The 72,089-nt window shown below is 36.9% G+C and overlaps 1 protein-coding gene across 1 annotated transcript; it reads right to left on the reverse strand.

Annotated features, from left to right (window-relative positions):
* Positions 1–18,967: 18,967 nt before the first annotated feature.
* LOC131072808 (3-ketoacyl-CoA synthase 10) lies at positions 18,968–23,746 on the reverse strand. Its single transcript, XM_058009082.2, has 3 exons — positions 23,014–23,746; positions 21,260–21,885; positions 18,968–19,809 (listed from the first exon to the last, which is right to left on the reverse strand). Exons 1-3 carry the CDS (start codon positions 23,512–23,514, stop codon positions 19,251–19,253), a joined length of 1,686 nt encoding a protein of 561 aa, XP_057865065.1. The 5' UTR covers positions 23,515–23,746; the 3' UTR covers positions 18,968–19,250.
* Positions 23,747–72,089: the final 48,343 nt, after the last annotated feature.

The raw sequence follows: 72,089 nt of genomic DNA on the forward strand, positions 1-72,089 counted from the left end.
GAGAGAGAGAGAGAGAGAGAGAGAGAGAGAGAGAGAATAGGAGATAGGAAGAGAGGAATAGAATAGGATACAGAGAGGGGGATGGAGAGAGAGTTAGAGACAAAGAGAGAAGGGGTTAAGGAGAGAGGGGGGGAGGGATATTGGGAAAAGGAGAGGGGGAGAGGGAGATTGGAAAAAGGAGAGAGAGAGAGAGAGAGAGAGAGAGAGAGAGAGAGAGAGAGAGAGAGAGAGAATAGGATAAGGAGAGGGGGAGGGAGAGAGGGGGGGAGAGATAGAGGAGAAATTGGGAGAGAGGGAGAGGGAGAGGGAGGGCGGAGATGGGGAAAATAGGATAATGAGAGAGAGAGAGAGAGAGAGGAGAGAGAGAGAGAGAGATGAGAGAGAGAGAGAGAGAGAGAGAGAGAGAGAGCGAGTAGGAGGAGAGGGTGAGAGGCATGAGGTAGAGAGAGAATGAGAAGGAGAAAAGGGTGAGAGAATCAAAAAAGAGAGAAGTGTGAGGGGGGAGAGAGATGAGATAGAACTCAAGGAGCATAATTAGGGCTCAGAATAGACAAATATGGTGATGGGGGAAGGAAGATGAGAGAGAGAGAGGAAAAGAAGAGATACATGCATGTATACAAACATATATACATATATCTATATAAATATGTATATATATAACTATAGATATGCATATATACATACATAAACACATATTATATAGGTATGTCTAACATATGTGTAGTAAATGTTAAGTTTACAAGCATACATTATTATGTCTTCATAACCCGTACGGGTTTTGTGAAACACAAAAAAATGTTTTTAGTTTTACATAACCCATACGGGTTTTGTGAAACACAACAAATGGTTTTAGTTTTACATAACCCGTACAGGTTATTTAGAACTACGAATAGTACTTTCTATTTTTCAAAACCTGTGTGGGTTTTGGCTTGGTAAGAGGGTTGGAAAATGACCCTAAGGCTTGCAAGCCCATTTCCCCCCATTTTTGTCTTTTTACATGTTTTTTCATCCTCCAACATGATTTCTCGACTTCGTCATCATCAGGTTTACAAATGATCGATTGGGTATCTCTAAAATTACCACCATAATCTCACACATCTTCTCAGTTTTCTGACCATATAATTTTTTCTATTTTTGGACAACATTAGCATAGTAAACTTTAATTTTCTTTATCAGTGCCTTGACAGTCCTCACAGACATATGTCTACCATTTTTTTTATAACTTTTGATATACTTGACCAAATTCAAAATAAATTACATATTATTGTTCTACACTAGATTCTATAAAGTTTTTTAATAAAAAGTTTGCATTTTTTATTATTTTGATGCAAGTTATGCCCAATGCACGAACAGGTACCAAATTTTCAAGATGCGGTCACTTCAAAAAATCATTAAAAAAAACTCAATGAAAAATTACAAAAAAATACAAAACTTCTAGATCTCAGTCTTACCTATCATCCTACCAAAGGGTTTTGCAAAATACTAAATCTAACTATATATTTTGTGCAATGCATGAAAACAGCTATGTTATGTTTTTCTGAAAAAATCAGGAACAATTTTTCGTGCGTGAAAGTTTTGACCCTCTTAATCTTATCCAATTTTAAAAAAAAATAGTAGTTTAGAAACTAGATTCAGAGTACTACAAAAAAAATTTTCTCAACTCCTAGTTTTGAGTGCATGACCTTCAAATATCTCTTTGAAGTTCAGGTTTACCTGTTTTCAGAAGAAGAAAAAGTGACCACTTTTACCCCCATTTTTGTTCACCATCTTCGTGCACTTACCCTCTTACAGAAACCCAATTCGATCACCTATGATCGACCAAATCCTCTACATATTATTACAACCTTATTCGCACAACTAATCCCATGACCACATGCCACGATCTACAAAGAGATCTTACAACATATTTATACCAACCCAAGACCTAAACAATTAGGTCGGCCACCTAAAGATAATACAATAGATCCATTACATAAACCTGCAAACCAATGATAACACAAGTCGACCTAAGACCGAAACAACATTAACCAAACAATAAATCCAATTGATAACGCATCGGGAGCATCCACCAACACGTTACATAAACTGGTCCATAACCTAACAAAATAGCACTGGACCTAAAGTAGGTCGCCATAAGCCAAATGCAACACCACCGATCAATTGGAAAAAGAACATGATAACCATCAGCATCTCGAGAACCTTCTAGAAGCCGCACCAACACCACTTATCGAATCCATCAAAAGAACTTCAATAAATCTCTATCGGTAAAACCCTTACCGATAACCAAAAGGTTTACTAGAACATATGATAGCTTACAGATCACCAAATCCCGAACCAACTGAATGTGACATGCACATGAATGATTGAACCAAACCAATTCCACCAAACTGAACATACCGGAGAACAATCTCCTAATCAACATCACAATCCAACCACTCTACTAGAACCCGGTAGATAACCAAAGAAGCTAGTGTTCACATCAATGACAAACATCAATGCAACACATAATCAATTCCTCCAAATTTCCAACATGGTGTTGGTTGTGGCAATATGAAGGAAAGAGTTTTTAATGTCTCAGATTGATTGGTTTTCTGGTTCATAAATTGCAGAAGTTAGTTGTTATTGTTCTTTGATAGTTTGGGTGTTTGTTAAACTAGTCTGGAAAGTCTTCAATGGCCTCTTGATATGCTGAAGTTTATGTTGTGGTTTAGTGAACATGATTATGTGGTTTGTGTAGTATTTTCAGTATGTTTCTCTAATGATGTTTTTGTTCTGCAAGTGAGTTATGTTAATTTATGTTTGGTATATTCAGTTATGTTATGGTTTAGTGTGTCCGCTTGGATTATCTTGTTTTGATCATGCTTTTTAGTCTGGATATGCATTGGAGGATGAGTTATAATGTGTAGAAACCTGCATATTATTAAAATATTAAATTTACATAATTACAACAATTTTTAACATTATTACACATAATTAAGAAATCACTTTAGCAATTAATCCATTATGCTCAATATACAAAGAGTAGATACTGTAAAGCGAAAAAATCGAACCCTAGTTGTTCTCCCCCCCCCAACTCCAAGGAGAGAGAAGGGAGGTCACTAGGGTTGATGGTTTTCACTTAGGAGAGACTTTACATTCAAAAGAGGGGTTGAAACCCACAAGATCCAATCCCACACAATGCAAGACTGGATTCTAAATGATTTTCAAGGGTTAAGACATCAAGGATACCCTCTTTTGTACAGAATGTAGATAGAATGATTGAACTAGGAATGCATGTAAAGTAAGAAAGATTCGCTTATAAACAGAGATAGGGATACGGGATGAAGCTGCAGACCTGGAATTAGCAGTAAAATGTTGAGACGATGCTGCTCTGCAAATTTGAGTGAAAGTTGACGGGACGATGGCGCCCGGAGTGCACACGGTCCTCCCAAAAATCCGCGAAACGAAGGGGGATCTGTTCGTCTCTGCACAAGGATTCTAGATCTTCAATTACAGCCGCGTACCTACAACCTACACACAGAAAAGAGAGGACGATTGGGGGGTTAGGGATTAGGGGTTTGCCTTTAGGTCAAACCCCAGTTTTGGAATTAACCAAGAAATGAGAATGTTGTAAATGTAAATGTTTGTAATGTAAACAAATACTGATACCTTGTTGTAAGAATGTTTGTATTCTTACATGCGAAGGTGTAATGTATGTTGTATGTGATCTCCTCTTCAATGGTTGAATCCTTGTCTTGAATGCAACACCTAGCCTTGAATGGAGACTTAGAATGCTCAATTGCTTGAAGGAATGCTTGAATGCTTGAATGTTTGAATGTTTGAATATTGCTTCCGCCTCTTGCACACATATGTTTTTTTCTTTTTTTTGGAAGAGGAAATGTAGTTTATATACTTGTCAATTAGGGTTGAGAGACTAATTTTCCCGACCTTAGGCCGACCTAGAAATAATATTTTCCAATTTGCAAACTTCAAGACCCGATGCCCAACAAGAGACCAGGCCCAAAATAGGGCCAGGGACCAAGGCGCTGGGCGCCATGGTCCCACCTCCCGGGACAGCAAGGTGCAAGGAGGGATCAGGCCAAGGTGCAAAAAGATGCAGTTTTTGGTGTCGTAAACAGGTTTCGGGGTCTCCATTCAGGTTCAACGTTGCGCCGCCATCGTGAAGACCCAAATGCAGTCGAAATTACAAGTGTTGCAATTTTAGGATGCTACAGATACATAATGTTATAACTCCACACAATGTTTAATTACATAAACCAAGAGATTTGTAGACCATAAGGTCGATTATAATGACTATGTAAAAAATAGCTAAATAATCATCCAAACAGGGGCTCCCAACATATATCTCCCACGAGAAAACCACAAGCAAGAACATTGTTGGAGCACTTTAACACCCAATCGCGAAGCATTTATGCTTCCCCAGAGTTCTTTCTGAAATAATGAATTGTCGATCCTACATGAGGACGTCTAGCGACTCAAAAATGGTAGGGAATGGAATCTTAGTGTAGCATAAAAATATTTGACACTTGCATATCACCTATGACTATGCAGTCCTATTTCCATGATATGGGAGGAGGTAAGAAAATAAATCAACATACATCATATTGATTAAACACTTTGGCCAAAGTTTTATGTTGACTACTGGTAGGTAAATCAGGTGTCGAGATTTACCCTCCCATGTTTCATATTTAGTACCCGTCCAATACACACATGATATACAAAGATCACATAGTGAATACACAATAGGCACCAAGCATACATAAGCAACAAGCATCAATCCATGCAATATCCATAAGACAATTACTCGCAATGAATATAAAATCTCACAACATATACGTGAGCACACAATGGAATACAAGAGTACCTATGTGCCTGACAGTGCATCAATCAATGCAACCCATAGCTCTACTTAATAAGACTGTATGTCATCTCATATTAATGGTCATAAAAAAGGAAGTTGACTTAAATCTTGACTAAAAATATGTTTATATAGACATCACTCTAACTCTTGCAAAAGAAATCTAATAAGATTAGAATACTAAAGCATTAGTTGTCCAAAAGATTTAGAAGAGTTAGAACATAACATATCTTTCATTATCAACTAATGTTATCCAAACTTCACCAAAATACCTATAAAGTCCTTTTCAAATGAACCTTATAGAAAGCTATGGGATGATACCACCAATATGTTTAATGATAGTCCATAATCATTAGAAAAAAACAATCTACCCAATACCTTTCTATCACTTGATATTTTTACTCGTTAATGATTTTTTTAATAACATTATATAAGAATAATGATCATTATGCTATATGCCAAATTAATAATTTTAATAATAAGAATCAATTAATTAGGTCAACTTGTACTATGATCTTATAAACTTCAATCCTAAAAGATCAGTGTCAATATACTAGCTTTTCACTTCAGTAATGTTCACAAACTCATAGCTCATATGTCAACATCTAGTTGCAAATCAATGATTAAAAAAAAAAAAATCTTATACTGTCAACATTTTATTGGACATAACCAACTCATATGTTCGACCAAGGAATTGTTAGATTCATAATTTTAATAATAAGAATCAATTAATTAGGTCAACTTGTACTATGATCTTATAAAATTCAATCCTAAAAGATCAGTGTCAATATACTAGCTTTTCACTTCAGTAATGTTCACAAACTCATAGCTCATATGTCAACATCTAGTTGCAAATCAATGATTAAAAAAAAAATAAAAAATCTTATACTGTCAACATTTTATTGGACATAACCAACTCATATGTTCGACCAAGGAATTGTTAGATTCATAATTTTAATAATAAGAATCAATTAATTAGGTCAACTTATACTATGATCATATAAACTTCAATCCTAAAAGATCAGTGTCAATATACTAGCTTTTCACTTCAGTAATGTTCACAAACTCATAGATCATATGTCAACATCTAGTTGTAAATCAATGATTAAAAAAAATAAAAAAATCTTATACTGTCAACATTTTATTGGACATAACCGACTCATATGTTCGACCAAGGAATTGTTAGATTCATTCCAATTGAAGATTCAAGCAAGAATGCAATATTTTAGAAAACGAATTTGTGGAAGCGACTATCAAGCTTCAATCAAATGCCATTGGCAGGTAATAAGTCCAAAAGAAATTCAACGCATTATGCGCTATGGACTGGATACAGACATGCATCAAGCATATAACCGCTACTTCAATCTTATCAGCAATTACATTAGTGGTTGTAACTTTTGGTTAGGTTAACTTTTGATTTCCCCCTCTAGTATTACGGTTGATCCACAAGTACACTCCACTAAGTTTTGTCTACAAGTGGAATGTTCATTATTTTTTCTAAGACATGTGTATATGTAATAACTTTATTTCAACACTAAAGCATTAAATTATAAATATCATAATATTTATTAATTTATTTTAATTATTCAATAGACAAAAGCAATTAAATAAAATTCAAAAACTAAGGGTTGTTACATATTGTTGCTATGGGTCTCATCATTGTGTGTGGAGATCCGTGTTGTATAATTTGCATTGGAAGATGTATTTTGGTTGACTGATTGACAAGCTTTATTGGCTTCTGCACATTACGTTTGGTGCCAACTTTGGAGGATGTGCTAATGTGTGTAGATCATTGGATTCATCTTGGAAGGATGTGTCATGATGTATTTGGGTCCCCTCTTTCTCCTGGAGTGGACCACCTTGAGTATTTCTGGTTTGAGTGGCTTATTTTGTGCAATAATGTTTATTTTAGTTGTTGTCAACCCTTAATTAGGTCCTTGATCATGATCTATCTTATATTTAAGGAGTGCAAATGAATGGGTTGTGTATAGGATTGGGTGTGAATTGATGAGAAGCTAATTTGAATGATGTGCAAGAAGATTTGAGACTGCAGATGTGTGAATGTTAGTTTGTGAAGAGCTTTGAAGCTGATATATTCTCTGAGACAGTGTGCTGAGACAATGATAATTGTTGGAGCTGTTTGACATGATGTTGGTTGCTTGATACATATGTTCAAGGATAATTTCATGATTAGGAGATCCTTCTCATATCAATTATGTTATTTTCTCTATTGTTGATTGACAGTGGGTCTTTTGACATCTCTGTGTATCTTGCCCTAAAGTAGTGTGCCTCAACTATGCAAGTCCTTGTATATTTCCCTAAGATAGTGTGCCTTAGTCTTGAAACTCCATCAAGTGCATATTGCTCCTTGACAGTAAGATCATATTGTGAGTTTGATTCTCACCATATTTTTTCCTTGTTTGATTTTTTCACATAAATCAGGTGTTCATGTGTTGATGGTTGATGTGTTTTCAGTATTGTTATAGAATGGTTAAATGTTGTTCATAATTAATCTGTTTTGAAGTTCTGAACTGATTGATCCCCCCTCTCATTCTTGCATGGGGTTCAACAATTGGTATCAGAGTAAGGTTCCTCTTTGGGAAGCTTAACCTCTTGAGGAAGATCTAGAATAGTGCATGAACTTCATCTTAAATAACCATTGTTTGATGGTACAAATTTTCTTTATTGGAAGGAAATGATGGAATATGGGATATTGTTAAGACTAGTTATACGCCTTCACTGAATGGACCTCAGACTCTAGATGAATTTAAGAATCATGAGACTAATGCAAAAGCTATAATAGTAATATTCAGTTGCTTGAGTGATGCAGTATTTGGTAAGTTTAAGGGATTGAAAGAAGCTAAAGAAGTTTGGAACAAATTATGTCAATCATATGAAGGTGATCCCAAGACAAAGCAAGTTAGGTTAGTGAATCTGAAACAAAAATATGAGTGCTTAAGGATGGTTGATGATAAAGGTGTTGAGAACTACATACACAGGGTGAATGATATTACAGATGCTATTAGAGTTGTTGGTGAAAATTTAGAAGAAGGTGATGTTCCAAGAAAGATCTTGTTGACACTACCTAAACCCTACAAGCCTAAGAAGTGTGCAATTGAAGAATGCCATGATTTGGATAAGTATACAATTGATCAACTGCTTGGAACATTATCTGCCTATAAAATTGCAAAGATGGAAGATATAAAAAGAGAAAGGAAAGAGGTCGCATTTAATGTTTCAAATCTAGCAGAAGATGAACCAGAAGCAAGTGAAAACTTGGATGAGATTGAAGCAAACTTTGTAAGAAAACTCAAGAGAGGAACTAGAAAGTAAAACGGTAAGTTGGCACCGAAATGCTTTAATTGTGGTAGAATTGGTCATTATGCTTCTAAATGTATGTATAAGGAAGATTACAAACATTTGATGATGATGAAAAGAAAAGTAGATATAGAAGATATGACTTTAAGAAAAGAACATATGATAGAGATAAAGAGAAAAGGAGCCTATGTTCTGTGGAGACACATTCATCTAAGGATGCAAATGGTGATGACTTGAATGAAGAATATTTGTTTTTGGATATAAAGGAGAAGAATAAGGATATCTCTAAAATACTGGAAGGTAAGGAAAACAACAAGAAGTTAGCAAGAGAGAAGAGTGCACTGCATGCTAAAGTGGAATCAAGAGCTTGGATCATTGACTCTAAATGTTTGAATCATATGATTGGTGATAAAGAGATGTTCATTAATCTTAAAAAGTATGATGGAGTATCAGTGAAATTTGTATGAGAGGAAGCTACACCTATTTGTGAAATAGGAAGTATTTTGATTCATCGTAAGCATAAACTTGATGATGTTTATTATGTTGAAGGTTTGAGACATATTTTATTGAGTGTTAATCAAATGTGTAAAAAAGGTTATGAAGATTTATTCAATAAGACGGAATGTGTAATTAAAGGAAGAACTGGAAGAATGGTACCAAAAGGTATTAGGACAAGTGGAAATTTTTGCCACATAAAGGATAAGAGTGGAATCAGGGTATTTCTGACACAAAGCAATGAATCTTGGTTATGGCACAAAAAGGATGGGACATGTCAATTTTGATAACATGATAAAGATAAGTAATACTAAAGTTGTGAGAGATTTACCAAGGATTATCAAACCTACTCATATTGTGTGCAAGCAATGTCAACTAAGAAAATAGACAAAGAGGAGATTAAAGAAAAAAGAATATTCTATTTCTAAACCCTTGGAGTTGATTCACACATATCTTTGCGGGCCCACAAGGACAAGAGGAGTAGAAAGGTATTTTATGTTACTTATTGATAATTACTCTAGGATGGGTTACATTCGTAAAAGAGAAGTTTGAAGATTTTGAAAGGTTTAAAGTTTTTGATTTAATGGTTGAAAATCAAGTAGATGCTAAAATCAAGTGTTTCAGATCTGATAGAGGAGAGTTTACTTCAAATGATTTGATATTTTTTTGTGAAAAATATGGAATTACAAGACATTTTCAGCCCCAAGATCCTCTCAGCAAAATGGAGATGTAGAAAAGAAGAATAAGACTGTTGTTGAGATGGCTAGCACTATGTTGAAAGATGCTAAGTTGGCAAATGTGTATTGGAAAGAAGTTATGCATATTGTTGTTTACATTCTTAATAGGGCATAGATAAGAGTGAATCATACTAAGACACCTCATGAGTTGTGGAATGAAAGACCTCCTACTATGAAGTATTTTAGAATCTTCAGAAGTAAGCGTTATATCAAAAGATATGAATATGATCTTGGAAAGTTTGATACCAGAGCAGATGAAGGAATATTTCTAGGCTATGCTACAAATAGCAAGGCTTACCAGTGTTACAACAAGAGACTAAACAAGATAGTGGAATGTACAAATGTGAAAGTATGTGAAGAATGAGATTAGACTGCCCCTAAACCCATACAGGAGACTGGTTTTGAGATTATCTTGGTTGTTGCAGAAGAGGAGGTTAATTTGAAAGACGGTAGAGAGAAAGAGACAAATGAAGAATAAGAATGAGAACTTGAGAAAGTAACTAAAACCACAACCAGATATGTGCAAAAAAATCATTCAAAAAGTCAGAGAATTGGAAATAAAAACAAATGAGTCCAGACAAGAAGAAGAATTAGGGAAGCAAATGGGCAAGAAAACTACTATTCTCTTTCATTATTGGAACCTAAATCATATGAGGAAGTAATAAAAGAAGAGAGTTGGGTAAAATCAATGGAAGAAGAACCAAATCAGATACAAAAGAATCAGACATGGGAACTAGTACCTAGACCGGTGGACAAAAATGTGATAGGAACTAAGTGGGTGGTTTGGAACAAGCTAAATGAACAAGGAAAAGTCACAAGGGACAAAGTGATATTGGTATGTAAAGGTTATTTAGAAGTTGAAGGTATTGATTTTGTGGAAACTTTTGATCCAATAGTTAGGATGGAAGCTATAAGAATGTTTCTTACTTTTTATGGTTATAAGAACTTCAAGGTATATCAAATGGATGTTAAGTCAACTTTTCTAAATAGAGAACTTGGAGAAGAGGTATATATTGAACAGTCAGATGCATTTAGAGTGTCAGAAGATCTATATATGGTTTACATATTGAAGAAGACATTGTACAGACTCAAATAAGTAACTAGAGCTTGGTATGCTAGATTGGATAGATATTTGTTACAACAAAATTTTAGGAAAGGTACTGCTAACAACAATCTCTATTTTAAATTTGAAGGTAACAAGTAGTTGATTGTTGGTGTCTATGTTGATGATATTATTTTTGGAGGAAGTGCTGGTCTATGTAAAGAGTTTGTAGAAGGAATTTGAAATGTCAATGATTGGTGAGTTGTCATTCTTTCTCAGTCTATAAGTTTCTTAGTTAGAGGATGGAATTTTATTTCTCAAGCTAAATATGTCAAAAAGATGCTAAAGAAGTTTGAAATGAAGACTATAAACCAGTTGCAACCCCTTTGGTTGTTAAACTAAGAAAAGATGATATATCTCTAGAAGTTGATCAGAACAAGTAAAGATCTATGATCGGAGGTGTAGTGTCATAAATTGCACACCCTTAATTAGGGTTGTCAAATTCCACACTTAGGTTAGCACCCACCTTAGTGTTTCCCTTTGCATTTTACATTTTCAAGGTTCCTTTATGCATTTAATTATTAATTTAATTAAATCTAAAGTGCTCTCTCATCAATTCACATATTATAAAATTGGGCCCTTAACCCTAAGTGTGCCCCTTTTTATTTCATTTCAATCAATCCTGATAAAGTCCTAATTTCTATCTTCAAAGCACATTTTTGAATATGTAAACACCTTGGATTGACCTACCAAGTTGGATTTGACAATGTAATCATGGTATTTTGCATCCCTAAAAATTTGGAAAAAAGTCAGCCGGACCATAACGACCATCACATTGGTCCTTACTTTTTCTCTTTGAAATTCAGGAGCTTAATTTGGCGGTATTATACTGTCCAGATCCCTCTTTGTGTGAAATTTAATCAATTCTAGGTCAGCCTATCATCAAAATTAAAGTTAGGGTTTCATATATATAACCTTTTCTTTCCTCATTTGAAGGATCTCATTCACTAGCAATTGAAGGAGCCTCTTATAAAGTGAAAGTGTAGGTTTTATGTAAAGTTTTCAATCAACAAAGTCATCATTCATCAAGTATTCATCAACATTTTTCAACATCCATGAAATCTTAGGAAAATTGAAGAATAATGAGGAGATCATCGACTATTGATTGGCTTGTACCTCTCCCTTAGGGTTTGGTATGGTTTCATGTTATTTTCATATCTCTATGTAATTTTTTCAGATCTACACATCATTCATTTTCAGATTTAGATTATTGCTTATCCATGTTGCATTTATGATTTGATGCATTTACATTATGTTCGTTTAGGGTTTTTACTCCAAACATAAGGTAGAACCCTAGTTTGCATTCTATCTCTTAGGACGAGATTTTAGGGAATGCACACACTTGCAATACTTTATTAGCTATTTGTGGAGGTGGAAATCACCTAAACAATGGGTTTGACCAAGGTAAAACCTTATATATCTGTGCAAACACCATTTTTTAGATTACAGGTGTAGGTACAGGTTTCTGTCAAAGCTACAAGCTTTCAGTAAGTCTCAATCAACAAACACAAATCCAAATCAAGAATCATGACCTAGAGCTTTGAGAACGGAGCACCTAGGGCCATGTTCCTCTATTGTTTCTAGATTTTGGCAATTCAAAGAATTTCAAGTTGTAGATTCCCAATTTCTATCTCAGTTCAGTAACAGGGACCAAAGTGCCCAACGCTCTGGTCCTGCTCAATTAGGCTTAGATTGTAGTGATAGGTGCACATCAGAATCCCCTTTTCAACTCTGTACTTAGCATTTCAGTTTCATCTATGTATTAGGTTGTTAACTTTATACTCTTCTAGTTTATTTTGTTCGTCCTATTAGCATAGGTTTGCATTCTCCTACATTGAACACATTCCCTTTCATAGCAGCGAAGGAATAGAAACCCTAAAAAGTATCCCTTGACTCTCTTTCACAAGAGTTAGTCAAAGTGAATAACTACCTTAGGCTCTTTTGTATTCCAATGTATGGATGAAAGTGGGATTAGGTCCTGGTTTACCTGATTCCATTTTTCACCATCACATTTTGATGAACCCAACCTTCTTACATTTGCATTTTTTGATTAGATCTTGTTGTTTCTTTTCTATCAAAAACATAAAAATCTTTAAAAATATTGTTATATGCATTGTGTGTTCTTAAGTTTTATATGTTCATATGCTTGCACTTGGTTAATCACATAATTGCTTCGTTCCTTAGACATTCAGTTTACTTTATTTACTTGCATTGTTTCTTTCATTGCATTGTATAAACACACAAAGAAAGGTAAAAAAAGGGACAATTTCAAATCTTTTCATGTTGCGAAATTATTTTTTTGGGGCGTTGTCCCGAACCCCATTCCATGTTGTCATTCTTAAGATGACATGTCAGCCTTCGGCTGTCTTGTCTTTGTATCATAATAGTTTCTTAGACCTTGTTCTAACACTTCACCCACTTCCTAACAATCCTACTAAAGACATTTTGAGGCAAGAGGATGATTTCAATAACACCTTTATTAATATTCTCCCTTCTAAAGATGAAGCATTAATAAATAGTGCTATTCCCTATCCCAAAATTAGCTCTACCCATGAGGACACCATAGTGCAAGAAAATATTTTTCACTTCTCTTAATGATCTCCCTATTTGGGATGAACCATTGGATGATTATGTTGACTATTCTCTTAATTTGTTTTATCTTGATGAAAGTACCTTGGTGAAAGAGGATGAAATTATGGTAAGAGAGGGTGATATGATTGACAATTCCCTTAATAACACCCTGCCTCCCCAAATTGGCTCTCCTCATGAGGATACCCTAGTTCAAGAAGAGATTGTTAATATTTATTTTAAAGATCTCCCTCTCAAGGATGAATCTTTGAAGAGTAATGTTGATCCTTCTCCTAGAGAGTACTTCCCCCATGTGGGTCCTTTGGTGATAGAGGATGATATGATGGCTACCTTTCTTAGTAACACTATACATTGTAGGTGCCTAAAATTTAGGATGTGATTGTGTGAGCATATAGACGAGTCAAGAGGCTTTAGAAACCTTGACGAAATACATGTTTTAATGTGATGTTCGTGATGGTACAAGTGATTTTTAGTTTTGGTGCTTCTTGGTATAGGTATATAGGTGTTTTTTAGAGTTGGACTTTGATAATGACAAGTACATAGGTTGTCTTTGGTTTTGAGGACATGGTTGGACATGATTTGAGACTTGGGGTCTTGTAAGGGTGATAGTTGAGTGCAAGTACAACATTGTTGATGATTATAGTGTCATGGTTATGCAAATACACTTTTGAATTGGCATGAAATAGTCAAGTTTGTGGTAGTTTGGTGGTACTTTAGTTTGATGTGAAACGATTGTCTTATCACGATATCATGATAGGTTTGTTACACTTTTTAGTGGGATCTTTTGATATTGATGGATTGGTAGTGTAGGATTGTTTCATGATGGTTTATTGGTGGTTGTATCTTCTTGGCTTGGAGATCTTGGTTTCACTTGGTTATTGACATTGACATTTTAGTTATGTGTGTGTGGACCTAGATTAACTTCATTTATGAGATGGTGTTATCATGATGCCATGTGTGACTCGATATTGCAGTTTAGTGGGAGTCGTTAGTAGTGATGTGGATTCACTATTTGATTATGGATTATCTTCTTTAATGTTGCAAATGTTTTGGAGGAGCTCTTATATCCTACAGCTATAGAAGTGTCGTTCACATTTGTAGGCTCACTATTTGGAGATGGTTATCTTCATGAGAAAGGAGATATTGACATCTTGGAGCCATGGAGGACTCATGGAGTTTTTGGTCGAGGTATCATGACTTGTTGACTTTGATATGTGTTCCTTGGTTTAGAGAATGGTTTGTATTATGTCATGATGTACTATTGCTCATGTGCTATAGTTTATGCATGATACAAGTGTTTGATGTGTTCATATGGAGCATGTTATCTCCTAAGAGGAGATAGTTTGATCATGTTGTTATCTTTATGTTCTTGATTCTCGAGATTAGAGCTTTGACATTGATATTGTCATTTCTCCTTGTATTGAGTACATGATCATTTTCTTGATTGCTTCATGATGATGCTATGTTGCATTTTAGAGTTTAGCATGGATTGGTCTCTTAAGGTGCTCATAGATACTTGGAGACACAAGTCAAGCTCAAAGTTCCATTGTGATTAGAGACATGTGTTGATATGGTTAGTGGTTTCAATAGGAAGTTTAAGGAGCTTGCACCTTGGTTGGACATGAGTTCAACATGGACCTATGAGGAGATTGTTCTTGGATATGTTATGATGAATTAGATATCTTGGAGGAGAATTCTCATTTTCCACTCATGGTTTACTTGACGGTTTATCACTTGAGAGGTATTTACCATTGTTTCTTATAGGTGCATTATGTTTATGCTTTATCTTTCATAGATATGGATCTTGAGCTATGAATAGATTGTTAGTTTTGGAGGATTCATTTGATGGATGGATAGCATGGTTATCGCCTTGTATATATGATTTGATATTATGATGTCACTACAAGGATTTCAAGAGATGGTTTATTGGGCTGATTTCCTTCTTTGGAAATGGTTACTTTGAGTTTGATCTTCTTGGTTAGAAAAGCTTACATCCATGATTGTCTTTGTTGCATGATACATATGTTGGATTTGATCTATGAGATTGAATGGATGGGTGTTATTATGGATTTTCTCTTGGGGTGTTATGGAAGATATCATACATGACACAATTTGCATTTAGAGCCGTATGTAGAAGGGCATGCTACATGCTTATGATTTATAGTTTTTATCTTTGTTTTTTTTTAATCTTCCTAGATGTTTGGTTTCATATGATATTGGTTTTGAGGTTTGGTTGGAGTTGTGGTCATTTTTTGTCACTTTTGATATGGGTGATGACATGGAGGTTCCTTTAATATCGTTTTCCTTTATTAGGTGTGAAAAACATGGGAGAGCTTTGGAGGCTTGTGATGAGAGTTGTACTTACAAGTTATTTGTTTACACGTTTTCATATCTTTGTGGATGCTCATTGGTGCTACATGTTTCTTACACTCTCTATATGATGTTATTAGTGGATCTTTGAATGTCTTGATCACTTTCAGATTTGGCATTGCCTATGTAGTGGTGTGTATGTTCTTCAATGATAGGTTTGGAACTTGGAGCTTATGATTGCATGTTATGGGTTGTACATATGTTAATGATATGAGATTCACTTGATATACTTTGTATATAACTTTGAGGTATGGATAGTTGGATGTGTTAGCACTTATTGTGACTGCTATTTCAACTATGGATATTATATCTTGACAATTACTGATGCACATTGATACCTTTGGATTGAGTGTTTATGTTGGGATATCGATTCAAGGAAGTGTTATTCTTTGTTGTGATAGATAGTGTGACTTATATTTGGATGGCTTCTTATCTTTGCGAAGTGGAGTGATGGAGGATGAGAAAATTCATGCTTAGAATGGTGGTCATATTTTTTTGTGTTACAAGTATCTTGATGGAGCACATGGAGCACTTGGATTCCTTGATGGTATATGTGGCTATAGGGATTGTTTTGTTGTTCATGTTTGAGGTTGCCTCTTACCCCTTATATAATCTATACAAGTGGGAGAATGCTAGGAATTAGGTGTTGTACACCTTGCATAATGTTTTAATGTATTATTATGTATGTGTTGCACCTAGGGGCCTAGAAGTACGTGCATCACTAGGAGTTAACATTCTTGGGGCCACTTTATGTATTGAATGTAATAAGAAAAATCTATTTATTAAATATTTAAGGAAAGTTATTTAATAAAGTACCCAATATTAAATGTGGGGTCAATGATTATGTAATCTCATGGTTTTAGTCACGTGGTTTTTTGTAATACCACTTGTTGGTTTAGTGTGAGATTGTTTTGTAAAAGAAAACACAAGGGTAGTTGTCTAAGGTTGGCTAGTTGGGGTTTTGAGTCTTCTTCTAAAGAGTGCATATGTGAAGCATGACATGTGATGTGTGGATTCATGCTTGGACACAAGGAGGATGCATTGGAGAGGCTTGATGTTTCAGAGGTGTTCATGGAGGCTTTTAAGATGTATTGCAATATTTATTGTTGAAGTATACATGAGTTATGGATACTTTTGGAGGCTGGGTTTTTCCCTCTTGATATTTTTTGCAGGGTATATATTGTGTCATCTTTTGATGGTATGTTCTCTATTCTCTTGCTTGTGGATTCTGAATACTTATTTACATAGATTTTATTTTGGGTTATGTGCAAATTGTCATTGTGTGGCTGCAAGTTTCCTTTCAAAAGCTAGTAATTTAGTCATGTTATTGTTTTAAGGAGTGGGCAATTGGTATGATCGTTATAGGTGTCTTTAAGGTTTCTATTTTTTACTTTAGCTTGTTTGGTTAATGGGTTGCTGATCTTTTGTTCTCTATATTTACGTTAGGACATCTTTGGGTATCATAATGTAATAAGATTTTGCTAATAACTAAAGGGCATGATCCCCATGGATCATATTTATCTATTAAAAAAAAAATATTTGACACTTAATTTTATAATCATTTCTCTATAAAATGATATAAAGAGAAATAATAAGTTATACATTATATAGTTTTTTTCTTAAGAAAATTGAGAATTAACCATCAACCATCCAATTTGTTCGATTAGTACCATATGATATCAATAGGCGGTGCCATGATGCCAATAATTGGTGCCATCACATGTTTTTCTTTATATAAAAATAAGGTATAAATTAATTTGTCTCAAAAATTCTAATTTATCTAATGAACAATTATGAACAACTAAAGGTATATTCTAGGAGGAAAATTTAATTCACACACTTTAAGAATTAAAATTCCACAATAGGTCCTTTGTGTTAATATTCTTGTACTAAGAGTTGGGATAATCATAACAACTCTTGTTCTTGTATCTCTTCTCCTCTATGGTCAATATGTGTACATTACACTTGGGCATAATGATCTTTATCTCTCTCTTCATCAATATTTTCATTGATGTTGTAGATTAATTTCATTCTTACCTTAATTAAATTCATTCTCAACTTAAGTATTCTTTGTAAACATTGAATGAGGTTGTTTTAATCTTTGTATTAAACTTGTTTCTTCATGTTGCAAAGAACTTTTGTCTCATGTTGTGGAATGCAAATTGAGATTAATAGTTAATTTGTGTTTTTATATTCAATTGAATGTCATGTGGCAATTTATAATCACTTTTATTCACAATCAAAAGCTTAAGTCAATAGAGCCACTCAATCACATCAACAACCACCAATATGAGGGCATAAAATAAAAAGTCGAACCCTTAGCCATAAAAATAAAAGAAGAGGTACAAAGTCATTATTTGATCATTGAATGATAACTAACAATTTTTTAAATATAATTATTTAATTTTAAACTTCACCTAACTTAAGATATGGTATGAAACAATTTCAAAGAAAATAACCAAAGAAACATCATGTTTGTATGTTTCAACACATAAAGATAATTGTATGTATATTATAGTACTGTGAAGATAAATTATCAATTATCATTGAATCATAAATTATTTCTTGTACAAAATTTAAAAAGAGAAAGAAATAAAATAAAATAAATAAAAATAAAATCACAATTTAAATATGAAAATATAAACTTTCCCCTTGAACAATTTAAAACATGCTAAAATTTAATGTGATCCTATACCTGTAATATTATGTTTCTGTACGCAAATTTCTATTCTACAGTTGACACCTACTTTAAAATTAGAATTCTATCACCATAATTGCACAAACTAAGGTTTAGTGTTAAGTGACTAATTCACATTAATAAAGCACGCGTCACATTAATAAAGCACGCAGCAACCCATGCATTAATAAATTGCACCACAATCAACGTGCCAATTTTGACCTGCCTTCGATTTAGAAGGTTTAACAAATCGAAGACCTCTCACAAATGTTATTTATAGCCATGAATACAATTACCTATTAAATATTTAATAGGAAAATTCTAATCCAAGGAATATTCTAAGTGGTTAAGGCTGATAGATTGCACCAACGTTTAGATCTGGTTTCAAAATGTTATATCCATACATTCTGTTATATGACATTCGTGAAAATCACAGTCAATAACACACAAATGTCATATAACACGACGTATGAATATAACATTTTGGAGCGCCCGTTTAGATCACTGCTTAATTTATTATGTTCTTTTGAACCAAAAGCATTCTTAACAATACACAATGATTCCAAAAGCATTCTTAACATTAGAGAAGATTCAGTAGCATGATTTTTCTTATTGTACCTGGGAAAGCCTGAAGACACATCAAGATTTATTCATGATATTAAAAGGTATTTAGTTTAATGAAAAGTTTATATAGTAGGTATTAGATGATATGAGTTAAAATTTTCTACAATACAAACAAAAAAATAATTTACTCGTGACTGAAAGCTAAATTATCTCCATGACATTCAAATGACCTTGAACACTTATTTGCCAAAAAGACATTCATGAAAACACCAGATAAATTGATCTATTAAATGGATAAACCATACACATAAATAAATGACAATGATGTGTTGTGCTTAATTAAGCAAATACTAACACACTTCCTTCTAAGCTAGCAATAATGCAGTCAATCTTTAATGACAGATACTATATTTTCTCTAGCCACAATTCCAATATTGCTGTTTGTCTAAGCCGATAGTAATCATCACAAAACAGCAATTGATTGCCTTGTGCAAATTAAACTAGTAGCTTTGAAGCAAAATAATTATTCCTTCTTCCCCATCAAACCCTTGGCACATCAGGGATCTCCACAGGATACCTTTCAACACAGTCTACCCAGGGATTCCTGTCAGTCTTTTTGACAGTCCTCAGAGCTTTCCACACAGCACTGTTGCACTTGAACCCAGACCCAAATGCAATCTGCCATATTCTGTCACCACTCTTGATCTTTTTCTTGGCTTCCATGTAAGCAAGTTCATACCAGAGAGAACTGCTGGAGGTGTTACCAAACCTGTGGAGAGTCATTCTGGATGCTTCCATGTGCTTGTTGGAGAGACCCAGATTGTTCTGCAACTCATCCAGAATGGTCTTGCCTCCGGCATGGATGCAGAAATGTTCAAAGGCAAGCTTGAAGTCTGGTATATAAGGCTTCACATGCTCCATTTTCAGGACCTTACGACAGACTAGAGTAGCCAAGAACAGGAGTTGCTCAGAGAGTGGGAGAACCAGTGGACCCAAGGTTGTGATATTGGCTTTCAAGGCATGGCCTCCTATTTCAAGCAGGTCCTTGGAGACAAACAAACCTTTCTTCCGCTTGTCATCTTCTTGCTGGTAGACACACCTGCCATATCAATTGAGTTCAGATCAAGTGCTACATTAATGGTTTTTTCATTGTATAGATCCCTGCTCAGATGGAAGAAAGTGTAATGTTTTGTAATGTATCATATCCTCTTTAATTCATACTACATAACTGTGATTAATTTAATAGGTAAAATAAAGCAATCTAGTAACATAAAGGAAAAATCTGAGCATAAAACAGTTTCTCATGCTTATTGCTTGCTACTCAAGATAATAGTTCTATCTAGATATGAAAATAAATTTTAAGTCTGTATCCTTTGGAATCTAGGATCTTCATTCTCAGTTTCCCTACCACCATCTACCAGCCCCTCTGTGGTTCAAGGTGTATCTTATTTTCTTACAATAAAAACTTTGTTAGGTTAGGGTCTTATAGGGAGCTTCATGAATTTTTTTTAAGAGGTTTTTTACAGTCAAAAAAAAATAAAAATAAAAAAATTGCTATAAGATTAATTGCTATATAATTGGTATAGCAGCTCTTACTTTTTTTGAGAGTTTTCTTTCCATAAAAACTTTATTAGATTAGGGTTTCATAGGGAGCTTCAGAATTTTTTCAGAGGTCTTTCATAGAAAAAAAAAAAAAAAAAATTGCTACAAGGTAAATTGAAATCCTGAAAAAATAACAGCCCCTACTTTTTAGGAGTTTTCTTCCCATAAAAACTTTATTAGACTAGGATCCCATGTGGAGCTTGATTTGTTTTAGGAGAGGTCTTTCATAGCAAAAAAAAATAAAAATTGCTACAATTAATTGGAATCTTGAAAAAATAGCAGCCACTACTTTTTTGGACTGCAGATTCGAACAGGTGAGAAAGGTAGGGAGGCTAGAGATTGCTCCACCAACTTATTTCTGTCACTTGTCAATCATCTCAAATTTTTCAATTTTTACCAATTGATCATCTAATGATTTTATATTTATTGCTCTCTTGAATTGAATATGCTAAAATAATATAATTCACTAAACTGCACTACAATATCCATGAGATCATCTCTTTAAAATAATCCTTAAAAATCTCATCAGCACCTACTGAAATCTTTTGAGATCATCTCTTTAAAATAATCCTTAAAAATCTCATCAGCACCTATTGAAATCTTTTAGGAAGGTCCTCTGCACGAAACCACAAGACCAGTCTTAATGTCCAGTGGCATTCTTCAATAATAAGAAAGGTGGAATGTAATTGTATGAATAATTAAACAAAATCTATATCCTTTAATCTTAAATTTGACTATCTTTTACATATCAAAATATCAAATTTAATAATAAACATAATATTTCCAAATCTATATCTTTATATATATAATAAATCAAATAGTTTCAAAATATATTAAACAAATTCAAAGTAATTTTTTCAATTAATATATTTAAGATATCTATACCATATATTATATCAGTATTGACAACATTCAGTAGCACCATTAATAGGACACATATGCCTTACCTGAAACTTCTATCATCGGCTCCTTTGTGAGTGCGAACTATTAGTGAGAGCTCGTACTTAGCCCTTCTCCTGTCTCTCCTCTTGTTAGACAACAACATTGCAGAACACCCCATGCGGAAGAAACAGTTGGGCATGAGCATGGACCTTTCTGAGCCAGTATACCAGTTGAATGTTATCATCTCAGTGCTCACCACAACTGCATAACTATTGGGATGTGCTTGCAGCATGTCTCTTGCCAGATCCAGAGATATAATCCCTGCACTGCACCCCATTCCTCCCAGATTGAAGCTCAAAATGTTGCCTCTCATCTTGTAGTGGTTAACAATCATGGCAGAAAGAGATGGAGTGGGGTTGAACAGGCTGCAGTTGACAACCAAGATGCCTATGTCTTTAGGCCTCACTCTGCACTTCTCGAACAATTCATCCAATGCACCGAACATCACCATTTCTGCCTCTGCTCGGCCTTCTTTCATGGTGGAACATATGCCTGAACCCATTACTGCCTTTGGCAAATATGTCTCTTCCCCCAGTCCTGATCTGTCCAGGATTCTCTTCTGGAAGTCCAGGCTTGCATCGTCAAAATGGCCGGAACTTTTGGCCATTTTGATGAATTCCTCTTTGGAGACCTGACATCACAATAAATAGCAGAAGCCCATGAGTAAAGACATTGATATTGCTTTTCATAATATATACCCCTATTTCAATTGTCATAACATTATTGCTATACTGTAATGAATGTTCATAATGTTACTGCTCTACTGAAACGAATATATCAAGCATATGAAAAAAATTATGATTTTACCACCCTACAAATGCACCTGTACTAGATCCAGCCGGTGCAAAAGAAATTTTTGGGCTACAAAATCTACAACTACTTCCATAAGGCCTAAGATATATTTTCCTCATATAACTAGTTGTATCATGAATAATATTTATTATGATAAATCTGTTTCTCAGCGAGTCTGCTAGAGGATCTTCTAGTTTGGGAAAGCACTACAGCTATGAATAGCTAGCAAATCAAAACCTCCATGATATAATTCACCAGTGATGTTCTTGATCAAAAGACACTAAAAAATATACTGATTATCACCAACTAAAAGAAAATGAAACCCATATGTAACCCACGGAGAAAGAAGATTTTCTCAGTGATGTCTTCCCTGCCATACATCTTTCCTACCGTCCTACAAAACCAGTTCTATCGAATATATAGAATCAAGAATCTGATTACATGTTCACAATACCAACCATTAACCCTTTTTCTTTCATTGCAAAGTTGCAGTTGATCTACTGGCCTATAGCTCTAATCAAAGAATATACCAGACTTTTATAATCTACCACCTTAGAGAATTATCTGTACTTATACATCCCTTTCAAGCACATAGCAAATTTCCATGATACAGAGGATAAAACTAATCATATCAAATCTTCATATACATATTTCTAGCATACAAGGATTTTGATCCTGACACCACTCTGATACTGTGAATAACACTACTACCATCAATCATATCTAAAAAAGGAAAAGAAAGAAAAAACACAAAAAGTCATTTTTTTAAAGCCTGTGACAGTCAAAAGACTACTTTCTACGTTATAAAATTGACAAGAAGATGTCTAGTTGGTATTTGGCAATAACAAATGAAACCCATCAGAATCAACATGAAAAGAATCAGGCCTGAAATACCCACAAAACTAAATCTGTTCTCTCCTATGATATAGGTCTCATTTCATTTCACAGCCAAAGAAAAACGGTGTACCTTGAGATCATCTGATGGCTTGAAGCAAGCAAAGTCCACAAGATAAATAGACCGAGGCCTGGACAAGAAGTAGAGACAGAGCATAAAAACAATAGCCCCAGAGAAAGTAAGGGCAGTTGTCAAATCAAACTGGGGTTGCTCCCACAGTTTCCAGAGATCCTGCTGTCTCAAGCTACCGACCTCTGCACTAAAGGCCAGAAGGATAGCAGGCACTGTAAACAGATAAACAGCATGACTGATCAAATAATGATAACCCAACTTCACATACTTCAAGTTCACAGACTGAAGAAAATCAGGAAGCCTTCTCCTGACTCTAACAGAGAATGTCATGGACCCTGCATTTGGCCCTGTTTCCTGCACTCCCTGGTTCACTATCTCTGTAGACAAAAAGGCCTGCTCTTTGGCCATTTTGGAACTTTTTCCTTGGTCACTCCGACCCCTCTTCTCAGCCCTTAGGTCTCTTACTGCTTTGTGTTGGAAAGCTTCACCCCCAACAGGCATATAAAGAGTCTGGTGCTTACGAAAGATTTAGGTGGAACTTTATCACGTCTTTGAATGTTCAGAGCTACTACGCACCATGCTGAACACAAGGCAAGCATTTAATGCATCACCAATCTCTTTTGACAATCACACAGTACTTTTAGTAATATCATGAAAGCTTTAGGTAAAATGTATGTGCATTTCACCGGCTACATTGATTTGCCATTAATTGAAGCGTCCAGTTTTCATTGAACCCTTTACAACCAATTTGAGTCCTTGTGGAAGGACCATAAGACACCAAGGGAGAGTGATGGAGGCGGCCGTTTTGATGTCTATCGGACAGACATGGCAGAGGCATTCTTCCGCCTCTGCGTTGGCAGCTGCCCCACGCCTCTTGCATGCTCACCATCCCCGCTTAAATATCACTTAATGAAAGTCAACTAACACTTTGCTCGTTTAATGAATGCTGATTATAAAAGTTTGCACTAGTTCCCAGCTATTAGCCTATGACCCCTAGTTAAGTCTACGAAGTCAGCTGAGTGCAAGACCATAAAAGTGTCTTAAATGATTTTGGTATAATGGATATTCTTTAGTCTTCAGCTGTTAGTCAATAAGTTTCTTAAAGTTTGTACTCTCATGTTTGGATTCAATTGTGTATAAAATTTGTCAATGGAGTTTTGATTTCTTGATAAAGGAATGGTTTTGAAAAAATTTTGTGAGGATTATCTATTGTTGAGTGCAAGGCCAAAAGGTGGCTTAAAGGACTTTTGTACCATTCAACTTAATTTCATCAGATTTCCACAATCCATAACTATATCATTTAGATTTCTCCATGATAGAAAGTGTAGGAGATGTATCGTAGAGTGTGATTTGAAACGCTGATGCAAAAAACTTCACACAATCAAATCTAAATGATATAAATATTAACATTAAATGTTTGTATTAATAAATAATGTTTCAAAAAAAAGAAAAAATTATTATTATTATTTTTTATAATTTTAATATGATCTAATTTTTCTATTTTAATAAACCTTAAAATTATATATCTATATATTCAAAAACCATTTTCTTTCAAAAAAAACGATAAACTAAATTTAAATTCTTAAAAAAAATAGTAGCTCGATAAGTAATTTTATTCGATAATATTATACTCTGATTTAACTTTAACAACAATATAAAAAGGAAAAAAAGTTTTTCCGCTTTAATACTTTTAAACCTGTAAAGTTGAAAGTGAAAAAAGGTGGTTTGTTTTAGGAAGTTTTTGTATTAATGAAACAATTAAATTAGCTTATAGTACGTAGACTTTTGGACGCAGACATCCTATCTACAGAGAATTTATTTGACTGAAGTTGCTGACTATCTATGTTATCCATTAATGCGAATCATTAAATTCTCCGTCTACTAACGACAGATACTGAGTACGTAATATTATTTTGTTATCTGATTTTGGCGTAAGTTGGGAGTCTGGGACGTTAAGTGGGATCTAATCCCTGGAATAGCTATCCACCGTTGTGTGTGGGATTTATTTCTGTATGTTGAATTGGTCCACGTAAACCAGAAATATTAAAAATATGACCAACTTCTTCTGTCAAATTAATTTCAACGGATAAGCGAGGCATCAGAGTGTTCACACGGTGCGGATAAGACAAACAAGTCAACGGGCTTGCAAAGACAATAATTACCTTGAAGGCATTTGAATAACTTTAAGAGATGATTTCATAATTCAAAAACACCATAATCTGTCATGGAGTAAAAGTAAATAGAAAAATAAGTAATAGATGTTGGTTTTAGTTTAGAATATGTTTGTTTAATCAATATTTAGGATCTTATTATGATTTTATTATTTTATGGATTTTTTATCATTTCAATGAGAGTGTGATTCAAAATGTTAATGCAAAGAAACACACAATCTAAATGAAAAGTGACAACAATAATTATTATGGATTGTGGAAAACTAATATCCTTAACAAAAATAAATCTTTGTAGTTTTTTATAATAAATTTTGTGTGTATTTTTACACAAATTTATTATATTATTAAAATATAGTCAATTTGATCAATAGGCTTTTAGTTTGTGGTGAAGTTGAATAATCTTAAATGAGTCCAATGGAGATCTAGTCTTATTGAGTGCAAGGCCTTGACATCATAAGAGATGAGGTGGAGGTTGTGCCTCAAGTGAATTTGGGGGAATCAATACACACCTCAACCCTTGGCTCTTAGCCAAAGAGGTTTCAGCCTAGAGACTCTATTGGGTAGCTAAAAATTCTTTGTGAGTGATATAAAACCTTTCATTATAAATGTTTGTGTGTAGATGTGTGTGTGTATGTGTGTAGATATATATACATATACATATACACACAAATATACATGTACATATACATGCATATGTGTGTATATATGATCAATTTTATTCATCAAATTGATTTTGATACATAAATTTAAATGGATAAATATGATATCAATTCATAAGAAAACAAGTCAATTGGATTCTAAAAGACCATACCTACTCTTTATAAAGTTGATGGTAGGTAGTTATAACTTACAAATAATTTAAAAGTCAATCGAAAAAATATATTTTGGAACGAAGTGAAGCAAAATAGAAAAACAATAGCCTTGTAACATCTCATAACAACTAGGGTGGTGTTCTACAACTCTCTTGCTCTGCTTCCCATTTGAATTTTGAATTACTTTTTCACATGGTGTTCGTGGAGGGTGGGAACCAAGTCCCCCCACCTGCTGATCCCCCTCTGGACTTTTCTCCAGTGACTGCCTTCATGGAAAATTATGCCAATCCTTTCGGGGTTGACTCTATACTCAATGATAGGTGGCCTCAAGCAATTGGGGTGGCCCGTACAATTGTTTCGCCTTTGGAGGAGACTGCTACCAAAGGTACTGGCAATGTGGCCACGTTGGGATCTAATGTGGACTCTCAGCCTAGAGATTATACAGGTCCCATCCTTGTAGACAATGTGACTGTTTCCAAAACCACAGGGATAGGAGTTGCGCAACCAAAGGACTGCTCACGTGATGAGACTATTTCCAACTCTAAGGAGACAAAGGATGCTCAACCAAAGGAAAGTACGTGTGCCAATGGCTGGAAGAATGTGCTTGTAGGAAGCACTCAAGGGAATGTGGACTCAAGCATTGTTCCCGAATGTTTGCAAACTGAGGAGGGCACAGATATTGACTCAGTGGTGGACTACATTATCCTCACAATGAATAATACTTTGGTGGGAAAAAAATTCCTTCAAACCAACCATTGAGATGGTCAGAAAGTGGGTTTCTACCAAATGGAAACTTAAAGGCAGTGTTTCCATTAGTGTTATGTTGGGCGCTCTCTTTATGTTCAAATTCATTACAGAGGAAGACTTGGTGATGATTCTATGAGGCTTCTGGGCATATGGTAAACATCACCTCTCTCTATAGATGGAAACCAAGCTTCGACCCAACTATTAATTTGAATAGGACCCCCACTAGCTGGGTTCATTTACTTGGTCTTCCATTGGAATTTTGGGACAAGTAGGTCTTTCATTGGATTGGGAACATGTTCAGACATTTTGTGGCAGTGGATGAGGTAATCCAAACGAAATCCAAATTGGTCTATGATTGCTTTTGTGTTTTGGCTATTGTTAGCAAAAATCTTCCCAAATTTATTACCTTAAAATCTAAAAAAGGAAGTTGGACCCAAGCTTTGGTCTATGAGAATGCCACAGTCTTTTGTCAAAAGTGCTCCAAACCCAGCCATTTGATATCTGATTGTAAGGCCCCTATGCCAAAATCCCTTAAATAGAAGGAATCTATGGTCTCTACGGAGGAGGTAAAATCGAGTGAGATTTGTTCACTGGCTGATAATGAGGACTACCCCTTTCAAGAAGGGCTCATTAAATTATTGGAAACCCATATTAAATCTTCTCAAACGAATAAGGAGGTCGTTGCCCCTACTCAAATGAGCCTTAGAATCAAGAAAAATCAACCTCATGTTGCTCATTCCCCTCTTGTTAACGAGGTGGGAGTGACCAATGGAACCTCGAACCTATTGACAAATGGCTCTCCTAGGAAAATGAGACCTTTGGAAGAAGGGGAGACCCCTCCCCATCTGGCAACATCGTCCAATAAAATTAGGAAAGTTCCTTTTCCTAACACCCATGTTTGTAAAAAAATGGTTCAACAATCAAGCATGGATATTTTTATTTGTGGTCTTTGTCCCCCCAAAGAATTTCTCCTCACCTGGGGCCTCCTCAGGTAGTTGTCTCATGTCTAGGGATGTGGGTTGGATAACACAAAGAAGAAAAACTAGAAATATGAAGATTGATGTGGGCCTAGAACTGAATACTAAACACCCATTGCAGAGGCTCTCCAGGAAAAAGGAAGTTGCAAGGGTAATCGCCAATGGGAGATAAAGGACCTTGGATCCTTCAACTAAATCTAAAACATGAGGTTCCTCTCATGGAACACAAGGGATTTGAATAGCCCCCAGAAGCAATATGCCCTCAAGAACTAGATTTTGGAAAATAAGATTGGCATTCTCTTCTTGCTTCAGGAAGTTAAGATGACAAATAGCTCCTTTAATATTATTGTCGAAAAAATCTAGCTGAGTTCTCAATTCCCCATCAGCAATGCCAATGGGGCCTCGGGAGGGGTGGTTACCATGTGGGATCCTTCAAGATTGTTTGCCTCCTTCGTCTCCTCCTCAATCAACTTCCTAGTTGTCAAACTGACTTCTCCAAGTGACTCATGGTGTCTAGTGAATGTTTATGCCCCCAACACTAAGACAAGCTGGTTAACCCTTTGAAATGATCTTTCAACTTTGATTTAGAATTATATGGACTCTCATTGGATGGTTGCAATAGAATTCAACTCTCCTCTCTTCCCCTCGGAAAAAATTTGGTGCCTTCTAGATTATTCAAACAACATGACATACTTGGTTGATTTCATTAATAGGAATGGATTGTTGGATGTAGATTTGGTGGGACAAAATTTTACTTGGTCCAACCACAAGAAAGGGGAACATCTCATTCAGGTTAGATTGAATAGATTCCTGATTTCGGCAAACTGGGACCTTGGCTTTAATGCCATTCTTCAAGCTTTGGCCAGGACTATGTCTGACCACAATCCCATCCTCCTGGAGTGTTCTAACAAACGTGCAAAGGGAAGATTTCACTTCTACTATGAAATTGTGCTGACCGCTCATTCAAAATTTAGAGACTGGATCAATAATTGGTGTAACACCCTAATTTGGGGAACACATATGTTCAAGGTGGTTCAAAAATTGGAATTGATTCAAAGGAATGTAAAAGGTCAAAACAAATCCACATTTGGAAACATCTTTGTTAAGAAAAAAGAACTCAACAATAGATTGACTAAGATTCAAGAGCGAATTGCACAGGGGGGATCCTTGGAAGTTACTCATAGGGATGATGAATCTCTCAGGAGGAAATGGAAGGAGAATTTAAAACATGAAGAAAATTATTGGAAACAGAGATCAAGAGTGCAATGGTTAAAGGAAGGGGACAAAAACCCATCTTTCTTCCACAGATCGGCTAGAAAACATAAAAGGAGAAATCTGATTGCTTACCTAAAGGATGATCAGAATAAAAAAAATTAGAGATGACAATAAATTAAATGCTATGGCCTTAATCTACTTTTGTAATATGTTTGAGGAAGATAACAGAGTCAAGAATGCCCCCTTGATGACCACCTCCTCCTATGCCTCTTTGCTTCTTTAGATGATGTTGACAATGTTACCACTATGGCCTCGATCACAAACTGAAGGTTAGGGATGTAGTCTTCTCTATGGGTGCTTACAAATCCATAATACCGGATGGCTCCCCCCGACCTTCTTCCAAGATTTTTGGGATATTGTTGGCTATGATCTTAACATGGTTGTTAAGGACTTTTTCAAAATGGGAAAACTATTAAAAAAATTGAACAATAATTATATTGCCTTGATCCCCAAAGTCCAAAAGTCAATCTACCTCATGGATTTCAGACCCATCAGCCTTTGTAACACTATCTGTAGTCACATAAATCTGTCCACTTAATTAAATGAATACTTAGTATTTATTTGATTATTTAACCATCAATTAATAATTAATTAAATTAATATTTAATTAATTCATCTTAACCCTCTTCTCCTATTAATTAAATAAATTATTCAATTTATTTGATTTAATTCACTTAACCAAATTCAGACCATTAATTAAATAAATAAATCATATTTGTTTAATTAAATCTTCTCTCACATTTAAATAAATTAATATTTATTTAAATCCCCCAAAATCCCACCTCTCACATTTAAATAAATAATTTATTTAAATCACCTTTATCCTCCACCCACTTGTATTTTCCTACAAATGCAAGTTGCACATTTAAATAAATTAACATTTATTTAAATCACCTTTATCCTCTACCCATTTGTATTTTCCTACAAATGCAAGTTGCACATTTAAATAAATTAACATTTATTTAAATCACCTTTATCCTCTACCCACTTGCATTTTCCTACAAAAGCAAGTTGCACAATTATTTTAAATAAATAATTTATTTAAATCACCTTTATCCTCCACCCACTTGTATTTTTCTACAAAAGCAAGTTGCACAACTATTTTAAATAAATTATTTATTTAAAATCCTATTTATCCTCACCCACTTGAAACCTTTAATGGTTTCCCTTAAAGTATTCAAACTTGATGGCTTTAAAGTCTTCAAACTTGATGGCTTCCTTCTATAGTCTTCTTAAGACTTTAATGGTTTTCCTTAAAGTCTTCAAGCCTTTAATGGTTTCCCTCAAAGTCTTCAAGCATTTTAATGCTTTATCTTCCTTTTTCTCATTTAAATAAATTAATATTTATTTGAATATTTATCCAAATGCAAATTACACCATTTAATTGAAATAAATGATTTTATTTTAATTGAAAATACCAAAATTTCTCCCACTTGCATGCCTAAACCCCTTCTAGAATTTTCTAATCACTTCTAAATAACCTAACCCCTTCTCTAAACTTTGTCACATTCCTAAGCAAAAGGGAAGTCACTTCTCAAACCTCAAAGTCTTTGATAACCATTAAAGGCTTCAAGTCTTCAACCACTAAATGGCTCAAAGTCTTTGATAACCATTGAAGGCTTTCAACCTTCAACCACTTAATCCCCAAAGTCTCCAATAACCATTAATGGTTACCTCAAACCCTCCCACATAGTTAAAACATTTGTTTTGACTCAACCTCCACCCAACCCAAAGGTCTCATTAGGCCATTAATGCTTTGACCATGATTATCTCTTAAACATTTGCACAAAGGTTTATCCTTGGATTAACTCTTAATCCAGTGGGTAATCTTAATTTGGACTTGACCCTTAGCCTCTAGATAACCATGAGGTCTTCTCAGGCCTTTAATGCCTCCAACCTCTTCTCTCAACCCAATCCTATGTTGACACTTGTCACCATTTTATTGGTGCCAATTGTGCACATGGATCCCCAACTTTCAAACTTGGCCCTTGATTAAACCATTCAATCTTAACCCTTCATTTCCCCATTTCTTCTATAAATAGAACCCTTCTCCTCAAGCAAAGAAGAGAAGCATTAGAGTATTGCTGTTATACTGGCATTAGCATAGAGCTTTCTCATAGCATCACTATCTACACTTGCATAGCATTTGCTTATCATATTCAACTATCTTGAATCTCCATATGGCATCCATGGCTAGTGCTAAAAGCTGAGAGCTACACTCATTTGGGACTTGGAGAGGAGAGGAACAAGGGAGGAGCAACTATGAGCATCTTGATTAGCTATTTTATTCTATGTTTATATGCTTTCTATTTCATGTTTAATATCTCTCTTGATATGTCTGTTTAGGATAATCTTTTGTTGCTAACACTAACGTTTGTTTCTTGTGCTCTTGTGTGTGTTGCCATCAAACAGATTTTCTAATCCTTTTTGCAGAGCATCACTATCTATAAAAAAATTTCAAAATTCTTGCTAAACAGGATTAAGCCTTTCCTTGATGGCCTCATAAACCATAGTCAAAAAGGATTTGTTCCAGGTAGACAAATTTTGGATGTTGCTATTTCCATGCATGAGGTAATTCATTCTATGGATAAATATCATCAACCTAGTATGGTCTTAAAGATCGATATATCCAAGGCTTATGATAGGGTTAACTAGGACTTCATGTTCAAAGTCCTTAGGAAGTTGGGGGTTGGTGATAGATTGCTCAATCTAATCTAAGAATATATTTCTACTGTCAAGTACTCTATTTTGGCCAATGATGTTCCCAGGGATTCTTTTGGTGTGACTAAGAGGATGCGACAAGGTGATCCCCTATCCCCCTACCTATTAATTATTCTTACCGAAGTTATTGGAAGAAATTTCATCACCCTTGTTAATAATGGAGTCTTGCAAGGGATCAAACATGTCTCCTCTATTCCAACTATTATTTTAAATATAGTAGTTTGCAGATGACACTATTCTCTTTAGGGCAGCCTCGATTGTGGAATCTCAGGGATGTAAAACCTTCCTTAACCAATATGTGAAGGCGTCTAGTCAACATATAAACTATGAAAAGAGAAATATTTACTTCTTCAATACTGTTGATAGGCTACAAAGTAAAATTAAAGATATTTTGGGATGGCAAACTTCTTCCCTCCCAGGTACTTACCTTCGATTACCCCTCATGATTAAGGAAGTCTCTAATACCTTTTGAAACTCTATTCTTGAAAGAATGCAGAAGAAACTCGCAAGATGGAAGGACAGACTCCTTAGTAGTGTTGGAAAACTCCAACTCTTGGCTTCCTCTCTACAAGGGATCCTTGTCTACTTCCTTTCCTTATTCAAGATCTCGACTTCCATGGATGAGAAGTTGGAAAGAATCCAAAGGACTTTTCTTTGGACAGGTATGGAAGAAAAGAAGAGATTAGCCTTGGCTGGATGGGATAAGGTCTGCTATCTGAGAGACAAGGGATGATTGGGAATCAGGAAAATATCATACTTCAACAAAGCCCTCATGGATAAAACTGAATGGAAATTGGCTATTCACAAATTTGATCAGTGCCATATTATGAGTGCTAAGTATCTTCATCAAGAAAAAAATCTGCATGATATTGAATTTAGAAGGGTTCCCCAATGGTTCCAAGATCCCAAATAATATTCTTAAGAGCAATGACATTATCTCTCAAGGTCTAAAATGGCTTGTTGGTAATGGGAGTTACATTCACTTCTAGGAGGATACTTGGATTGGGGATAAATCGTTGGCTTTCATCCCCTCCCTTAGGAGATTACAGGGTTGTGCTAAAGCCTTTTTTGGGCAATCGGTTGGTGATTACCTTGCCTCCAATAATTCCTGGAAGCATATCATCCTTTGCTGCCATGATCGGTCCCATCTATTGTGTGATGTTTTGGAGGTGCAAGATATGCTTAAACATGTCATATTGCCCTTCTTTCCTTGCGAGGACAAATTCATTTAGCGATTGAACCCGGGGGGAATTACGATCAAATCTTCTTATCACAACCTTCTTCGAGACAACAACTCTCTAGATTGGTGGAGGGATGTCTAGAATTGTCAACTCATCCCTAAAATCATTTTTTTCTAGTGGATATCCCTTCACAAAAAAATCCTCACCCAAGATAATCTCATCAAGAGGGGATTTCAACTCCCTAATAGATTTGTCATGTGCAAAATGGAGGAAGAAATCACCTCTCACTTACTTCTTCATTGCAATTTTTCTAGAATCCTTTGGGGGATGGTGTGCCAGAGATTGAATCTCTATTGGACTATGAAATCAAAGAGTGGAAGGGGTCAACATTTAATCCCCTTATTCGTCAATTGTTGAAGAAAATTCCACCCCATCTGGAATGGAGTATTTGGAAAGAAAGGAATAATAGGATCTTATGTAGTGTGGAGAACCCTATTAATGTGGTTTGTAGATCCTTCCTCAAGTTCCTATTGGATAATCTCTCGGTCATTCATGTCAAGCCCCCTCTAAATCCTCCAACCGATCAAGATGTCGAGGTGGCTCTGCACTAGGGCCTTCCTCGCTCTTATACAACCTTTGACAACACCAAGTGATTAATGAAAATGAACACCAAATGGTAGCCACCTAGACTTGGTTGGTATAAATTTAACTTTGATGGTGTTGCTAGACAGTCCCAGGGTTTAGCTACTGCTGGGGGTGTCCTAAGATCATATCTTGGCGATCTAGTGGCTAATTACACTAGTAATCTGAATGGTTGTACTAGCAACCAAGAGAAGGGTATGGCCTTAACTTAGGGTATTAGGATAGGCCTATCCATTGGAATATGTGTCATTGACATTAAAGGCGACTCCAAACTCATTATTGATGATGTCAAAGGGTTGAACATAATCAATTAGGTTATTGATGACAATCAAAGACATCCACAAGTCGATTTTGGGTTTTGATTCCTTCAAGATTGGTCATATTTATAGAGAGGGAAACAAGGTGGTGGATTCCTTAGTAGCACTTAGTCTTCTAACTAATGGCTTGAGATGTTGGAGGAGGATGGACGAGGATGGAATCTCTCCCAAACAATGTCTAACTACTCCTAATTGGAGAGTGTAGTAATCGGAATTTCTATGGGTAGTCATCCCTATATTAAAATCCACCTTCTTCAGTCTATGGGTTTGAGCAGGTGGGAGTTTTTAAATTTGAATTGGGCTGACTTGATGCTAAATGGGATTGGCAGTAATATGACATGGGCTACTAGATGGAGTGATGACTTTGGTGGCTAACCCATCATCATGATATGGTATTGCTTTTGATTGATTTTGTTGATGAGGCACCTCGACTAAATTAAGGATCACATGACTCCCTTGGAGGTTTGTGCTTTCATGAAGAAGACTAGGCTTTATTGGACATGTGGATGTATGGGCAATGATGATTTTTTAATCCTTGAAAATAAGATGACAATTTCAAATTTTTATTTCCTTTCTCAAGGTAAGATTTACCTATTGCACGTGCCACATAATTTAAAGAATAGGCAAAGTAATTAAGCCTTCACTAGTTCACACGATTTTGAGAACCAGAATTATAATTAAAATGTTAAGACCATTTTAGAAAGTTGGTGTTTTTTTTGCTACCTTTGTTGCTAAAAGGTTAACGTCTTTGGTTTTCAAAGGTGTTTTCACTGATAATCTCTATGAGTTTTTCATGGGTGGTGATAGAGTGCGTAATGAGCCAGACAAGCTAGATGATTTTAAAAATGACCCCATTGTCTAGCATTGTTGTATGGAGAGTGGGGTGACGAAATATTTGAAGAATTTGAGAGGGTGTGATGAGCAACTTTCGATCCAATTGCCACATCTTGGACCAAATGAAGGTTTGTTTTAGGAGGAATCTCGTTTGAAGTCTCCAAGGAGGTCATTGCCCAAGCTACAAGCCTTTTCCTAGAAGGCAAAAGATGGAAGAGGACCAACCATGTCGCCAATGGTGATAGTCTCAAAAAAAAAATTAAGGGGAAGGAAGCCCCTATTAAGTTGCAAGGTGGCTTTGCCAGGGATGAATCACCATACCCGTCCAGAACCAGGTATGCCTCATGGTCATGAAATATTTTACCCTTAAGGGTCATCACAAGGTTTATCATTATTACCACATGCCTCTACTAAATCATTTTAGGAACAATGACACCATTTGTCTTCCCCATTACCTACTTTACTCTCTTGAAAGCTCCATAAGTATTGGACCCTAAAAAAGAAGATAAAAGGATCATTCCTCTCCACCAGGGTCTGATTTACTGACTCTAATCCTAACATTTGGCCTTATGCCCCCATAAAATATTATGATTTTTTGAGCCCGTCTTCATACTTTTCATCCTTTGGATGCTTATGCATGTGGAATTGCCTTCCCTAGACTTTTCCATCTCTCGTGTGAAGCCTTTACTTCTTCATCCATTCCTTCCTCCTCAGTGACTATCACGAAACTTGGCCCTTCCACGTTTTCCTCACCTACTATTTCCACCATCAAAGAGCGAAAACTCACATTCTTCAAGGACTACAACAAATCCTTAGTAAAAGGAGGAGAATTTTCATTGATCATTCTAGTTCTGAAGAATTTGAGGAAGAGGACCCCAATGTCAGGACTAAAGGGAGGAGATGGTCGCACAAGATTGCCTCTCATGATGCGGGTGGTAGAAAGGGTGAAAAACAAATTGTTGTGGAGTCTAAAGAGGATACTAAGGAGGGAAATGGTGGGAATTTAAATAAACTCAATGAGAAAGACTTGGTGAATGGGGGGATTGGGGTTGCTAAGGAGGCTAACATTTTCCCTCCTCTAGATTCTCAAGATGTGATGGGGGATAAGATGGACCCTGTTGAAGAGTTGGACAAGGTGGCCTCAATCAAAATGTTGCATAAAATGGACCCTGTTAATGTGTTGGAGTTAAATATTGGGGATGAGGTGGATGAGGAGAGGGAAGGGGACAAATTGGGTGGTGTTGTGGAGAAAAATGATAGGGGGAGGAAAGAGAGAAGTAAGAAGAAAGGGGTGAGGAAAGAGGAGAGGAGATTTTGCCAAACTACTAAAGATGTGCAACAAACCCTGAAGGTAGATAAGAATGCAAAGATGAGTGGTCAATTGAGGTATGGTGAGTTGAAATCCCTGCAACTAGAAGTTGTGAGCTGAGAAATAAACTGGAAGGCTAAGGGGTGAATGCAGAATTGAAAGCCCTAAAGATGAAGATTAAGGAAATGAAAAGCAGATGGGATGCTTGAGACAAGCAGTCGACAAGCATAAACATGTTTTCATAAGAGTGATGCACAACTTGACTACCATTCTCTGTTTGTTGCAGGACAAGGCCCTAGAAGGAGAAGATAAAGACAAGCAATCATGCAAGGAGCTCTTCAAGTTTCTCACTGATGACAGGGACAATGTCCTTGTGCATGCTAGTCTACGAAAGTCTAGTCCCTAGGTGTAGGTTTTTAATGGTTACTTTAGACTTATGGGGTGTATCCCATGCTGATACTTTTTTGTGTTTCTTTGATTGGACTCTTTAGTTCTATTTTGATTATCTTTTTGTTGTCAATGTGCTGATAAATGCCTTTGGGTTGTGTTAAGGGTCAGTGCCCTTTCTCGTGTTGGTTTTAATATTATTTAAGCCCTCCAAAAAAAATTAGTGTGTTTTTATGTAAATTTATCATATAATTGTATCCATGTACTTTTATGTTATAAGATTTTTTTATAATATGTTTAATTGAGATACAACTTGTTTAATTTTTTTCACACTCTTTTAACTTTAAGTAGAAATTGTAGACGTATAAATTTGACCACTTTCCTAAGTGAATATTTAATATGAATTTTAACTCCATTATTCCTATTAATTAAATTAAATTTAATTAATTTCTTTATATTCATCTATTTGATTAAATAAATTACTCAATTTATTTAATTAAGTTCACCTAAGCCTTTTCTAGCCTTTAATTAAATAAATCACCCTATTTAATTAATTCCCCCTTCCCCTTTTTAATTAAATTTACATTTAATTAAATTAATCCTTGCAAATAAATAAATCTAATTTATTTATTTAAATCCCCCACTTGTATTTATGCAAGTTACATCTATTTGATTGAAATAAAGTAATTTTATTGTAATTAAAATCCTTTTCCCTCCACTTGTATTTTCCTACATCTCCCACTTGCCTCCTAAACCCCTTCTAGATTCTTCTAATCACTTCCAATTTAGCCTAATCCATCTCCTAAATATTTTCACGTTCCTAAGCAAAGAGAAGTCACTTCTCAAAGCCTCCAAAGTCTTTGAAAACCATTAAAGGCTTTATGTCCTCAACAAGTTAAGCCTCCAAAGTCTTCCAAACCATTTAAGGCTCTTACATAACCATTAATGGTTAACTCAACCTTCTTGCATGGTTAGAGACTTTCTCTCTAACTTAACCCTCATCTAACCCAAGGGTCTCATCAAGCATTCATGGCTTTAACCTTGGTTACCTCTTTAATCCTTGCACAAGAGTTTACCTCTTGGGTAAAAGCTTTATCCATTGGATAACCCTAGTCTAACCTTAACCCTTGTCTCCTAGGGTAACCTTCATGTCTTATCAAGCATTTAATGCTGCTTTCATCTCCTCTCAAGCAACCTCTTGTTGACAATTTTCACCATTTCATTGGTGATAATTGTGAACATGGATTGATTAACTTTCAATCCTGGCCCTTGTTAATATTATCCAATCTTGACCATCCATTGCCCTATTTTCCCTATAAATAGAGCTCTCATTCTCTCATTTTGATATAGAAGTTTCATGCATAAAACTTATAATCATTTTGCTAATCAATAATCTTTCATACATCAAACTTATAGTCTAATTACTAAGCATTTTAGCCTCTCTTTGTTAAATTATCATAATAGCATTTAGAAGCATTCTAATATCATATAATATCCATGTTAGACTAGTATATCTTTGCTAGGATAATTATCTAATCTTATCATCATCTTTATGCTAGATTAATCATCATAGTTTCAGTATCATACATATCTAGGAATGCATTCATGAATAATAATCAAACATCACTCATTCTTGGAGTTGCCATTCCTAAGTCACTTTGCTCAATGATATGAGAGCAAAGACATTGACTTTAGGGATCCTGTGAGATAGAGAACAATGGGACACCCCTTGGGAAGTTGAGCTATTTCAATATAGTTCCTGTAACTTGCACCAAGAGTCTCATTGGTGTGTGGGCCTTTTGAATCAGACTTTTACGTTTTTGTTGCCCTCATTTCCCACACACATTTTTGGCACCCACCGTGGGGCACATCCCCATAAATCATATCATTTTTTATGTAGGATCAAGACTACAAGCACACAGGAATGTTGTTTTACCGCGTTGGGAACTGGAATTAGCGCATTCGGGGCAAACAATAGCACGTTTAGTACATTGTTTAGCACATCTGACCCTTTTTCTAGTGCATTCAAGTTATGTATTAGCGCATAACATTTCAGTTTCTTTCCTGCACAATTGGACAACAGTATAGCGCATTTGGTAACCAATGTTGCGAATAGGAGACTTTCTGTAGCACATATGTGACTTTCTGTAGCACATTTGTGCAGAATTCCAGCGCGTGACTTTGACAGAGAGAAAACATAAATTGTAACAGAAGTAAGGAAAAATTAGGCTTGTGTAAGCCCGCCCAAAGATTTTACATTTCACTAACTTTTCTTCTTGCAGGTCACTAACAATTTCTTGCAGGTTTGGAAGAGTTAAAGTTAGGAATTTAATTTTTTTTCTATCTTTTCAAGTGGGATAAAAAAAAATCATTTCCTTTAGTTTTAAAAAGAATCTCATCTTTTCACTTTGGGCTGAAAATCAACTACATCTTCATTTGGGTTTAAAAAGAATCTCATCGCATGGATAAAAAGGACAACAAATCAAACTCTTTGCTTTCTGGCTAGTTAGGGAAAAATGTTTCAATTTGGGCTTAAAAAGAACAACAAACTTGCTTTTAGTTTTGCAAAGGATAAAAGGAATCACATTTTCCTTTGGTGCATAAAACAAAACATCACTTCATTTTTGCAAAGGATAAAAAGAATCTCACTTTAATTATTTTTGTGCAAAACAAAGGAGTTTTTCATTTCACGATTTTCCTTTTGTTAACCAACATCACAATTTATTTTGTTGACCAGGATTTCACTTTCTTAGATAGAAAACATTTTGCTATGAAGAGTTTAAAAGAGCACCATGCGTTTTGGAGCAACATCTCCAAATAGAAGTTAGAAAATCATTGTCTTGAAGGCTAAAAAGAACCATTGTTTTCTTTGTCTCGAAAGTGGAAGGTATATTCTCTCCCCTTAATTGGGTTATCAAAAAGTCAAACCACTCTTATGTTTTCTTTACTTCAAGCTTTTAAATCCTTTCATAGGAATGCCCTCTCGAGTTTCTCTTAGAGCGCCATTAATGGCCGGTGAGAGGGGAACGACCTAAGTGGGAAACGACTTTATCGCCAAGTGTTCCAACCCACTATAATCAAAAGTGGAGGCTGACAAAAGTCCCCTTCAACGGTTTTGCTCAACGATTAGCCTTCCCCCAGTATCTTTAAAATACGTAAAGCCTTTGTTCTAAAGGTTGGGAAGCCTCTTGAGGGAGTTTAACACTGAAGACCGAATGGAAGCCCAATTAAGAACTTTAAACATTAGAAGCTTTGAGTCGAGTCAGTAACCAAACATTTTTAATATCATAGTACAAGGGTGGGGAAGAATCTGCCCCCAAGATCACTCACCATATATCTCCCAAGGTAACTACTCAATTGTGAAGCAATTCACTTTGAGTTAATTTCTGGCAAATGGCAAAAAAATGGGCGCCCCTAGGGGTGACAAGATTGTTTGAGCTAATGAAGTATCGAGACTAGTGGGCTATGATATTATTGATGACCCTTGAATAAAGAGTCTTCTTGATTTGTCTTATTTGTTATCCAAACGAGTGAAAACATCAAGGATTTGAACACATCCTCACAAAACATACACTACTTGTTTAGCATAGGCAAAACTGTTATCTCTTCTAGAAAAATAACTTGAAAACACAAGTGTTAAAAATTCAAAACTGCAGCAAAGAAATCAAGATAGTAGTGCATAGGAGCAACATCCTAGCGCATAGGGAGCATTTAGTAGCACATGTGAACCAACACATAGTGCTTTCATCAGTTGTCTTAGCGCCAGATCAATATCATACTGGTGAAATTCCTAGTAGCACTTTCCAGCATCAGTGTAGTGCATTCAAACATCAGTATAGCGCATCAGAAGCATCTCATAGCGCTTTCAGCTCAAACAACAATGCGTAATTAGGACATAATAACACATAACCCATCCAAATCAGTCATTTTCAAAACAGTCTAAAATAGCGCATAAGAAAGGTAACATAGCACATTGGGAACATTTTGTAGCGCTTCAAGAACTATCTTTAACGCATTCAGTCTTTGTTTTAGCGTATGATCAAAACTAGGGAAAAACAGAGAGCGAATCTTGCACTTTGGGAAAATTTTATCGATAGTTTCACATGCCCTTTAAGGTCTTTTAGCAAACTCAACAACAAAACTTCAAATCTGATCATTAGTGAGAAAAATTTCAATCAACAAAACACTCTTAGAACAAATTTTCAAATCATTAAACTAGCTTGAGATCAGACTTCATCCAACAAAATAAGGAAATATCAGAAACAGTGATCAAAGTTTCACCATCCAGCATATTCTATAAAAAACAAATACCTAGTTTAATCCTTAAGTTGTCAAATCAAGTTTCCATATTGGGAGAGTTTATCCATATCATTTGACACACTTTGTCGTGGAGGCGAATCTAACTAAATCTCTACTTGACAAAGTAAACTTGAGTATTCAAATGAAGTATCCAAATCCAACATCAAACGTCAACCTTTGATCATTCATGTATGAACACTCCTCATATTTTGAGAAGAACAAGTCTTCATCACAAAACTAAGTTGAAGAAGAGACAGCCTAGTTCTAAGGTACTTACGAGAAGGAATAAATTTTTCTATATCAATCGTCAACTCTTTGCATCACATCGTGCATTCTTGTGTCACATGCGATTGTATATCCAAGGCAAAACAAACGAGTTTGACAAGGAACCTTTGAGAAGTAGGGCTTAGATTCAGAAAGAGGCATTCAACCAATGCCTAAATCATGGAGGAAGAATTAACCCCACTTCGTTCCCACAGTTCCCTACCACCTATAACGAAGTTCAACCTGAACCGCCAACACCACCCAAAACTCCCATAGAAGATGAAGAATTCATCACAGTAGAAATATATTAAATGCCCATTGTCACTCGATCTCAGAGAAACAAACAAAAGGAAACACAACTAGAATTGAGTATGGGTCGTAGATTATCCAACGCTTTTGATGAATATGCCAATATGGGCGAAACAAAGATCACTGAGGAACTTCTCCAAGAATGTCAAGAAAACGCATCGGTCCAAAAACGCATGGAAAGACTTATCAAAGAAGACAAGGAAAAATATGTACTAGTGCTAACTAGCAAAGGAGTTAACATTCCTAAAGATTTAGGTATAGGAAACTTAAGGAATATAGATGAGAGAATTTCAAGAACAAGGTCTAGAAATTATGCCTATCAAGAACAACAAAGAGAAGAAGAGACATGTGGTCCTGAATACACATGTGAACCAGACAACACCCATGAGAAAGACCATACCCGCAACTAGGACAATCTTAATGAAAGAGGGGCAACTCTCCTTTGGTAGACAAATGCACCCATGGTTGCTCTTAAACAACAAATCCAAATACTGCAAAGGCAAATGCAGGACATGCAACAAGGAACCACGGTGCAATACTCCTTGGATGAGATATGTCCTTATCCTTTTGACAAGAGATTGAACATGGTACCCTTTCCCCCAAATTTATATATACCAAAGTATGACAAGTACGATGGTAAAAGTGATCCCCGTGATCATGTTCGAGAATTTTGTACCATTAGCCTAGAGTTTTCTCACGATGACACTTACTTAATGAGATTATTCCCAATAAGTTTTGGAGGACAAACCATGGAGTGGTTGTCTAGACTTACACCTCCCATCAGATCATTTGATGAGTTGGTAAACAAATTCATAACACGATACTCCTATAACATTCAACATGCAATCACCATGTTGGATGTGTGTAACACAAAACAAAAGAGTAATGAAACATTCATGGTGTTTCTTCAGCGTTGGAGACACATGGTTTCAAGATATCCTTGAGACATGCCTGAAAAGGAAAATATGGTGATCTTTATCGATAATCTAAATAGTGAGATGAGTTATCAACTCAAACTCCAATGCATACCATCTTTTGCCAAGTTGATAGAAAACAAAATCTAAGTGGAGGAAGCCAGCATCAAGAAAGGAACATTGAAGTTCTTTAAAGAAGGAGTTAATTCATCAAACACTAACCCCTTTACAATCAAAACTACAACAACACTTTAGAAAAATCCATATTTTGGACAAGGAATAAAAAAGTTGTTAATGATGGGGTAGTTGATGCCAACAATGTGAAGTCTAAACAACCGGTGTTAGCTTTATCAGGTAACCTGCCATCCAACAAAAATAAAAAAAGTGTTAATCAAGGCACTAACACTTATCCACAGAATACCAATCAAGGAACTTCAACATCAAACACCAACAACAATAACCAAGGCAACAACACTAACCAAGGCAATAACACTAACCAAGGCAACGACACTAACCGAGGGATTAATGCAAACCAGAGAGGCAACACCAACACTTTCCCGTATAGATGCATCTATACACCATTAGGAAAAACCTTAGAATCAACATTTCAAGAACTCTTGGTGAATAAGATTATCACATTGCCAGCCATGAACAAATTTCAACCCCACGTCAAACCACCTTGGTGGAATGACTCGCATTTTTATGATTTTTATCGCAACAAAGAACATCACACAAATGATTGCATGAGGCTTACGAACATCATTCTGGACATGATCGATAGAGGATATTTAACAGTTGATGGTCACAAAACAAATGGTGACCATGATGCCTTTAAAAATCCTCTTCTGAATTACAACAAGGGAGGAGCTTCAACATCAAACAATACCAGAGGAGCTCGTATAAATCACCTATACAATAACACCATCAATCACATATCGACAAATGACAACCAAATAAATGTCATAAAAGTAAAGGACAAACAAGAACATGCATCGATAAATGTGACAACCAGAGCACAAAAATACATCTTGAAAGAGAACACATCAACATCCACAACTATCCCCAAGACTCAATATAACTTGGTTGATCAACTACAAAGAACTCTCACTCAAATATCCATACTAGAGTTGCTCAAACTCTCTCCAAAACCCAAACTTATCTTGGAGCAAGCACTTGTCAAAACAAACATTCCTAAAGATTTGGACATTGATTGATTCTAAGCCATGGTGGCTCATATGACAGGGCCTCATAACCTTACCTTTTCCAAACACGATGATGTCTCCTTGAATCATCTGCATAACACTACGCTCCATATCGAAGTCTTAGTCTATAAACATCAAGTAAAAAGAGTGTTAATAGATGGAGGAGTTGGTCTCAATATCTGTACTTCAAAGCTTATCCCTGCATTGGGCTTCTCTGAGCAATCTATTGATCCAAATAAAAAGATCACCATCAAGGGTATGATGATGAAGAAAGGTCATCCAAAGGAATAGTGATACTACCTATTCAGTTAGGACCAATACAAAAGGACATCATGTGCCAAGTCTTGGACATAGAGTTGACATACAATATTCTATTGGGTCGTCCATGGATACATGAAATGAAAGTAGTACCTTTGACATATCATCAGTGTATCAAGTTCTCGTACAATGGATAGGAAATTTCAATATCTGCAAATAATAACCCTTTTTAGCATTGAAATTATATGGGGGCAACTCAAGATAGTCTAGTTCCACACAACAAGGAGGCCCAAGCCTCCTCAGTACCCATTCATCGTCAAGAAGAACTCAAGTCTTTATCCATAGACTTCAAACAAAAGATGAAAATCAAAGATCAAGGCATGGGGGAGTACTCTTTTGAACCCTTATGTCTATCAAAATTACCCACATCGCCAAAATCTTATGGACAACCTTCTGCATCAACACATCAAGAAACATAGCCCATCACCAAGTTTGAAGGTAAATTTATCCAATTGGGCACACTGGCCAATGACTCAGAAGAGAAGGACATCCTTAGTTGGCTATACAAGGATGAAGAAGAAGTCAGAGTTGTTACCATAGAGGTGGCCATACCAACACAACAATATGGAAAATGATTCTAGATCATGCAATAGATGGGATACAATGACAAAGGACCTATCCGCAAGTGTTAAGAAGGCATTACAGAACCTTTGTAACTTCCTTGACAATTTGCAAGAGACAAAACAGGACTGGGATATGGACAACCTGTACCACCTAGGCAAAATCAAAATAAATATCAGAAACCTTAGTGGAGAGCAAAGAAGAAATATAATGAAAAATCATGGAAAGAGGCACTACACCAAGTAGCAGAAATGACAAGGAAAGAGCAAGAGCATCAGGAAAAAGAGAAACGACAAGAGGAACTGGCCATTCAAAGGGAAGAAGCCTCTTATAAGAAAGTGCATCTTGTGCAAGAACCTGATCAAACCAAGGTAGAGCCACTGCCCGAAGAAATTACTATTCACCAAAGGGAAATAGTGTATGAACAAATGCAAAGGGTACAAGCAGGCTCCGATTCCAAATTAGAAAAAACTACAACACTGGTATCAATTGTCAGAGATCTTTTCTCACCATACAACATACTTGTTAGAAGCAGGGAAATAAGCCGGGACAATAATTCTGAAACCGATTCTATTGAATATGAGTGGGGTAGTTGTTCAGATGTTACTAAAGATATTGAGATAGATACCATCCATTCATACACACCCCTTTCTCAAGAGGGACACAACGCAGAATCTTGACCACTTGAATTTGGACCACGACATATCGATGAGGCTAATGAGAATGAGTAGCAACAATACAAACAAGGCTACATCGAAGACCTTGACAATATCATAAACCTAACCAGTATCTCGAACAACTATAATGATGCCTATATCATGACACTTACCGCAGCCGATCTCAACCCACCAAATGACTCCTTACCGCTCGTATATCCTGATCTCATAGACCGGGAAGAATCTGAACACCATGATATACCAATTTTCCCAGATGATGAATCCATTGTCCAGTATCTATGTTCAGTCAACCCAGAAACGTGCTCTACCAGTGAACAAAATAATGATATCTGCAATCATGGGAGTGCCAAGTCTCTCAGTCATAAAAATGAAAGAAACAAAGGATCTAATGGTGAAAACCAGTCAATGGCAGTATTAGATCACAAATAAGTAAAAATAAAGGACGCATCTGCATGTGAAAACCTTTTTGAGGCACCTAAAGATGGGAGACTTGACACTCTTCCTAAATATTATCAAGAAAGGTCTCCCATATTGATTGAGCCAACTCAATCAATAAACATCGGTACTGAAGCAACAATCAAAACCATACACCTAGCAGAATCACTGACAGAAGAGGAACAACCATATTTTATCAAATTCTTCAAAGAAAAGCAAATCAATTTTGCTTGGTCTTATGCTGATATGCCCGAAATAGATCTGAACCTGATCATGCATCATTTATCCATCACTCTAGGAGGTAAGCTAGTCAAACAAAAATTAAGAAAGATGAATCCACATTTGGCATTATTGGTCAAAGTTGAACTAAAGAAGTTATTAGATGTCGGATTCATCCGACCTATAGACTATGCTGAATGGATTTCAAACATTGTACTAGTTTCAAAACCTGACGGAAGCATCAAAATATGTACAGATTTTAGAGATGTCAACAAAGCATGTCCAAAGGATGACTTTCCCTTGCCAAGCATCGACATAATTGTGGATCTAATAGCAGGCCAAACAATGTTATTGTAGCATAGGAAATAGGAAATCATCACAAACAAGATAAACATACTAATCATCAATCACAAATGCATTCATTGCAATGAATCTATCCTAAGCAACACTCAATAGAGACATAAAGATAAAACATGTAAAAAGATTATGCAAACCAGATGTTCCCTTCATGCAGCTCCATTGTTCTTCTTTCTTCTCCAAATAGTTTTTGTTGTAGATCTCACCTTCAAGTGCATAAACCTAATTGAGAAAGCAAGATTGACATTGACACAAGAATACTAGAAGCGTGATTTGACAAAGTGATTAGAAATTCAATAGTTTGATTATCAATTACCAATTACCAATTAGCCTTGATTGATGAAGATCATCCAATTTATAGAAGAATTGGAGAGATGAACAAATTAGCATGACATGGATATTAGAAGCAATTGATTTCAAAATGGCAAAATTTAGTGAAAATAAGAAGGTTATGACACCTTCTATGTCATGAATTATGACATATTGCCAATGCAAAGCTTAGAGAACTAGAACCTTATGACATCTTGCTATGTCAAGAGTATGACGCACGAAGCACAAAAATAGGGAGAACTAGAGACAAGTTAATTAGGTGGAAATTGCAATTAGGAAATTAGAAAATAGGTGGAAATTAGAAATTAGGAAATAATGAAAATTAGAAATTAGGAAATTAAGAATTAGAAATGATGAAATTAGGAATTAGGTAAATTAATTAATAATTTGTCATTTATTAATTAATTCACAAAGAGGAATAATTAGCCAATTAAATGAACATTTAATTGTAATGAGAAGACTTAGGATAAATAAACAATTTATTAATCCTAAAGGAAGAAATGACACACACAAGGTTAAATGATTAAATCACGAAACCCTAGAAGATGAATTAGGTCTTGATGAAAGATAATTGACTCAATTCGATTTGATTTTGGATTTAACAAAGGACCAATGTGACAAATGATTTGATTGATTGATAAATGCGCCAATTGACGAGGAACAATGACAAATTGATCCAAATTGACATAATTGAGACAGACAATGATCGATAGCGAAATGATCGCAAAATGACAAAATTGACAAGAGGACAAGGATTGATGATAAATAGATTGCAAGATGACAAGATTAAAAATGACCACGATCAATGACAAATCGATCGCAAAATGACAAGATCAAACATGACAATGACCGATGACAAATCGATCGCAAAATGACAAGATTGAAAATGATAAAGATTAATGACAAATCGATAAGAGGACAAAACCCTAATTAGGATTGACGATGTCCAAAATGATAAGAAATTAGCACGCACATTGATGTGATAGGATAAAATCGATCAAAATCATGATTGGATAGTGTTGTCGACAAGACCAAATTTGAAAGCGAGACAGAATGAAGAATGTAGAAGAATGACTCGATGCTCGCAAATGATAAAAACCAAGTGCATGACATAGGAGAAATGGTAATGCAACACAAAAACCTAAAATGAGGCAATGCGCAAATGTTAAAGTATGACTCCATAAGCGTTGACCATTTTTAGGTGTCTACATTTTGCCCCTCTTTGAGACAATGCGATTTTAAGCGTTGTTTCAAAGAACTTAATGAAAATGCCCCAGACGCTGACAATGACATATGAAAATGCCCCAGACAATAACAATGACATATGCATGCCCCCTCGAGGAATTGGCCGGAAACATGCAGAAAAGAGGCCAATTGATCGATAAAAATGATAGGATCGAACGGACGGACAATCGGAGATCGGATGCGTGAAGGACAAGCTCTTGAAGATGCAAAAGACCATGACCAACATAAGATGGAGAAGATGCACGTCCATCTATGCAATGACAAAGAGCTATAAATGAGACCAAGAGAGTGAAAATTGCTCATTTGCACTAGCCAAAGAGGAGGATTTGTTGCTTTGGACAAGGACACTTGCAGAGAGATGGCGAACATTCCAATGGCGGATCACCTTGGAGAACATGTACACACATTCAGACGATCGGACGACGCAGGAGCCGCGGTATGGATCTCAAAAACCCATGTTTTCAATTTCATGACTTTTGATTGCTTGCGGGACATTGTGGGGCCCACAGGGGAGACAGAAACTGACTCCTGCGCTTGTGTAGGGCGAATCCTGCGCTTGTGTAGGGTCTTCTGCACTTGTGTAGGGAGACACAGGTGCAGGTTACCTGACACAGGCGCAGGTTCCTGGACACAGGCGCAGTTGTGCATTGGGAACTCAATTTTGGTCCAAAACGACATGCGAATGATCCGAAAAGGGGGGATAAGGGTAGGATAGTTCAGAATAGATGAAAAACACCCTGATGTGGACATGAAAATGAGGAAATGCAACCCGTAGGAGCAAACCCTAAAATTGACAAAATGTGCCCCAATTGTGATGCAGAGTCGACAGTATCCGTTGATCGCACGGGAGAACCGACCAGATTGCTTCATGCTACGACATAGACTCAGGAGCACAGAGAGAGATACCTTAGCAGGACTGGGGATATACTATGTCACATTCATGCCCGAGATTAGGGCAAACATAGGACTGCTTACCGCATTGGCAGAGCGATGGCATTCAGAGACCTCCTCATTCCATCTGGCGACCGGAGAGGCGACGGTGACATTGGAGGATGTATGGCGTATCCTCCGCATTCCGATTCATGGAGAGATGATAGAGTATGACCCAGGGACAGGGAGAGAGGCATTGTGTAGATTGTTTGAGTGCGACGCAGATGAGTTGGATATCGTCGAGAGGGAGATTGGCTGGGAGACTATGGCATCAGAGTATGATCGACGATACGTGGTGATAGCCGTGGTGATAGCATGTCTACTGGTAGGAGACAGACAAGGACATGGATTCCCTATTGGATGGGGAAGAGTGCTAGAGCGGATGGCGACAGAGGGGACGATGTATGCGTGGGGACCATGTGTGCTTGCTATGCTATATTTTCAGCTGCATCAGATAGCGTATCAGGGAGTGCAGACTTTGAGCTGTGGAGTCACATTGCTTCAGGTATGGGCATTTGAGCACATAGCCATATGTCGACCGATTACAGAGAGACAGGTTGTACCACACCGACCATATGTGTATTGCTATGGTGGAGCACTGAGATAGGGTCCATTTGGATACATATTATACTGGCGACATGAGCTAGATAGACTGAGAGAGTTCATATGGAGGCCATATCGTGATTGTCCGGGATGGTCAGATGATAGTGATGAGCTACCCTATTGTAGATAGGAGAGGTACTTGATTGGGCGACCAGTGAATCGCCAGAGAGTGATTGAGATGTACCTACCAGAGAGAGTCAGACGACAGTTTGGAGAGAGGCAGGATGTACCTAGGAGGACTACATGCTTTGCCCGATCTCACAGAGAGACGAGTCAGTGGGGGAGTATGATTCAGCCACACATAGCATATGCCAACTTTGCAGAGCTACAGCAGAGATAGTGGGATTGGAGGTCAAATGTGGCAGATGCCGGGACGACAGATGAGTATGATAGATGGTTTGCACGACGACGGCCAGTGCCATTGACAGATCCGGATATTCCAGTACCGAGGCAACAGGAGGACTTCCCACTCACAGGAGAGGAGGAGGGAGATGATGAGGACGAGGAGGATGAGGACGGGGATGAGGATGATGGAGGGGATGAGGACAGAGATGAGGATGGCGGGGATGAGGAGCAGGAGGATGAGCCAGATTCAGGCAAGCATGAGGCATTACAGGACATACCCATAGAGCCAGGGACAGCTAGGACAGAGGAGATGGAGATATTCAGGGCTACCATAGCGAGTCAGCAGGATCACATTGAGACTTTAGAGAGAGAGCATGATCAATTCAGAGCGAAGATAGCTAGACTCACAGCGGCTCGAGATGCAGCGATGGCTCAGGCACAACTAGAGGAACATAGAGTCACTAAGTATATTGGGTCGATTCGGGATGCCAGTGCACGGGAGATGGCACAGATGCTGGTAAAGACTAGAGAGGAGAGACTGTATTGGAGGACACTATATGAGAGTGCAGTTCCACCGGAGCTGAGAGCACCTTCATATCGGGCACGATCGAGGACAGAGAGCAGGTCACACTCTCGGAGGTCATTGAGCAGCATGGGGGTGAGTGGACCTATGAGACCACCACAGCCAGGACCAGGAGGGACATCATCCGCGAGACATGGCAGGGATGAGGAGGATAGAGGGAGCACCCAATGACAGAGGCACGTGCTCCTTATGACAGACAGTGGACATTATGTAGTTTGACATGTTGTAGTCAGCCTGCGGGCCATACTTAGGATAGATAGTTTGATTTTGTACTCCGATATTATTGTGATAGATGATATGATATGCATCGATATGATGAGATGCAATATGTTATGGCTGATGTTATTTTCCATGTATGGATGACTTATGCACTGTTGATGTACCATTGTGGAACATGTATGGATATGTTTTTGTTTATGTGTTTTTGATGCATTTATAATATGAAATGGATAAGATGCTTGATGTGATGCAAATGTACTAACCAAATGGATGCAGGATGCAGCATATGTGTGCGGGGAAAATTGGAGCACTAGACCGAACTAACTATCCGAACTGATGGAAGAAATGTTAGTAAGAAGAAAAGGAGACAGAAGACAGTTAAAGATGAAGAAAACTTGCTTTCAGTAATGCACTTTGTAGGTGAGAACCTTTATTTTTATGTAGCAAAATGGATGTGTAGCATCATGGCATTGAAGGCCAGAGCTGAAATGCAACCCTTTTTGCAAAGGATAGACACATCACAGACAAACAACAATCACAATCAAAAAGAAAAGGATCATGAACCATCCCGGTCACTCTAAATCACTCAGTGACATCATTGAGCAACATAGGAACATGATCGAAGCCAAAGATAAATCAGTAAAAAGATAAGATGCACAAATTCCAACAAATCAAACAAACATCTTGATCTTCATTGTCAAAAGTTGAAAGTGCTGATAGGACGATCATGTTGTCTGGTTTCAGGACATGCAATACCCCATCTAAGACAGGACACAGTCTGGTTTCGAGTATACCACACCCTGTATAAGACCCATGATATTAGTAGAGACAAGGACAAATGATTTTGAGGTTGATTGATATGACAATGTTGATCAGTTTGAATGTCTGGTTTGAGTAAAAAGTTCATCTGTTAACGCATGATTTCATTAAAGCACAGTGTTTGATTGATTGCAAGTCATTGGATGAATGCTCAGTGATCTGTCTATGCACAGAGGGATATTTATTGCAAAATGCTTGTTTTTGGATTTTAATGTTTTTGAAATGTTTTTTGTGTTCATTTTTTCAGGACTTTTTATGATTTTTAGGGATTTTCATTTTTCAATTTTTAGATACTTTTTTCAGGACTTTATTCGATTTTTTTTGTTTTGCTTGAAGATTTTTTTTTTTCAGGACTTTATTTGATTTTTTTAAGAGATTTTTTCAGGGCATTTTATGATTTTTTTATGATTTTATCTCAGGACATTTTTAATTTTTTTTTTGAGATTTTTTCAGGACATTTCTCAATTTTTAGGATTTTGAATTATTTGCCCCCAGTGTCTAGCAAGGCAAGGAATATGACGGGTGAATAAATAGGCTTGCTGAAATGTTGGTGGATAGAGGGAAGACAAATGCCTTTTATCATGGAGACAATACGGATGCAATTTTCAAGGGCTATTGCGTGATGGGACAAGAGACTGGATATGACAATGTAAAGCAGGAACATGGCATGAGGCTTTTGAAACTATGTTTTGCATTTCACGTCCTTATGTTAGATCAAGATCAAGGAATGAAAAAGAGTGTATGGATAGTGATAAGATATGGATAGGATAAGCAAGACCAAGAATGGATAAGGGACATGGACTGAAGGTCGGGGTAGGCTAAGGGATAGTGGCAGAAAGTTGCAATAAGATAGGGAATATGGATGAAAGGTTATAATAAGAAAATGGATAAAGACCAAAAGCTATGATAGACTGAAAGCTGCAAACAAGATGCATGATGCTCATGAAGATCCTTAGCCTTGTCAAGATCAAAGGTGGAAAGGGAAACTGGACATGAGGGATGATAGGACAAGGAAGGGTAATAGGACATGAAGGAGTATGACATGGTATGATAGGATAACGAAGGGCAATAGGATATGAAGGAGGAAACCTGCCCCAAAGTGTGGTGTGCAAGAAGTTCATAAATTACGCATGACGCCTGTTTGCCAGGTTTTCATCACGGTACTTGCCCAAGGTGCCTGTTTGCCAGGTTTTCACCAGTGGACGAATTATTTTTCTTTACTTTTTTTTTTTTCTTTTCTTTTTATGACTTTTTTTTTTTTTTGTACTTTTTTTTTTATTATTTTTTTGTATTTTTGGCTTTTTCAATAGAAGACGGACACATGATAGGGGATGGAAGAAGGACTCAAGCATCTTATTGTTTGGGTAGTAGCCTTGAAAAAAATGGACCATGACCTTTAAAAGTATGCTCAAAGACGTTGGTAGGATAAAGACATTGAAAATGAGATGAAACTAAGGCAAGGATTTATGCAAAGGATTGGACCAGAGGGATGGAAGGATGGAAAATATGCATTGGATAATGGATGGGGTATTGGAAGAATTGGGCTTCAGTGGATGGAAATGAAGGCAAGATAGACATTGGCACACACCTTGAGAGCTGATGGACTGATGGAGGAAAGATGTATTTTGGATATTGAGATTTGGATGGAGGAATAACTTGGGATTTTGGGACATAAGGGCCCAAAATGGATGAAGAAGGTGGTGGAGGAACAAATTGGAGAGGTTTGGATGGAGGAATAGCAATTTTGGATGCCAAGTTGGATGTTTCTTTTTGTGCTTCAAGGAGCTTCTTAGGGATCCACATGGTTTTTGATTTTTCATGATTTTGTGGTTCCTTGGAGTGCATTGCTTGCACAAGGGATTTAGGAACCCATATATATTTTGACTTTACTTTATTTTGCTCAGTGGGCCTTTGTGGTCATTTGGATTTTTCCTTTTCTTTATAGATCAAATTTTTCTTTGTTTTGACATGTCGATTATATTGGACATGTTGATCTTTGAATACATGTGGATTGCTAGACTTATGACTTTTATGCTTGGCATCCAAATTGCTTGGAGGGGGAAAGGAATGCATGGATGGATAGGAATGAAGTGGAGTTCTTTTGGATTGATGAAATTTACTCAAGGATGTGTGCCTTTGCTGACCTTGCATAGAGGATGAAGGGATATAAGCACCTAAGATGGATGGAAGGTATGATGGGGAAGGGATATGTTTTGATTTTGATGGAGGGATACCAACATCTTGAGAGTGAGTTGTGTAGACATGACCCTTAAGATCTTCTTTGATATGGAGGGGTTCTTTCTCATGAAGGTCTACTCCTTTTCCTTTATGAATATCTTGACTTGTAGGATACTCTTTTCTTTGGGAAGAAGATGCGAGTCCATTATGAGGTGGATATGATATGAGAGAAATAATGAGATCTTGAAGTGGATTGGATTGCACCAAAGTGGAAGAACCAATTATGCATGTTGAGGGTTCATGAACATCTTGCACTGACACGTTAGAATCATGAAGGGGATTAGGATCATGAGGGGGACTAGGATTGTGTAGTGGACATGGTTCAATGACAGGCTCTTCAAGAGATGGAATGGGAAAAATAATAGGATCATCAAAAGAAATGCGATCTTGGAGTGGATATGCGGGATTAGGATGTGGAGATGGAGGAACAAGACGATCTTGTGGAGGATCTAAAGGAATAATTTGATCTTGACAACGAGGAAGATCATTGGAATCCTCTTTAAAGGTGCTTTGCTCTTGACTTTCAATGGGATCATCGGAAAGGATGGAAATGATATCTTGATCTTTCTCAGGAAGTGGAATGTCAATGGGATTTGAAAGGGCATTTTTTTCATGAAATGGAAGGGGATCGTTTGGGATTGGATGGACTAGGATATCTTGATCTTTCTTAGGAAGTGGAGTGTCAATAGGACTTTGGATAGGATGGACAAGAATAGGGGAATCGTCATGAGTGTCTGGCAACATGGGGTCCTGGTCAACAATTGGATGGGATGATAAGATTTCGGGATCTTGATCTTGATCTATTTTAAGACACATTTCTTCATGCTCTAAATTATCCTCTTGACATGGGGTTAGACTTTGGATATGCATGGGGGATTCTGACAAGGAACCAATGTTTTGGCATGAAGGAAATGCACTTTGAACATTTGTGATGGATTCTGGCCCGGAATCAATGCTTGAACATGAGGAAGAGGGACTTCGAATGGGGTCCTCTAAAACAGGTAATGGCAATAAAGTGCATGGTGGCATTGGGTCTTGTATTTCTGAAACATGACAAGGATGTGCATCATGAATTGGATTATCTTGGCAATCAATTATGGATAACTCTTGGATAATTGCATCCTTGGATGTATTATTTGATGAGGACAATATGGAAGGTTCTTGTGAAACTTCTAGAGGTGTAGGGATAGATGCCACTGGAGAGTCAATTTGTTTGCGGGGGGATGAGGCATTGCTAGACATAATTGTATTATTTTGATCTTCCTCAAAGAACTCACTTGGTAATATCCTTAAGAGCATTGCAATAAAGCCACCTTTCTTTCGAGGTTTTGACATAGTTGTATCTGGAATTTGAACTTGTTTGGAAAGAATTTGGTTCTGGTCTGATGTCATGTTTTGATTTTGAACTAGATGTTGAAAAAATTGGTTTGACATGTTCAAAATTTGGCTTGGTGTGTGTTGCAACCTTTGTTTTTGAATGTTTGGTTGGGGTTGTTGACATTGATATTCCACCATTGGTTGAACCATTTGTGGACATTGTATAGTTGGTTGGACATATTGTTGAAATTGGACCATTGGTTGTATTGGCTGCATATGTTGGACAATTGGTTGTGATGGTTGAAAATCTGATTGATAGTAAACACCTTGTTCTTGTTGTGGAGGCACATAATGTTGAAATTGATGTTGTCTCTTTTCTTGAAATTGTTTCATCATCTCTATTTGTGAGAGGAGAGCTGGTATGTCTGATCGTTCGATAAGAGATCTTACATCAATTGGCTCAATATTTGGATTTCGACCTGGAAGTTTTCGAAACATTTTGGACATTTGTGATCTATTCTTCTCAATGTTTTTCACTCTTTGTTCCAATATCTCTTCTTCTTGAGCTAGTTTCTCCTCTAGTTTTTGTATTTGGAGACTTGTTTCATCATAAAGAGTTTGATCAATGTTGCTTTGTTGTTGGGTTGTATATAATTGTGATTGCATTGTCGGTTGATATGTCAAACTTTGTTGCATCATTGGTGCTTGGAACCTTGTTTCAATAGACATGTCACTATGCAAATGCAATATTTTTGGAATTTTTCAAGGATAATGTATGATATGCAACTAAATGCAAACTAAATAAATGAAAATGCAATCTATGGAAAGAATGCAACCTATGTTTTTGGTTGTTTTTCAAGATTTTGACAAACTTTTTGGAATGCAAATCTAAAAAAAGAGACCCTTAGGAAATTGAAATGATGTCTAGACCTCAAAGGACAAAAGGACCAAGTGACAAAAAGGACAAAATGACAATGTCTCCCCTATATGCTTGGATACTAAGCTAGGTTTGACCAAATGACATTGATGACAAAAGGACAAAAGATTTAATAAGGTCTAGACTTCCTAACAATGACTTAGGGTTTATCAAAGATTTGGATTACTCAAGTATGACAAAACCTAGTTTTGACACTATATGCAAAGGGACAATTACTATGCAAATGACCCTAATATGATATGATAATGACCTAAGCTTGATGAAGAGACCTAGGGTATGCAATGTATGACAATGGTATTACTCTAATGCAAGAGGACACATGCAAATGGATGACCCTTATTGATATGCAAAGGAGTATGACCTAGGTGGAACCTAACCTTGGTACTTGACAAATGACCTTGCAAAATGAAAACCTAAGATGAACCTAAATCTAAGTGACATGAATGTTGAGACAAGATTTTGAACAATGTTTGATAACCATGTTTGAAGGTGAGTTTTGAATCTTGTTGAACGTTTGTTGGATGAATGTCTCTTATGTTTAATCTTAAGTTGGATCAATTTGTTTTGCTCTTGAAATGAGATACAATTCAACTTTTGACAAGCAAAGAAGACAAGATGTTTTAACATAGACTCAACACAATCATGCTCATTTCCACATTTCTTATGGTAGGCAAAGACATTAGGTACTTGAGAGGTAGACTCATTATGAGATTCAAGGAGAATACATAGATGCTTGACCCCACAGGCTCCCCTCCATGGCACTCACTTCTCAGGGCAGCCAAGCATCAGTCCCCATGGAAATCTCCCCATGGCGAACTTAGTATCTCTTCCCAGTATCCGAACTTGTCCTTCTCAAGCAACTAGAAGGGTTTTTGGCCTCTAAAAACAAGGCGTGTAGTAAGGATTTCTGTTAAGCGTTACTCCTTGATGTCACGCAAGCGTGATTGAGACATTAAGCCCATCAAGATACCAAACAAATGTAGTCGCGCAAGCACGATTTAGACCAAGAGGTCCTACTTAGATGTTGATATGAGAAAGAGTTCAAGGGTCATCACTTCCCAAGTAACTGCAATTCCCACGTAACACTTCCTTCAAAACTTTTGCTCATCGGGTATTTTTTTATAGTGAGTTAGAATGCCAAGGAATTCTAGCCGTACTCACTTTGGGTCGTTCCCTTCTCACGATTTTCACTTGCTTGCAAAAGCGAAGTGGTCGGGAAGGCAGGCCCTCTAAAGGTGACACACAATCAACAATACAAGCATGGTATCGAAGATCTGGATTTCTGATCACCCTAAGAAGGATGAGAGCATACTCTCCTACTCCAATGCCATACTCAACAATCAATGCAAACAAATGTTCATTCCACCCTATTTAGAAACCACTAGGTGCCTAAAAATTAAAGATAAACACCAAGTTTAGTTGTAGTCCAAGGCAACCTGCAAAACCACCAAGTTAGAAGTTTGATATGTTTGGTCTTTAACTAGCGAACCTGCAAACAATTCATTAGTAGTTTGTGAAATAATTCTTTGTCAAGCATTTCGCCACAAAGCTACCAACAATGTTAGAGAATCAAGAGAAATGAATCACCATCAAAATTAATCCATAAAAGTTGTGATTCTTTGTCCTCTTAGATTAATCTATGTGAAATTTATCAAATTTACCACCCTAGATTAATCTAGATAAAATTTGCATGAATGCATGATTAATTTGCCAAGCTAAATTAATCTAGATGAAGGTTGCATGATTTTGTTTTTTGAAAATTTTGACCATTTACAGCAGCATAATTAAAAATGTCATAACTTCCTCAATATTTATCCAAATCACAAACTGTAAAATGATCTAGAAAGGTAACAACATGATCTAATAAACCCAGAAATTGTTTATTTTAATTCTGCATGAAATTTTTTACGTAATCAATTGATTATGACTATTTTTTTTTAGAAGAAAAATCTGCAACTTCTCCACAAAAAAAAATCTGCAACTTCACAAAACATTCAAAAAAATATATTAGATCCAAGCATGTTCACATCGGGTTCACCAATTAATGTAGCATAGGAAATAGGAAATCATCACAAACAAGATAAACATACTAATCATCAATCACAAATGCATTCATTGCAATGAATCTATCCTAAGCAACACTCAATAGAGACATAAAGATAAAACATGTAAAAAGATTATGCAAACCAGATGTTCCCTTCATGCGGCTCCATTGTTCTTCTTTCTTCTCCAAATAGTTTTTGTTGTAGATCTCACCTTCAAGTGCATAAACCTAATTGAGAAAGCAAGATTGACATTGACACAAGAATACTAGAAGCGTGATTTGACAAAGTGATTAGAAATTCAATAGTTTGATTATCAATTACCAATTACCAATTAGCCTTGATTGATGAAGATCATTCAATTTATAGAAGAATTGGAGAGATGAAAAAATTAGCATGACATGGATATTAGAAGCAATTGATTTCAAAATGGCAAAATTTAGTGAAAATAAGAAGGTTATGACACCTTCTATGTCATGAATTATGACATATTGCCAATGCAAAGCTTAGAGAACTAGAACCTTATGACATCTTGCTATGTCAAGAGTATGACGCACGAAGCACAAAAATAGGGAGAACTAGAGACAAGTTAATTAGGTGGAAATTGCAATTAGGAAATTAGAAAATAGGTGGAAATTAGAAATTAGGAAATAATGAAAATTAGAAATTAGGAAATTAAGAATTAGAAATGATGAAATTAGGAATTAGGTAAATTAATTAATAATTTGTCATTTATTAATTAATTCACAAAGAGGAATAATTAGCCAATTAAATGAACATTTAATTGTAATGAGAAGACTTAGGATAAATAAACAATTTATTAATCCTAAAGGAAGAAATGACACACACAAGGTTAAATGATTAAATCATGAAACCCTAGAAGATGAATTAGGTCTTGATGAAAGATAATTGACTCAATTCGATTTGATTTTGGATTTAACAAAGGACCAATGTGACAAATGATTTGATTGATTGATAAATGGGCCAATTGATGAGGAACAATGACAAATTGATCCAAATTGACATAATTGAGACAGACAATGATCGATAGCGAAATGATTGCAAAATGACAAAATTGACAAGAGGACAAGGATTGATGATAAATAGATTGCAAGATGACAAGATTAAAAATGACCACGATCAATGACAAATCGATCACAAAATGACAAGATCGAACATGACAACGACCGATGACAAATCGATCGCAAAATGACAAGATTGAAAATGATAAAGATTAATGACAAATCGATAAGAGGACAAAACCCTAATTAGGATTGATGATGTCCAAAATGATAAGAAATTAGCACGCACATTGATGCGATAGGATAAAATCGATCAAAATCATGATTGGATAGTGTTGTCGACAAGACCAAATTTGAAAGCGAGACAGAATGAAGAATGTAGAAGAATGACTCGATGCTCGCAAATGATAAAAACCAAGTGCGTGACATAGGAGAAATGGTAATGCAACACAAAAACCTAAAATGAGGCAATGCGCAAATGTTAAAGTATGACTCCACAAGCGTTGACCATTTTTAGGTGTCTACAGTTATCATTAATGGATGGTTTCTATGGCTATAATCAAATCAAAATTGCTCCAGAGGATCAAGATAAAACTACGTTCACCTGTCCATGGGGAACGTATTGTTGGAACGTCATGCCTTTTGGCTTGAAAAATGCTAGGGCAACTTATCAAAAAGCCATGATGACAATCTTCTATGATATGATACATACCTTCATGGAAGACTATGTGGATGATTTACTGGCTAAATCATTCACCCAAGCAGAACATCTAGGCATATTAGATAAAATCTTTCAAAGATTGGAGCAATTCAAGGTTAGACTAAACCCTAAGAAGTGTGTCTTCGGGGTCATATCAGGAAAACTATTAGGCTACATTGTGTCAAAAAAGGGCATTGAAGTAGATCTAGTGAAGGTACAAGCCATCATGGAGATGCCACCTCCCAGGAACATTAGCCAACTCAAATCTTTGTAGGGACGACTGTAGTCTATTAGACAATTCATAGCCCAACTAGCAGATAAATGTCTACCATTCAATCATCTGCTACATAAGAATATACCTTTCAGGTGGGAAGACAAGTGTGCAGAGTCATTTCACCAGCTCAAACAATATCTAATGAATTTGCCAGTTTTGGTACCACCAATAGTAGGCAAGCTTCTCATTATCTACATCTCAACAACTAAAGTATCATTGGGGGCATTTCTAGCACAAGAAGATCCGAATGGCAAGGAACGAGCTATATATTACATCAATGAAACTTCAAATAGATATGAGATAAATTATATATTCATTGAGAAGTCTTGCTTAGTCATGGTGTTTGCCTCTCAAAAGTTCTGCCACTACATGCTAGCTCACACAATCAAGCTGGTAGCAAAAATTGATCCTCTCAAGTATTTACTTAGCAAGGAATCTCTTACAGGATGATTGGCTAAGTGGGTCATGATTCTCAGTGAGTTTTATATCTAGTACATAGAAAATCGGGCTATGAAAGGATAGGTAATCACAAATCAATTGGTTGAGGCACCACTACCAGATCAACAACCAACACAGGTGGAATTTCTAGACATGGATGTACTCATTGTCACACCCAAGAAATGGATCCTGTACTTTGATGGATCCTATACACAACATGGATTGGGTGTCGGCATCTTGTTCATCACTTCAGAAGGGCACACAATTCCATGATCTTATAGACTGATGTTTCCATGCACCAACAACATCACTGAATATGAAGCTCTGGTAACAAGAATCAAAATGGCTGTGGAATGGAGAATCACATAATTGAGAGTCTATGGGGATTCTCAATTACTTATTAATTAGATCAACGATGAATATCAGACAAAGGATGAAGCTAATTCACTATAAGAGAATGGTGGATGATTTCAAATAGTACTTTGTACATATCACCTTTGAGAAAATACCAAGATTGGACAATAGATTTGTCGATGCAATAGCCACTATCGCTTCACTACTACAAATTCTAGAGAAACAGAGTCATTACAAGTTCCTGGTAGAGCAATTGTTTTCCCCAGCCTATGACAATTATGCATGCCAAGTCATCTATGCCTTAACCGGTTCGGATTCACTTCTATATGGAATAATCTATGATTACCTTAAGAACAATACTCTTCCACTCGACCTGTCTCGTAACCAAAAATGCAGATTCATCCGACAGGCTGTCTGCTATACCTTAACCGCTGACACACTTTACCATTGAGGTCTAGATGGTACTCTTCTTCGATGCCTCGATTGTAACGAATTTGACTCTGCCTTACATGAGCTTCACAAGGGTATCTGTGGTACGCATTCAAGTGGTCCTACTCTCGCCAAGAAACTTCTGAGAATGGGATATTACTGGCTGATGATGAAGAAAGAGTCATATCAATTTGCAAAGAAATGTCCTAAGTGCCAAATTCATGGCAATCTTATCCATGCACCAGCACAGGAGCTACATTCATTCACCACATCTTGGCCTGTCTGTCAGTGGAGACTCGATTTAGTAGGGAAAATTCACCCTTCTTCTTCAAATGGATATACGTTCATTATCACCGCAACAAAGTATTTCACAAAGTGGATTGAAGCAGTCCCGATGATCACTGAAACTGGAAAACAAATCGCCTCATTTATTCTCAATTATCTCATTTGCAGATATGGCATTCCCAGTTCCATCATCACTGACAATGAGTGTCCTTTCAAAAATCAAGACATATGGGAGCTATGTAAAAGATTCAAAATCCAACATCGCTTCTCTACACCTTACTACCCACAATAAAATGGTCAAGCAAAGGCATCAAATAAAACAATCTTGAAAATCCTTAAGAAAACAGTAAATGATGTATGTACAACTCAATCTGGCACTTTGGGCATACGGGACTAGTATTTGGACACCTACAGGAGCTACGCCATATTCATTGGTGTATGAATTAGAAGCAATTTTGCCTCTTGAGGTAGAAATTTCATCTCTCAGAGCATCTTTGGAGTGCCTCATACCAGATGAGGAATATCGGGTAAACAAGTTGCATGAACTAGAGCTTCTTGATGAAAAATGACAACATGCATATGACCATCTCAAGGCATACCAATAGAAAATGTGCAAAAGCTATAATCATAAAGTGATTCCAATGGCTTTCAAATTCGCTAATCTCGTGCTAAAGGAAAATCCATGAAATCAACAAGATCGAGAAAAGAATGGGAAGTTTGAATCTAACTGGTTGGGACCTTTTGTCATCATCTCAGCCTATGGATCAGGCGCCTATCAGTTAAACACTTCAGAGGGAGACGTGATCAACAAACCAACCAAAAATATCCATCTAAATAAATTCTACACTTGAGTCGTCCAATGCACAGAAAAAATGAAAAATGCAAAAAAAAATAAAAAGAAAAAAAAAAAAAAATACAAAACAAAACAAAACAAAACAAAACAAAAAAGTGCAATAAAACCAAGTAGTGAAAACCTGGAAATAGACACTATTTGTGAGAGAACGGCTCCTCTATCTATCAGTACTTATATCTTTTACATCCATCTAGTCTCAGCTAAAGGCCATCGCCAGAACACTTATTCACGCAGTATTATCCCAGACATACTTAGCGTAGTCACTATCCTTGATTATCAAAAAAATGCTTATCCATATAATATCCCACCATGGATTGGTAATCAATGTGTATATCCACATCGATACATGTCTGTGACGAGGGGAAACATTCATCTCACTTCAAGCATTCCAATAACAAACAACAAGGATCGCATCATGCTTAGAGAACTAATGTCAACAACTGCTCATTAGGATAGAAAACAAGACCATTATCCAACTACAACTTTAACACACACATGATGGATGATTTTCTGAATTATGATTTGTTAACATATGCCATGAATTTTTGACTATTTTGTATCTTAATTTTTGAATCATTAGATCTTCTAAGCTATTCAAGGATGCATTGAGCTAGAGAAACAACGAGGGAATCTAATAATTTTTTGTCTGTGAGGCAATCATTCATATAGTGCAAATTTGTCTCAAGACATGATTGGAAATATATCTAAGAAGATATTTTCCACTTTGCATATGCAAATGGTTAATTCTTGTCTATTTTATGCAAGCAACACTCAGGTCGTCTTGGTTAAATTATACCTCGATGCTTGTGTCGCCTTGCAATATCAAACATCCATGTAAGTTTTACTTAGGTCATTATGATTAAATTATACCATGATGCTTGTATTAAACTTCCAACATATCAAAAGCTCAAATATGACAAACAACAATAGAGCACAAACAAGTGACTAAATAGGAATGACAACGACAAAATTAAAGTGATCATTTAGTTGCATATCATATTTAAACTTGCATTAGGTTGCATATTATTTTAATCTTGCATTAGGTTGCATATCATTTTAATCTTGCATTAGGTTGCATATCATTTTAATCTTGCATTAGGTTTCTTATCATTTTAAAACTTGCATTTAGTTGCATATCATTTTGTATTAGTCTCACATCATATCATTATCATACATCTCATTTTCAAGATACATATCACAACATTATCATTATTATACATCTCATTTTCAAGATACATCTCATATCATTATCATACATCTCATTTTCAAGATACATCTCATAAATCACAGTAATCAATACAATACATCGTCACATTCTCATCACAGCATGAATCATACATCATCATCAAGATCAAGAGCATTATCATCTAAGCATCAATCTCATATCAAAACATAATGCATATCATCAATCATCATCAATAACACATCACATGTGGATCAGAGAAAATTAGTGCCATATATATATATATATATATCTCAAAAATGGTCGAAATGTACAAGGGATATCATGTTTGTCAACATACAACAAAATGATCAAAATACAACAGAGACAAGTCTCTTAGGTATGACTATTTCCTGAGGCTGATGGTCCCATGCAGTAGATGTCCTAGCCCCTGGATCTCCACCAGGTGGATCATGTCAAGCAGGCCCCATAACACCTCTACTCTTTTTCCTTGTATGACTGCGAGTAGATCGACTGGCTGCCACTGCGGCATAAATAGGATCTATGTGACCTCTAGGGACCACCTCCTTGTATAGGCACCTATAATACTCATCCTCCTTGGCTGAGTACTTTATCTCTCTTAACATGTCCCTAACTGGAGCACCAGTCGTCGCTCTCTCCAACTTGTCTGCAAGATCCTTTGCCCAACCCCGACACTCTCTCTCTGTATCCTGCTCTACAATGATCTACGTAATCCGACACTACTGCGCTAACACCCATGTCTACAACTCCTATATTGTGACCTATAGCACTTTGATTTGTGAATCTTGTTGATGGGTGGGTACCCTAGTCTGAATAGGTACTCGTGTTGTGGTCCCACCCACACCTATCCCTGTCTGAGGCACCGATGGTGGTAGAACATCAGATCTCCTCCTCTAGGAAGGTCTCCTAACATCCTCTATACCACCCACCACTGCTAGCACTGCACCTACCCTACCAACCCCACCAACACCAAGAACTAGCCCTCTCCTCTATCTAATCCACCACTTCCTCTATCTCCCCCTAATCCTTTATCTAGTCCACTACCCCCTCTCCCTCTATCAAATCCACCTCCACCACCTCCTCCATCATCTCCACCTCCCTCTCCTACCTCCTCTCCCTCCTCATCTCTCCATCTGACTCCCCCTCACCTCTGTGGTTGCTCATCCTCATCATCATCAAAGGTAGGTAACATCTCTTCCGGATCAAATATACGTGCCACTACATGTTCCACGAAGTACACTGAAAACTCCTATGTCATCCCTGCATCCACAACCCCAACCCCATAATTCTAGATCTGTCTTGCCTGTGTCATAGACTCCTCCACTGCTGCTATGCTATCCAAAATAGGTCCCCACTCTGGCACATCCTATCTCCGACGAGCATATAAACAAGCTCCCTATGGCATCCCCTGCTATCTACCATACTGCCGCTGAACACGACTGTGCAAGAATCGCTCGATAATAGAGGGCGTCCGCTTGATCAAGTACCTCGATATATATACATAGGGCATCTCTAGCTTGTCCTCCGCCCACACCTCGTAATCCATATACAGTCTCCAAATGATCGTATGGATATCATCTAATGCCCTCTGCCAATGCTTTAGTTTGCCCAGCTTACGCTGGACAACTACACCTGTATACCCATAAACATAAGCTCACCCAACTAGCCTATCCCTATCTACAAGTGGTCTCGACACAGGAATGTGCTTCGAGGCCCACACCTGTAACAATGTCACCCCAACTGATAAACTAGTGTATCCCAGATATACCACCTAGTGAAGCTCTTTGTAAAGATGGGCCAACATACAAGACCCCATGCAATCTTGCATCCTTGCATCACCATATCCTCTAGCACCAGTCCCTATCCCACGACTAGTCCCTTCAACCTACGGTCGAGACACAAAAATCCACCTATGAACCCTGCTAGTATAGATGGCAACGAAGCGTAGCCAAAATCCAAAAAATCCTACCATGGGATCTCATACCGGCTAATCTAATCATCCGCGAAGATACAACGAAGAGCCTCTGTCCCACCCTCCTCAGTCTGCTCATACAACAATAACTTCCCAACTATAGGAATCCACATAATCTGATAACAATCCTCCCATGTGACTTGATGAATAATGATGAATAGTAAGTACCAAACTGGTACTGAGAGGGGGGGGTGAATCAGTATAGACAAAAACTTTCCCTCAACCAGTTTGACTGCAAAGACTGCACTTAACTCGTAAACAGTAACACCGGTCTAAATCAAGGCACCATTGGTAAAACATAGTGAGAATGTGAAAGACATAAATCGGTAACTCTTAGCTCTCTATACAATCTAATATCTCATTTCCACTTCACCCTTAAGCTTAGACAAGCAATACATCAAAAATACTTAAAATCATTGAATCAACTTGCATTACCACTTTGATATAAAGCACTAAACCATCACATGAAAGGCATCACACATGACACACTGATTTTTCACGTGGAAACCCAACTGGGAAAAACCATGGTGGGGATGGATACCCACAAGCTATTCTTTGAACTCTTTTGAAGTCCGCTCTATTTGGAGCCTTGTCCGGTTAAAGACTTTTATAATAGGTTCTGCTAGGAACCGATCCTGCTAGGGATCACCCAGTTAAGGGATGGCTAAATACGTGGTTAAAGGTTAAAACCTTGTTAGAGGTTACCTCGCAAGAGGATTTTAAGAACTCATTGAATTGAGTCACCCTGTTAAAGGATTTATACAAAAGATTGTTAAAGCTACCCGGTTAAGGTATTTTCCAACTGTTGAAATGGTTAGAAGTCAACAGGTAATACATTGATATGATAACAACACACAATGCCAAGGCAGATCCAGTTTAGCTCCTTTGCTTCTGCAATCACACTCTACAGGTATCAACACACTTCTCCGGTCTGGCAAGAATCAAGTATCTCTTCACTTGGATACACACATAACATTTGCCAACAACTTCAAAATGAAAAACATCAACTACCTTATAGGAAACAGATAAGTCAGTAGCATAAACCCTAAACCCTAAACATTTAGGTTTAACAATTTAGTTGGTTCAATCCTGACCGTTAATCACACTGCATTGAATACAATAGTCTTGAACAGATCTCAAGATGTTCTCCAACGTTCATTCTTTGTCGCTTTAGGAAGCTGATAACCCATCACGTGCTCTCCACCATTTACAAAGGCTTTGCACATTCCCCAGGTAGATAGGATCGATCTTCTTCATGCAAGATCCTCAAGGAAATCCTTCACGCGCACAAGGCTGACATGGCAACATGATCTGATCTTCATTACAATGCTAACACATCACAAGATGTCATCAGTTGAATCACACAGGCAATGCATCAACTGGAAAACCTGAAGCTGAGACTACCAACTTGTAGTCATGCCAAATGAAACCCCGATACAAAACTTCCATATACTGGTTCTCATTCCAACATACTGGTTCACCTTGAACAAACATACTGCTTAACTTTTTCACATATACCAGTTTACATCATCATACCGGTTCTATTGCCAGTTAGCTTACTACAATATATCAGTTCATACTTCAACATATTGACATCAATGACAACATACAATATCATCATGTCATCATGCTCTGCACATATGCCAACAATCTCCCCCTTTGGCATTGATGACAATATACAAAGATATCTATCTACTTCTCATCTTCTTCTCCCCAATACTGCAGATATCTTCTCTACTTCACATCTTCTCCCCCTTTGACAACAATGCCAAAGTGGAGGCACAAACAACTATGTCCCACTATGTTGCTCCCCCTAAGGAGTAGCATCCTTCAACACACCAATCCTGAAAAAGATTTATCAATTGCAATACTTGATTGATGTGGAGCACACACCTTTAGTTCACCTCTTGAAGGGGCAGCACCCCTAATTCACCTCTTGAATAGGTAAAGGTAGCCTTCGGTAGAGGCTTGGTGAATATGTCTGCTAACTGCTCCTTACTGGAAACATGTTCCAATACAACCTCTTTGTTCTGAACCTTTTCCCTCAAGAAATGATACTTGAGCTCGAAGTGCTTGGTTCTAGCATGCAAAACCGGATTCTTGGAAATATTAATTGCACTTGTGTTGTCACAAAATATACTCATCGGTTTAGATATAGGAACTTTGAAACCACTTAATACATGCTTCATCCAAATTGTCTGGGTGTAGTTCATAAATGCTGCAACATATTCCGCTTCTGCTGTAGACTAAGAGATGCAAATCTTCTTCTTACTCATCCATGAGACTAGTCTACCACCAAGAAAGAATGCACCACCGGTTGTGCTCTTCCGGTCGTCCACATTACCAGCCCAATCAGCATCTATAAACACTCTAAGGTTGAAATCATTAATGTATGGATACCACAGTCCATAGTCAATAGTTCCCTTCAGATATCTAAGAATCCGCTTGACTGCTACCAAGTGGGATTCTCTTGGACTTTTCTGGAATCATGTAGTAATGCCTACTGCATGTGCAATGTCTAGTCTTTTATGTACTACATAGTGCAACTTACCAATCATTGATCGGTATTCCTTCTCATTCACCAATGCCGAGTCATCCTCTTTTGATAGTTTACAACCGGTTACCATTGGTGTACCAATCGGTTTGTTGTCTTCCATGCCAAAGGTCTTCAACACCTCTTTGACATACTTGGACTGAGTGATAAAGATTCCATCTTTCATTTGTTGAATCTGTAGTCCAATGAAGAACTTAATCTCCCCTAAAAGTGACATCTCAAATTCCTTCTTCATTTCATCTGCAAAATCATGACTCATCTTGTCATCTCCACCAAAAATTATGTCATCAACAAACACTTCACAGATCAGAATCTGACCTCCTTCTGACTTCAGATAGATATTGCTATCTTCACTTGTTCCTTCAAATCCAATCTTCACAAGATGGAAGTGCAAGCGTTCATACCATGCTCTAGGTGCCTGCTTCAATCCACACAAGGCTTTATGTAGCCTACATACCATGTCACTGTCTTCTGATAGGGAAAACCCATATGGTTGCTCTCTATACACCTCCTCTTCAAGTATTACATTTAGGATTGCAGATTTTACATCCATTTGATATACTTTGAATCCCTTGAAAGTTGCATATGCAAGAAGCATACAAACTCCTTCCAATCTAGCTACTGGAGCAAAGGTTTCTCCATAGTATTCTCCTTCTTCTTGAGCATATCCTTTACACACCAGTTTGTCTTTGTTTCTTACCACTGTGCTATCTTCATTCAACTTATTTATGAAAACCCATTTGGTGCCTATGACATTTTTATGCTCAGGTCTGGGTACCAAAGACCATGTACCATTCTTTTCTATCTGGTCAAGTTCCTCTTCCATTGCCTTGATCCAGTCTTCATCTTTATGTGCCTCTTTAAATGTTTTAGGCTCAAATTTAGAGATCATGCAAGAATTTTCTCTGACCTTTCTTCTTGTAAGAATTCCTGCATCCTTGTCTCCTATGATCTGTTTTGGATTATGATTTAGCTTTACATACCTAGGAATGATCTTAGTTGTTTCCTCTTGCTTTTCTTCTTCATCCTCATCTTCATCAGCATCAACATCTACCTGTGTAGGAGCACTATTGCTGGTACTAGGCTATTTTGCAACCGGTTCCCAGAAGGTTACTACCGGTTCATCTCCTACTTGCTCGCTACCAGTTTCCTTAGGTTTCTCAGAGGTTTCATCAACTCTAACATTGATACTTTCAACAATTCTCTGAGTCTTATTGTTGAAACATTTGAGAGTTTTGCTCTTTGTGGAATACTCTAGGAATATTCCCTCATCACATTTTGTATCAAACTTGCTCTGATGTTCACTCCTCTTGATATAACATTTGCTACCAAACACTCTAAAGTAGCTTACTACATGAGTCTTACTGGTCCAATACTCATAAGGTGTTTTATCCTTACCTTTCTTGATGAGTACCTGGTTCATAGTGTAGACTGCAGTGCTCACCACTTCTCTCCACAAGGTGTGAGCAACCTTCCCTTGAATCAGCATTGTTCTGGCTGCTTCAACTACATTTCGGTTGTTCCTCTCTGCTAGGCCATTCTGTCATGGAGTCCAAGGGGCAGATAGTTGCCTCTTGATGTCGTTCTCTTCATAGTACTTGTTAAATTCACAGGAAGTGAATTCTCCTCCTTGATCAGTTCTTAGGCACTTAATCCTCTTACCGCTTTCTTTTTCAACCAGTGCTCTGAAGGCTTTGAATTTTCCAAAAGCTTCATACTTGTCTTTCAAGAATGTGACCCACATCATTCTTGAGCAATCATCAGTAAGAATCATAAAATACCTATCTCCCTGCACACTCCTATTTTTCATAGGACCACACAAATCAGTATGCACAAGATCAAGTAAATTGTCTGCAGTGAAAGATTTACCTTTGAAGGTTGAGGAAGACATTTTCCCCAGTTGACACTCTTTGCACAAAGGATTCTTCGGTTTGCTCAGCACAGGCAATCCTCTAACTGCCTTGATCTTACTGGCCTTCACAATATTATCAAAGTTTACATGGTAGAGTCTCCTATGCCATATCCATCTATCATCAAACTTAGCCATTAGGCATGTACTGATATTTGCATTTAGCTAAAATAAGTTACCTCTGGTCTGCATACCGGTGGCCATCAGTTCACCACTCTTTCCTTTTATTTTGCACACTCCATCTTTGAATTCTAGAGTGAGTCCATTATCATTCAGCTGGGCAACACTTAAAAGGTTGTGTCTAAGACCTTCTACCTAATACACATTATCAGCACTGCTTTTTCCATTCAGAGAGATGGACCCTCTGCCTTTTACCATACAAGGTGCATCATTACCAAATCGGACCACACCACCATCATACTCTTCCAGAGATAGAAACCTACTGCGGTCACCAGTCATGTGGTGAGAACATCTACTGTCAATAATCCACTCATTGGAATTATCAAAGTGGGAGACAAGAGCCTTCTTGTCTAACACATCTTCCTTAACTACTACAAACACAATGTCTTCACTTTCTTCATCTTCTAATTCCTCATCAGTGACACCTTCATCAACTGCTACAAAATAGTTTCTCCTATTTTCTCCTTTGAACTTCTTGAACTTCTCCAGTTTGTCCTTATTATCACCATTAGGACAATTTACAACAATGTGTCATATCCTATTGAAAGAGAAGCATTTCAAAGGAATCTTACCTCTGTATTTACCAGTTCCCTTAGGAAGTCTCTTGGAAAGAAGAGCTTCAAATTCCATCAGGATCTCCTCATCATCCATTTCTCTACTTTGTCTTGGTTCACAACTGGTACTTGCTTCTTTTCCCTTTCTAGATGGTGCAACAGATGCTCTAAAGGTTGATTTAGTCTTCTGAATACTGCCATCATAATCATTTAGCTCATATGCAGTCAACTTTGCAATGATGGAGTCTAGGGATACCTTTGTCTTGTCTATATACCTCAACTCCTAAATAGCAGCAACCCTTATTGCATAGACTGGTAACAAGGATCTCAAGACTTTGCTAACAACAGTGGAATCATCAATTTTACCTCCTGCGCTCTTGATGTCTCCAACAACAGTTTTGATTCTTATTCCATATTGTTGAATGGTCTCTCCTTCAACCATCCACATGTCTTCAAACTTTCCACTAAGGCTCTCTTCCTTAGCTTGTTTCACATGCTCATCACCGCCATAGATATTCTCCATAGCATCCCATACTTCTTTGGGATTGTCTTTATCCTGAACATCAATAAACTCAATGTCAGATAAACTATTGATTAGGGCTTCCATGACTTTCCCATTCTCCCAAATCTCTCTTTTTTGGTCATTTGTGAGAGTACCGGTAGGAATAACATAAGCATTCTCAACATAGCTCTAGTGTTGAGCACCCATGCTTCTGATGTAGATATTCATTCTGTCCTTCCATATCTTAAAGTTATCTCTGTTGAACTTTGGACCTTCTCTCTTCATCATTAGAGTACGATCTTTTCCTCGAGTGGTTAAGCTTACAACACAGAGGACCTGGAAGATGTTTTGATACCAATTGATGAATAATGATGAACAATAAGTACCAAACCGGTACTGAGAGGGGGGGGGATGAATCAGTATAGACAAAAACTTTCCCTCAACCAGTTTGACTGCAAAGACTGCACTTAACTCGTAAACAGTAACACCAGTCTAAATCAGGGCACCACCGATAAAACATAGTGAGAATGTGAAAGACATGAACCGGTAACTCTTAGTTATCTATACAATCTAATATCTCATTTCCACTTCACCCTTAAGCTCAGGCAAGCAATACATCAGAAATACTTAAAATCATTGAATCAACTTGCATTACCACTTTGATATAAAACACTAAACCATCACATGAAAGAAATCACACATGACACACTGATTTTTCATGTGGAAACCCAACTGGGAAAAACCACGGTGGGGATGGATACCCACAAGCTGTTCTTTGAACTCTTTTGAAGTCTGCTCTGTTAGGAGCCTTGTCCGGTTAAAGACTTTTACAATAGGTTCTGCTAGGAACCGATCCTGCTAGGGATCACCGGGTTAAGGGATGGCTAAATACGTGGTTAAAGGTTAAAACCCTGTTAGAGGTTACCTTGCAAGAGGATTTTAAGAACTCATTGAATTGAGTCACCCTATTAAAGGATTTACACAAAATCCTATTAAAGCTACCCGGTTAAGGGATTTTCCAACTGCTGAAATGGTTAGAAGTCAATAGGTAATACACTGATCTGATAACAACACACAATGTCAAGGTAGATCCAGTTTAGCTCCTTTGCTTTTGCAATCACACTCTGCAGGTATCAACACACTTCTCCAGTCTGGCAAGAATCAAGTATCTCTTCACTTGGATACACACATAAAATTTTCCAACAACTTCAAAATGAAAAACATCAACGACCTTATAGGAAACAGATAGGTCGGTAGCATAAACCCTAAACCCTAAACATTTAGGTTTAACAATTCAGTCGATTCAATCC

The sequence above is a fragment of the Cryptomeria japonica genome, chromosome 2 (genome assembly GCF_030272615.1).
Source record: "Cryptomeria japonica chromosome 2, Sugi_1.0, whole genome shotgun sequence".
Taxonomy (NCBI): Eukaryota; Viridiplantae; Streptophyta; class Pinopsida; order Cupressales; family Cupressaceae; genus Cryptomeria; species Cryptomeria japonica.

Excerpts from the sequence above, each read along its gene's own strand:
- LOC131072808 (XM_058009082.2), bottom strand. The coding sequence starts at position 23,514 with ATGCCTGTTGGGGGTGAAGCTTTCCAACACAAAGCAGTAAGAGACCTA. Across the intron at positions 21,886-23,013 it reads AGCCATCAGATGATCTCAAG|GTCTCCAAAGAGGAATTCAT; the intron begins GTACACCGTTTT and ends TTGTGATGTCAG. Across the intron at positions 19,810-21,259 it reads GCCGATGATAGAAGTTTCAG|GTGTGTCTACCAGCAAGAAG; the intron begins GTAAGGCATATG and ends TTGATATGGCAG.